Source organism: Neoarius graeffei, chromosome 2 (genome assembly GCF_027579695.1).
Source record: "Neoarius graeffei isolate fNeoGra1 chromosome 2, fNeoGra1.pri, whole genome shotgun sequence".
Lineage (NCBI taxonomy): Eukaryota > Metazoa > Chordata > Actinopteri > Siluriformes > Ariidae > Neoarius > Neoarius graeffei.
Genome location: NC_083570.1, coordinates 560,723 through 632,230, shown reverse-complemented (window position 1 = coordinate 632,230; position 71,508 = coordinate 560,723). Strand labels below are relative to the sequence as shown.

The following is a 71,508-nucleotide window of genomic DNA, read 5'->3' as shown; positions in this document are numbered from 1 at the left end:
TTAAGGTCCGGGGATTGGGCTGGCCACTCCGTAACTTTCATTTTGTTGGTCTTGAACCCTGATGCTGCTCGCTTACTGGTGTGTTTGGGGTCGTTGTCTTGTTGAAACACCCATTTCAAGGGCATTTCCTCTTCAGCATAAGGCAACATGACCTCTTCAAGTATTTTGATATATGCAAACTGATCCATGATCCCTGGTATGCGATAAATGGGCCCGACACCACAGTAAGAGAAGCATCCCCATATCATGATGCTTGCACCACCATGCTTCACTGTCTTCAGAGTGTACTGTGGCTTGAATTCAGTGTCTGGGGGTCGTCTGAAAAACTGTCTGCGGCTCTTGGACCCAAAAAGAACAATTTTACTTTCATCAGTCCACAAAATGTTTTTCCATTTCTCTTTAGGCCAGTCGATGTGTTCTTTGGCAAATTGTATCCTCTTCAGCACGTCTTTTTTTTAACAGTCGGACTTTGCGGGAGCTTCTTGCCGATAGATTAGCTTCACACAGGCGTCTTCTAATTGTCACAGGTAACTTCAGACCGTCTTTGATCACCCTGGAGCTGATCATTGGCTGAGTCTTTGCCATTCTGGCTATTCTTCGATCCATTCGAATGGTAGTCTTCTGTTTTCTTCCACGTCTCTCTGGCTTTGCTGTCCATTTTAAAGCACGGGTTATTGTGAATTTTTGAATGCATATGATTAATGATATCACTGCTTCAAAGATGAGATTTCTACTGTTTATAAGTCATAAAGTGCCATTTATTTCATCCGTCCATTATCTCTAGCCGCTTTATCCTGTTCTACAGGGTCGCAGGCGAGCTGGATCCTATCCCAGCTGACTACGGGCGAAAGGCGGGGTTCACCCTGGACAAGTCGCCAGGTCATCACAGGGCTGACACATAGACACAGACAACCATTCACACTCACATTCACACCTACGCTCAATTTAGAGTCACCAGTTAACCTAACCTGCATGTCTTTGGACTGTGGGGGAAACCGGAGCACCCGGAGGAAACCCACGCGGACACGGGGAGAACATGCAAACTCCGCACAGAAAGGCCCTCGCCGGCCACGGGGCTCGAACCCGGACCTTCTTGCCGTGAGGCGACAGCGCTAACCACTACACCACCGTGCCACCCCAGTAAAAACTCTCCTCCAGTAAAAGTACTGTTAGTTTATAATAATGACTCAAGTAAAAGTAAAAGCTTTCATCAAAATAAAGACTCAATTATCAGTAAAAAAAAAAAAAAGAATCTCATTAAATAGCTCCTCGAGCCGTGAGTCACTTCATATGATGATTTATTTCGTCTGTGATGCATCACGTTAAAATGTACCTGACTAAAATAAACATTTAAAGTGCAGCATGAAAACCTGCTCCTTCAAACCTTCTCCTGATGTTATCGAGCGCTCTGAGCGATACAGGGTCAAACGGGCCACACCCACTAATAATAGCTGCTCACTGAGTTGGCCACACCCACCAAGCCATGTTCTGGTGAGAGATAAGAATTCACCACAACATCAATCCTCTGTCATTAACTCTGCAGAAATGGGAGGAGAACTCTGAGCTCCATCAGCTCTGTACAGAGACATTAGGAATTCAAATAGCGCTTGGAAGGAAGTAGCAGAGATGCCTGGTGTCCCCGGGGACCGGCCCTAACCAGAACCGTGACCTCACGTTGCTCCTCTGATCTGAGGACGAAGCCGAGCTCATCACGCCATTCTTTAGAAGTTTTATATCCTACTGTTTCTCACCGGAAATGTAAAAACACTGGACAGGCCACGCCCACAAGGGACAAACTCATGGACATGAGTGACTGCTGAGTGTGAACATGAGGAATAAAGTGATGATTGTTTTTATCCATTCAGACTGTTGGACTCGACGTGTCCTTCAAACACACAGTCCATCAGAGACAGAGGACACTGTGGACGTCATGTGATCAGATCAGATCAGATCAGTCCCGCCCTCAGGTGCTCTGTCAGTCCGTCTCCGTTTCCCATCCAGAGCCACAAAACAGGGACAAAACCTGTGTGTGTGTGGAGAGAGACAGACTGTCTCACACTCCTGCGGGATGAGACGGAGAACGAGCAGAAGTGAGGACGTCACTCTCCACCACACTCCTGTGTCTCAGTTTCTTTAACAGCCGTTTTTTCCCACAGAGGAGAAACAGGAGGAACGTTTGGCCTTGAAGAGTCCGAGCTGTTGGACTGAGACGAGGCCGTGTGGCCCCTCGGCAGGTTAATTATTAAAGGTGTAGAACTCTCGGAAGGGACTCGCGTGCGGTCTGAATGATGCCTGAGCTTCTCTCACCGTCACTCCTGCTCAATCTCACACTCCTCTCTTTTGTCTGGTTACGTCACACGTGTCAACACAGGAAGTGTGAAATGATCGGATTGTTAAATAAAGATTTTACTTATTTACTAAATCATTAAAGGTGCAATAAACGAGTTGAGAAAAGTATAAAGTACAGATTCTCACACACACAACTGTATAAATTAGCAGGTGTTGCTAATAAAGTGGACGGCGAGTGGATTTTATATATTGCGTTTTTATATGTTAATAAATCACATGTGCGTGTGTGTAAAGGTTTGATCACGGGGTTATACACTCGTTTATTTTATTTCCTGATCTGCTTTCAGGTGTAATACACACTACCGTTCAAAAGTTTGGGGTCACTTTGAAATGTCGTTATTTTTGAAAGAAAAGCACTGTTCTTTTCACTTTAAACTAATCAGAAATCCACTCTATACATTGCTAATGTGCTAAATGACTATTCTAGCTGCAAATGTCTGGTTTTTGGTGCAATAGGTGTATAGAGGCCCATTTCCAGCAACTCTCACTCCAGTGTTCTAATGGTACAATGTGTTTGCTCATTGCCTCAGAAGGCTAATGGATGATTAGAAAACCCTTGTACAATCATGTTAGCACAGCTGAAAACAGTTGAGCTCTTTAGAGAAGCTATAAAACTGACCTTCCTTTCAGCAGATTGAGTTTCTGGAGCATCACATTTGTGGTAGGGGTGGGTATTGCCAAGGACCTCACGATACGATACGCATCACGATACTTGAGTCACGATACGATACTGCGATATATTGCGATATTCTACATAGTTCACTGAAAAATGTAAACGCATTAAGCATCTTAAAATCCGAGTTGTATGTACATCAGATGATGGTGATAATTCATGGGACAAACTGAGTCAAAACAATGTAATTCAAATTATCCATGCCATTTTATTGTAACTATACAAGCGCAAGTTACAACATATTTGCAGGAACAACACACTGTCTGGAACACATTGAAAAGTGCAGTGGGCATCTTAGTCTCCCTGAGCACAATTATGAAATATAGTGCAGTGTGGGTCAGTGTCCACACACTGAAACTGAACTGAAACCTCAGTGAATCATGTTTCTTCTGAACTTTGAGTAAATACTCAAAATAAAATGCAGTGTCTCACACACACTAAAATTGAAAATGCAAAATAAAGTGCAGCTTCTTGCCTTTGGCCTTAAATGACAAAATTAAGTTCACAGTTACAGTAAGTCACACATCACTGAAGTAGACGGGAGGACTTTGGCGCTGTCCAGTGTAGTTTGCTTCGGGTCGGGTTTCGGTGGCTCCGGCTGAGCTAATATGTCGGGGTGGTGTCGTGCTAAGTAAGTTCGCAAGTTTGTCGTGTTACCTGAATATCTAATTGGAGCGAAACAGGTTTTGCAGAGTGCGTACTCTTTGTCCGGCTCACTGTTTTTTTTTTTTCTCCTTTCCTTTGGAATCCAAAGTGCCTCCAAACATCTGCCTTAAAGTTCGGCGGCGTCTCTAGGTTTATGTTAACAGCCATGCTTGCTTGTTTTTTTCCCCCCTCACTGCAGTGAGGGAGCGGCACAGCGACACCTTGCGGAGCGGAGGTGCGGAAGTCGTACTGGATTTACAATCCGTCTGAAACGTGATTTATTATTTGAAAAAATATCGATATTCAAATTTTGAGTATCGATATTGAATCGGAAGACAAAGTATCGCGATATATCGCCGTATCGATAATTTTGCACACCCCTAATTTGTGGGGTCGATTAAATGCTCAAAATGGCCAGAAAAATGTCTTTCTATTCATTTTACAACTTATGGTGGTCAATAAAAGTGTGACTTTTCATGGAAAACGCAAAATTGTCTGGGTGACCCCAAACTTTTGAACGGTAGTGTAATGTTTTCACTCATTTCTCTCACGTTCTTCATTTCAGTGTGAAGGTCAGAACTCGCACAGCTCCGACCCAAACCAACCAACCAACCAACCACACGCTTCAGTGAAGTCTGAACAAAACCAGACTGCTGGAGAGACAATGAGATGAAAGCGCGCACACACACACAAATGTACTGCTGTCTTCTAATGTATTTTCATATTGTACAGCTGGGGCTCTTTATTATCTGTGTGGGGTCTGGAAGATGTTGTTTAGACTTTCATATACACATCCCCCCCAGAGAGAGAGAGAGAGAGAGAGAGGTCCAAAATGAAAAGTCCTCACAAATACTAAACTGTATCTATCTAAGGAATGAAAACACACACGTCAGTGTGATGGCTGTACAGTCAGTCCCTGGGCCTCACTAGACTGTGTGTGTGTGTGTGTGTGTGTGTGTGTAGGTCCATTAAACTGACAGTCAGTGATTCTCCAGACTGAGCTGAAGTGATGGAGAGATAAAAGTTTGAGACGTGAACATTCTCACACAGCTCTGCGCTGTAGAACCCTGTAGGTGAAAGCGAACACGTCTCTGAGCGAGTGAGCGCTGAGTTAGTGCACTACAGAGTGCTGGTGCTCCAGTGGAGGGTGTAAGGGAGCAGAGAGAGAGATTTAAGACCCAGACTGGATTAGATCTGCACAGGTTTCAGAACTCCAGTCCCGGAGAACCTTCTGCTCTTTCCCGGTTCTGACAGTAAACTGAACAGAACTCTGAGGAAGACAGTGAAGCGGGTTTAGGTCCTGATTTAGACGTCACAACGAGACACTGCTGTAGATATAGTAACACACACACAGCCTTTATTTATTTCTTATGATGTGTTTGCCGCCTCCTCACACGCTGACCTTTCAGCCCACATTCGAACAGAGTAACCAGGACGAGTCTCTCTCTCTCTCTCTCTCTCTCTCACACACACTGAGGATTAAAGCGGCAATCAGTTACTTAAAACACATGAAATACAGCTTCAGGTCAAATAAATAAACAAACCTTCAATTTCATTATAGAACTTTATCTCCATCTCAGAGTGCAGTGAAATCACAGCGTTGAATTATTAAATGTTTCTTTTATAAATAATTCCATCGTAAACAGAACGCAGTGATGAGGAAGGTCAGTGTGACAGAGTAAACCGAGTGTGTGTGTGTGAACGGATCTAAAGAAGAATAAAGAACAGTAATCACTTTGTGCTGAAACAGAATCTTTGTGAGTAGGCGACACTTTAATGAGCTGATGATGTTCGAAGGCGACGTACACTACAGTGTTAGCATAGCGTTACTAGCATGTGCATGAAAACCATGTCAATAACCCGGAGTTTGCTGGTTAAACGTGTGCTGAGGAGGCGTCGCTTCATTTCCACTCCGAGTGCAGGCTTTAGTTTATTTAATTCCACACACGCCCGCTTTCATCGCTTTAACGTTTTGCTAATTCCGTTGAACTCTATTTTGTTGTTAGCATGATAAATATTCAAATTAGCATGTGATGTCCAGCTCTCACACGGACACGCAAATTACATTTGTACAGAACGGAAATGATTTAATCTGAGAGCCGTTGCGCTCACTGACGGAGCCGACAGCACGAGCTGGAAAGCGTTGATGAGGTCAAGCCCTTGTGGACTGAAATACGGTTTGTTTCAGGAGATTTGCTGCTTTTTAAATATCTACACAGTAGAGGTCTGCGGGGGACAGAATTTTCAGTCCCGCTCCCGCCCGCAAATCTCACATGATGCAGACGTTCGCGTTATTTCTCACGAAACTTCCTGTCATTGGCTTGGGGAATTAAACATGCTGAGCTTAGCCGAGCTCTCCACTGACCGATCCTTCACTTATTGTAAGTTTATTGTTTAGACTCTGACATTCTGCTGACACATTCCAAGTTGAGCGCTGCATGCGCTCATGATTAACAGCTCTCGCTTTGCGCACTCGCACTTCCGAGTCTGTGACGTTATGATTCCAACCGCGATTTCATTCTCCTCTCATATGAAGTGCTGTGCAACCATAACCAGCTCCTCAGATTATACACTGTCTATTTCTCGCTTTAAACTGAACAATCTGTGCGATACACAGTCCTTTTTAATACTTTTTTAAATACTCGACTTTTTAACGGTAAATGTACCTCTTCTTAAAGCAGCACTTCCTTCTGAAGCACTGTGAGCTTCACTAGAGGAGCTCTGCTCTTCTGCCATGATCGGAGATCTCAAACACGGAAGACCGGAAAGGAATCGGAAACGTACGCGAGATTAGACCACATCCGCAAATTTAGGCATCTTAAAATGTTTTGATTAATGCCAGATAAAATATCCAGCACAAATTATATACGGTAGACAAATTAATAATTTATAAATTTTATTTTAAACACGTTTTTAGTTAGCGGGACTGCAGCTTATCACCTGTCCCGTGCCGCACTGCTTTGCGTCGGGTCCCGCGGGACTCCCGCGGGAGTGCAGGGCTCTACTACACACCCCACGCTACTCATTGGCAGGCGTTTCTGTATTGTGACGATTCTCTACACTGTACAACAAACACTCTGAAGTAACATCTGGAATTATGTAGGAAACAAACAAGTGTTCAAAAACAGAAAAATTGGAACACTTTTCCCGTTAATTAACAGCTGTGTCTCGTCAAAAGGTCGTTAGTGGACGAGTTTCTTTCCTTTTTAACGCGTTTGAGATCAAACAGTAAACAGAAAATAATAAAAATGCAGCAAACCGCTCTATTTCATCTCCAGTTGTAGTAAAATTACACTTTTGGTGTGGATGAGTGAGATAATGAACCAATGCGAGCCCACAGCTGGAGTTGTGCTTTAATGCATGAAGGTTTTCTCTGTGTGACTTCAGAAGCTCCAGATGATTGGAAAAAAAAGAGAGAGAGAGAAAGCTCAGAGACAGTCAGAGTTTATCAGCAAGCGATGTGGGAGGTGAAGAAGCTCAGCAGTAAATCTGTTTCCTCCAGTAAATACCGGCGTGGAGACACAGGAGCCTGGTCCTCATCCTGGGACACAAATGAGTACTGGAGAAGATTTTCAGAGACTTTAAAAGGCTTTGTGTCTTTACTGCAGTTATTAATAGATGAGGAACAGCGGAGAGCATCACCTCCTAAAGAGAGAGAGTGAGTTCTAATCCACTCCTCCCGCCCAGGAGGAAACGCATCATCAGATCAGTTACAGTGGAATTTAACAGGAGAATAAAAAAAAAAAAAATTGAAAAGTCAGATTTCACTCAAAACAAACCTTTTACAGCAAACACCGGACTCAAAGTCCCAGAATGCAATGCAGAAACCTGACTTGGCAAGTTTGTGACGTCCGAGATGAGAAACTTGACGGTGTTGATTCCAGCGTCAGTGTGAAGGTCGAAGCTGGGTGTGCGCAGAGTGGACAGATGAGGACATGAGCGCTGCACTGGATAAAGGAATAAAGCGCTGCTGCATCGCTCTGTTCAGCCAGAGACGGAGTGAGGTCTCGACCCCAGTGCACTGTGATCAGCACGCAGTCGAACAGCATTGTGGGGAATCTATTTATTAAAACACTCTGAAAATAAACCAGCACGTTCAGGAGAAAAACTGAAACGGAGTTTATAAGAAATTCTTTCAGTATAAAAGGTCATGTGAGCAGTTCAGGGTGGAATTTAACTAACAGATTTATCAGGAGAAAAAAAAAATATCCATTTCATTTATTCATTTAAAGGTCTGATGACACGTTTTTGACATCTTTGGCGATGTTTTATAACATAAAAAGTAATTCCCGATGATCCATATATTAATTCACAAAGGCGCCTATTTTACAAGTTATGATAAAAATCGCGGCTATTTGGGCAAATTTGACGGGGCTGCAGCACCCAGGAGACGAAAGAGGAGGAGGAGCTATATGACGTCAGCGAAAGAACCTTCCTCCTCACTTACCAGTTTGTTGTTGATGCGACAGGTGTTCAGTTTATCATTATTATTATTATACATTATTTTATATATTAGTTATTATGCCTTCACGTTGTGTTGCCGGCTTTTGCTCCAAAACCCACAAGGACGGGGTAAGTTTATTCAAGTTTCCCAGAGATCCCGAGCTGCAAGTCAGGCGCACTCGTGACAAGTGGGAGCCCTCACCAACATCCGTCCTGTGCTCTGAACACTTCGATTTGGATTGTTTTGACACCCTTCCCAGCTTAAAGGAATCTCTTGGGTGTTCAGTTCAGCACAAACGTGTGCTGCTACCATCAGCAGTGCCTACAGTATTCCGGAGGGGGTCTACTAGTAGCTATGCCGGATCCAGCAGTCGCCTGGGACAAGCCGACTCCTCCAAACACAGTCCAACTGTCAGAACATGTGTTAAGAAACGACATAAGATAAAGGTACGTAGAGCTATAGAGTGCTCCGACATGATGCTAAAAATACTAACACTGCGGTCTGCGCGGCCATCTTGGAAGTGACTCGCTCCAGAGCGCTCATAGAGTACACATCATAGAGTACACATTCATGATAATCATAAAGTCGGTGTGATATCAGTCATGTGAAAGCTTGCGGCTTTCATGTAACTGCCGCCTAGCAACGAGAGGCAAAGGGTAAAGAGGGTAGGCATCATAGATTCTATTCGGAAGAGATCAACACATGATTGCTTAAAAATGAGGTATTTTATCAATTTGCATCTGTTTTGTGATTATCGTGACACTTGTGTGTTCTATAGAACTGTATGTCTTATCAGCACATCGAGGATCTTCCACCGGAGGCTTTAGCAAGTACTCGTAGCAACACTACACTTTACCCTTTGCCATGTGTTGTTAGGGAACGGTAGCAAGTACCCCGATGACCGACTTCAAGAATATGTAGAAAAAATGTAGAAATTATACTTTCCAAAAGTCATTTGAGCTTAGTGTATCGCATTTCCATTTATATTGTAGGTTCTTGCTGATGTTTTTGCGGAGTATGACGCAGCTGCTGAATCAGAAGCTGCAGAGTTTGTATGTACTAGTTGTGAACATTCACATTATTATCAATCTCATTTATTTAAAATCAGATAAAATCATGCCATCATGATCACTGCTTAAAGTACCAGTATTTGGTTGTTGAAGAGCTAGCACTAGAGAGTTCACCGGCGTTTTCATGCGCCATTTCCATTGAGTAGAACAGCCAGTGAACCGCAGCGTGTTCTTCCGCTGACGTCACAGCATGGCCGCGAGCCACGGACCCAGTTTTCTTGCGCTGTGCAATTAAAAGTTGGATATTCGCGTAACAACAGCTTCTTTTCACGTAATTATAACAGAAATCTAACATGTTTGCCATGTTGTGTAGTTTATTTAAGAAATTGCATAGAGTCATGTTCGTGTCATCAGCACTTTAAAGGGGCGTCTCAGTCTTCCCAGAATCCTCTGCACCGAGGCGCCATTTTTGATGCGAGCAACATTCCAAAAACAACCCACAACAACATGGCGACACCACAGACTGTAAATCTGAAACCAGCACCAAACTGAAGAGATTCTGGCTGAGTATTTGTATTTTACATTCTGTTGAGTGATCCAGTCTGCTGTAAGGCGACTCATTTAAATTTTTCGGATCACAGATCCGCCGACGGCAGTTAAATACTACTGCTAGAAAAGGAAAAAATAAAAAGTCTGTGCGTATTTTTATTTTAACCACCGAAACGTACAAAAAGAAATGTGTAAAAAAAAAAAAGTCACATTTTTCTTGTAACAGCACTGTATCCCTGGTACTAGGTCATATTTCTTTAAGTAAACAGTATTAGAATCGCAAATACAAACAACGTGTGTTGTGTGTGTGTGTATATATATATATCCGCTTCAGCTGAGTCCGAAAACAAAACTATTTACGACGTTGAGCATTCACGGTATTTACGACCGCTTTACAACAGTGTCAACCTCATGCTGATCATGGCGGACGCTGACAGCGTGGACTCGAGCTATCGCATCAACTGTACGTAAGCACTGTCTCGCTAACCAAAACGTGGGCGATTTCGTCTCAAGCGTTGAAAGTAAGCAATGAAAAGATCAAAACGATCTTTGGTTCTCAGAAAGGTGGTGGTGATGTAATGAGCGCGATGCCGAATACGCCCGCCATAACGTTAGTTCGCGATTTTGGCTGCAAGTATGTGACTGTGGAATTAGAAGAGGATGGTGCCGCAGAGAGTCGTCGAATCAAGTAGCACGAACGGATCAGCCTTCGATGTGCTCATGAGAGCTCAACGGTCACATGACCACATACCTTCAGAGAAGGAAGTACCGGAATGCTAGTCCGTGTTAGAAACTTATACACAAGAACACACACTAAAATACATAAATATTAATGTAAAGTGTGTCTCTTGAATTTAAATTATTTTATCATCTTAATCAGACATTGAAATTGTGCCATGCAAAAAAAAAAAAAAAAAGGACACTTTTTTATTTCAACCGACATCAAAAATATGTTGAAAAAATTAATGAACCTAAAGATAAAAACGGGTGGCCTAACGGAGCAGAACCAGCCTCAGCCGCCTCTCACACGGCCACGAAGGAAAAGAAAAAAATAATCCAGGAAGAGCGACTCGACCCGGACTTGTATTTAATACTTCAGCTCAAAATTATTTTTCTTCTCCATCTTTCTCCGTTCAGCATTTCTTTTCTCTCCTCATTTTCACTGCCTGGAGAAGGTGAAGGAACACAGGAGGCTCTTTCTCATCTCTTCTTGATCCTACTCTCTTTTCCTTCACCTCCTCCTCCTCCCGTTCTCCTCTCTGATCTTTCTCAGTATTATTTAGGGTTATGATGGAGGGCAGAAGACCACCAACAGGTGAGAGGTGTCATTTTAGACAGATGGAAGCTACTTGAGATCTTCAAAGTGCTGAATTTTAAATCAGACTTGTGTGTTTTTCGGTGCTGTATCCAGGCAACAAGAAAAAAAAAAAAAAAGCAACAGAATGAAATGCAAACGACTCCTGATTCATTCTGTAGCCTTTTAATCAGGAGCGGCTCACTGAAACATTAGAACCAGAACACACGAGAACCCGGTCTGAGATTTTTATACACAACACAGAGAGAGACGTATTCTGGATATGATTAAAGTTCCTCTCTGGACCATTTCAGGTTATAAAAAGAGAAAAAACAAAAAGTCCAATCTGAAGCTCGGACTCCGATCTCATTAAAGCAGTGAAACATTTTGAAATGAGACGAAAAACCCGATTCTGTTCTCATCTTTATTAAATCAGAATGCAGGAGGAGCCGTCACAGCTCAACCACACCATCTTGTGTCAGAGAGGAACCGCACTCAGCCTGAACTCCCAGAGGCCACGCCTCCTCTCCTGAGACTGACAGGCCACGCCTCCTTTCTTTCTTCACATTCAGTAGAATGATTGGTGCGGTCAAACATTTAAAAGACAAAACTATTGCCTTTATTAGAGGAAAAAAACAAAAACATTTTTTACAGCTTCAGTAAAAAAGACAAAAAAAAGTGTAGAACGAGTGAAGGAGAACCCCATGCTACCTGCGGGAGGTTCTGGACTCGAGGATCTGCACGACGAGGAGGTTCTTGAGGCCGAGCAGTTTGGTGCTGTAGTTGTCCTGCAGGGCGGCGCTCAGACGCTCACGCAGAACACGCAAACATGGCAAGGAGGCGCAATCAGGAACGTTTAACAACACGTGGAAAAACTCCTGCCACAGATCACTGTGAGGGTTCCTGCGAGAGACACACCAATACATGACAGTTCTAGCAACAGCAGTGCACATTAGAACCCTTTTTTTTTTTTTTTTTTAAGGTTCTTGAGTCTTCAACACAAACATCCTACAACCCCGATTCCAAAAAAGTTGGGACAAAGTACAAATTGTAAATAAAAACAGAATGCAATAATTTACAAATCTCAAAAACTGATATTGTATTCACAATAGAACATAGACAACATATCAAATGTCAAAAGTGAGACATTTTGAAATTTCATGACAGCAACACATCTCAAAAAAGTTGGGACAGGGGCAATAAGAGGCTGGAAAAGTTAAAGGAACAGCTGGAGGACGAAATTGCAACTCATTAGGTCAATTGGCAATAGGTCATTAACATGACTGGGTATAAAAAGAGCATCTTGGAGTGGCAGCGGCTCTCAGAAGTAAAGATGGGAAGAGGATCACCAATCCCCCTAATTCTGCGCCGACAAATAGTGGAGCAATATCAGAAAGGAGTTCGACAGTGTAAAATTGCAAAGAGTTTGAACATATCATCATCTACAGTGCATAATATCATCAAAAGATTCAGAGAATCTGGAAGACTCTCTGTGCGTAAGGGTCAAGGCCGGAAAACCATACCGGGTGCCCGTGATCTTCGGGCCCTTAGACGGCACTGCATCACATACAGGCATGCTTCTGGATTGGAAATCACAAAATGGGCTCAGGAATATTTCCAGAGAACATTATCTGTGAACACAATTCACCGTGCCATCCGCCGTTGCCAGCTAAAACTCTATAGTTCAAAGAAGAAGCAGTATCTAAACACGATCCAGAAGCGCAGACGTCTTCTCTGGGCCAAGGCTCATTTAAAATGGACTGTGGCAAAGTGGAAAACTGTTCTGTGGTCAGACGAATCAAAATGTGAAGTTCTTTATGGAAATCAGGGACGCCGTGTCATTCGGACTAAAGAGGAGAAGGACGACCCGAGTTGTTATCAGCGCTCAGTTCAGAAGCCTGCATCTCTGATGGTATGGGGTTGCATTAGTGCGTGTGGCATGGGCAGCTTGCACATCTGGAAAGACCCCATCAGTGCTGAAAGGTATATCCAGGTTCTAGAGCAACATATGCTCCCATCCAGACGACGTCTCTTTCAGGGAAGACCTTGCATTTTCCAACATGACAATGCCAAACCACATACTGCATCAATTACAGCATCATGGCTGCGTAGAAGAAGGGTCCGGGTACTGAACTGGCCAGCCTGCAGTCCAGATCTTTCACCCATAGAAAACATGGAAGATACGACAAAAAAGACCAACTAGAATCCTACATTAGACAAGAATGGGTTAACATTCCTCTCCCTAAACTTGAGCAACTTGTCTCCTCAGTCCCCAGACGTTTACAGACTGTTGTAAAGAGAAAAGGGGATGTCTCACAGTGGGAAACATGGCCTTGTCCCAACTTTTTTGAGATGTGTTGTCATGAAATTTAAAATCACCTAATTTTTCTCTTTAAATGATACATTTTCTCAGTTTAAACATTTGATATGTCCTCTATGTTCTATTCTGAATAAAATATGGAATTTTGAAACTTCCACATCATTGCATTCCGTTTTTATTGACAATTTGTACTTTGTCCCAACTTTTTTGGAATCGGGGTTGTAAAATCCCCACAGCAATGGTTCTTCAGTGCAGTTAGAAGGTTCTAGAATGGACAGCAGAACTGATGGTATATTTCAGTGGGTTTAGTCCAGAAGTCTGAATGGCTGCGTCACCATTAAAACTAAACTCACTGTGGTGACTGTGGCATTGTAGGACCAGCGCACTTAAAGAACACATCCTGGACCAGTTTAGTGGGTTTTTTTATATGAAAGTATGTCCCTTTACACACTCCTCCAGAAGGGGAATTTTGCACAAGGCCATCTGTCTACAGCAGAAAAAAATAAAATAAAACGCGTCTGGAAAAATCCCAAGGGAGTCTGGAGCCAGATTGATCCAGATTGGTGACGTCACGTGCGGCTCCGCCAGAGGCTGAGAGACCCTGCATGGGTTCAGTACACAGTCTGTGTAGACCAAGTTTAGCGGCTAGCGATTTTGCTCATCTATCTGTTGTTACATAAATCATATTTTTTCTAATTACTATTATGTATTTAGATATTTCTTCATTTAGAAGAGTACTGGCTACTGTAGGAGAGAGATTTCACAAGCTACACGTGTGGAATCTGCTAAGCAGGGTTGTATATACATTTAATGTGTTTGACAGGTCCCAAGATCTCAAGCCCTGACACGCCGTATATCCCTTGAGACATGTGAAGGAAGTGTATTATCGCCCAGCGCATTCGTGTTGTCAAACCCAGGAACACATCATTTAGAGTATAGTCTCTCTTATTTCTTACCCTGGCAACAGTCGACTTGTGAATCGCCGATTTTCTTGGTCTTTTTCTCGGCTCTGCTCGGTCCTCGGCTTCGAGGGCCTCGGTGGATGCGGCACTTCGCCTTCTGTCAGGGGAGACGAACACGGCTGGCTCCTTTGGTGACGCTGACACAGATGGAGACGGTGTTGCTTTGGGCGTTCTAACAGATGGAACTGCGTCTTTTTTCAGATCAAGTTGCTTCTTGACGCCCATTTCCCACTGCAAATAGTTCTCAAAGTCTTTGGGTTTTATGAAGCGAGCCCCGCATGTGATGCTGTGGTCTGTTGCATGTTGCCAGTTTTTCCGGGTGCCTCGCACGAAGCGCTCCCATTTCTCTCATTGTCCGGTCTTTTGGGAAACGATGAGTACTAATCCCATCATGATTGGTGCTGCTACACCCTCCTACGATAATCTGTTAACTATTTTAATAATTACGCGATAACGTTGAAGAAATTTGCAGAAAACCACCAGGTCGTTTCCTCATAAACAAACCAGCGCTGATGTCGGATTCAGAGGGAGGCGTCCCGCACGCGACGTCACGAAAATTGATGTTTGCCGGGAAATCCAAACGCCAAGTTCGGACCAATTCGCCTCAAATGGCTTGATTTCAATTGAATTTTTCTGGTATTGCGCAAGGTGAAAAAAATTGTGCAAAATATTAGATATTTGACCAAAGTTTAATATAAAATAGGAGAATTACATTGATCTTGCTCCTGAATTTACCCGTGATATGCACTTTAAATTAGTAGGGACGTGTGCACTGTTCACTGGGGTTTTATAGACAACCCAGATGATTAAAAAAAAAGGTTGTAATGTGAGTGTAGAATTTGTAGTAGAAGTTTAACTATGTAATAATAATAATAAACAGAAGACCACACTGACCTCTTAAACACTCCGCTGGTCTTCCACACACCTCCATCATTCCTCACCTGCATGTACGAGCCGAACAGCATGCAGTACACAGTGCCGGCCACGCCGAAGTAATCCGTCTGCAGGGACACACACACACACACACACACACCTCAGCGTTGAATGTGGAGACAACTCCGAGCTCATATCGTATACTAGAGTCAGAACCAGGTGTGCTGCAGTACCTGATACGTCCAGGGCCGTCCACTGAGCATCTCCGTGCACTGGAAGCCAGAGGTCATGCAGTGGGCTGTGAACTGAGCTCCATCAGGGAACAGGTTCATATCAATACTCTGACCAAAATCAATCAGAACCAAACCGTGCTCCAGGTTCTCCTCACTGAGGTTCTTGAGGTCCAGGAACCTGCAGACACACACGCACTCAGAACACTGCACTAACACGCACATCATTTATTCCTTCCTTCACTGTACATGTAGGTCAGTGCTGAAGAACACGCCCCCAGACTAAACCACACCCATGTTGAACATACATATGTTCCAACACAGACCAGAGCCTTGATCATCATCAGGAACGGAGTTCCCTCTGTGTTTATTAAAACACACACACACCTCTCTCCCAGCAGGAAGTTGTCGGGTTTGATGTCAGCGTGGATGATGCGTGCGGCGTGTAATCGCTCCACCATGTCCAGGATACACACAGCGAAATACAGCACGAGAGGCTGAGGCATCACCTTCTCACTGCGGCTCTTATAGAGGTTTACCACGTTCTACACACACAAACAAACGGCATCGTGAATGCCGAGTGTACAGGAACACCGACAGCCGCGCAGATCACGTGAACACTAGTGTGAGGAGTTTGCTCACCAGCAGCGTGCCACAGTTGTGCAGCTCTCCGATTAACACGCTGCCGTTGGTGAACAGGTGAGCGGCGTGCAGCTGGTTGTACAGGTGACGAGCTCTGGGCTCCACGCGTGCGTTCAGCTGAGTGTTAATGTAGAACTCCCACGGGTTTGAGGGCTTCTGTACCTGCGCAGGTAACACACAGGAGCTGCTTTCAATATTCTCTGAACACACCTGTAGATCAATCAGTGTCAATGAGTCACATGACTTTCCAGTCCAACCAGTGGTCATGTGATCACCCCCTGCTGCATAAATATAAAGATGTACACATTAAAGCATATAAAGGGTTAAGTGATTCACCTTCAGGATGAGTTTGTGCGAGGTGCTGAGGTCAGTGGCCTGATAAACGGTGGCGAAAGCTCCCTGACCCACAACGCAGTCCACACGCAAACACTCAGCACCTGGAAAACACACACACACACACACACTTCTGAAAGGTCTGCTTTGAGTATCAGTCATCTGGATTTTACAGATTAGTAAACACTTGACTGTAAGGTCAGCGTTTTAGATTTGATGGATGAGATGAGGGATGAGAGCGCATGTTGAGAGAAAAATCTGAAAAGTATCGGGGGGGCTGGGGGCCGCAGTTGATGGCACGACGGACTTCATGGATGAAGTCGTTGAAACTGAGCCTGTGGTGGTGACTGCAGCAGTACCAGTCGCCAGTGGGTTGCCCGTGCCCGGCTCCGCAGGTGTAGTTGAACTTGAAGTATGTTTAAAAGCACTTGATATGTTTTCTTACGGTGTTTCACTGATCCGGCATGACTCTGTAGAGCCTTTAATCCTCTTGATCCGTAAAATATTACATTATCACACACTGTACAAAGAACTTTACTGGGAACTAGCGATGTTAACCGATGACCGTTTGACCGGTGGTTGACCGAATCAACGTCAACCGGTTAATTTTTTTTGGTTGTCAGTGAAAAAAAAAAAAAAAAATCAATCGTTTTGAAGCTGCTGATTTTGGAGCGGAGAACCTGGAATTCTGTGTTGTAAACGCTTGGGGCGTGCCATGCGGTGTAAGGACGACAGCTGACAAATCAGAAACACCCATTCAGTCATGTCCCGCCCCAGTTAAAGACAGCTGACGAATCAGAAACACCCATTCAGTCATGTCCCGCCCCAGTTAAAGACAGCTGACAAATCAGAAACACCCATTCAGTCATGTCCCGCCCCAGTTAAAGACAGCTGACAAATCAGAAACACCCATTCAGTCATGTCCCGCCCCAGTTAAAGACAGCTGACAAATCAGAAACACCCATTCAGTCATGTCCCGCCCCAGTTAAAGACAGCTGACAAATCAGAAACACCCATTCAGTCATGTCCCGCCCTCCCGCCCCAGTTAAAGACAGCTGACAAATCAGAAACACCCACTCAGTCATGTCCCGCCCCAGTTGAACACAGCTGCCACTCGGCGAAAGAAAAAAAGTGTAGACACAGGCTTTTTAGCTTACAAATTACTATTCTGTTTTTTTTAAAAATTATTATTAGAAGGCACATGGAGTTTATGCCGCTTTTCCACTACAAACGCGGCTGAGTCGGGCTGAGCCATGCCGTGCTGAGTCGAGCTGAGCGGGGCTGTTGGAGTTGCATTTCGACTACAACCGCGCTGGCTGGAAGTGGGTGGACACATTGGGTGGAGTTAGCGAAAGTGGGTGGACGTCACGTGATGTCGTTAAGCAGCGCAAACAATGACATCAGTGAGCTTTTAAACGGTAGTCTCACGACCCGGAGAGTAAACAATAAACATGGAGGACATGGAGTCGTTAGTGTTGCTGGTCTTGGTGCTGTGGCTTGTTGTCACCGACAACGCCAACAGATACTGGCAAGAGCGTATAGATGAGGCGAGGCGCATAAGGCTTCAGAAATTCTTGTAATCCGTAATTCTTCTCCTTCCGGGTTTGCGGTGTTTACAGATCCCAGCGCGCTCGCGGGGCGTGTGTGGGCATGTGAGGACACTCCTCCTCACCAATCAGTGCACAGGGGAGTGTCTGCTCACGCCCCCAGCCTCACTCGGCTCGCTTTGGCTCGCTTCAGCCCCACTCCAAAACCGTCCGAGTTTTGGGTGCTAAGCAGGGCTGAAGCGAGCCGAGTCGTGCTGTTTTTTGGTAGTCGAAACGCGAGCCGTGTCGGGCTGAAGTGAGCTGAAAAAGGGTAGTGGAAAAGGGCCATTAGTCCTGCCTTGGCCAGTGCATTCTGAAAGTATGTTTCGCTCTGTAGCCAACAATGCACGTCATTGCAGATCATATCTCTCCACACAAACTAAAGGCGCAGATGCCGACTTTTTCACGGCTTTTTCATGGACTGTAACGGCATTTGCTTATGTAGTAATTTTAATACAGAATTTACTCTGATGAAATTATTCAGACACTCCAACGCCCCCCCCCCCAAAAAAAAAAAAAACGGCTTTGCATGAGCCGTGAAAAAGGCGCGCCGATTGCATCCCTGTTTAAACTCGTAGGTTAACCGACTTTAACCGGCTAATGAGGCTCGGTGGTCGGTCAAGATTTTTTTGAGTTTTCGCCATCCCTACTCGGAACATCGAGTTTCTTCACAAATTCACCAATGGTTACCGACACCGATCCATGCTTGCTATCTACCGGGGCTAGCGTAACTTTATTATCCAACCAGTCCCATCCGAACTTATTCTTCACACGCGCATCTATTCCACGCACCTTCGCTTCATCTCGCTTTTCAATCGTATTCCGCATTTTGATGTTTAAACATATTAAGAACACAATAACTATCTAAATGTACAACACAAGCAAATTTGCAAGTCACAGTGAAAACGCGGGAAAGTTTTCACTATGATGAATGTTGGTTGGCTGTTGTATCCTTAACGTCAATGTTTTGACCAATCATAAAGCAGATAAGTTTTACTTCACATACAAGCTGTCGTTAAACGAGATTGTGTGGGAATCAAAATGGAGGCATTCGAATAGAAATGTAAACACTGGTCTACATCTATCGACTGATAAGTTCCGTCTCAGTCACCGGGATAAATGAACCCCCCCCCGTAAATCAAAACATTCTCAGTGGATTTGCAGTAATGTAAAAAATAGCATTTTTGAGTCCAAAAAAGCAGAAAAATCTCATCCTGCACGTTACAGCAGCGTAAACACCAACCAGGAGATTATCTTGTATTTATATGCAGCAGAGGAAGTAAGGCGTGCGTGTGTGTGTGTGTGTGTGTGTGTGTGTGTGTGTGTGTTCTCACCCATCTGTACAGTGAGTTTGGGGGTGATGGAGGGAATACAGCATGACCAAGTGCTCAGGTTGGAGTATGAGGACAGAGGAGTGCTCAACCCACCGAGGAGAGACGCGATCACATCATCATCCCACGGGTCAGAGATCATCACTACATGTGCGCACACGGAAAAGAAAAGAGAAAATTATTTAGCGTACACACATGTTTAGCATGCCCCTAATCACTGGACATGACAAACTTGCACCACACACACACCCTGGATGATCAACAGAACATGTTCTAACTGACCGCTAACAAGCTAAACGAGTCTGAATGCTAGTTACGTAACCAAACACTGTCAAGTGAAAGTCTAAAATGTTTTCTAGTGTAGGTACATTCAGTCCGTCTCTTTAAGAAACTACATTTCCCATCAGCCCACTTCCGCGCTGACCTGCGTCACGCCGGGGTGGGATCACCCACGTCACATCCTACATGAAGGCATAAGAAACCCGGGAATTCCTAGCTCCGCCTCTTTTGGCGCCGTGATTCAACACGGACACAAGGAGGAATCGCTCGCTCCGCGAGCAAACCCAAAAAGACGTCTTTTCTTTTCTTTCTTTCTTGCAAGAATCAGTGTTTCGCGCTTTTCTTTGTTTACCTTTGGCCACGGTAGACTCCAAGATCGCGCAATTTTAAACTCAGCTTGAGTTTACAACCGGTTTTTCATTTGTTCCTTATAAGTACGTACAACACTGCAACCAGGCAGTTATTTTAAAGTGAAGAAGCGATTGAATCCTTTTTAACTCAAAAGCTGTGCACAGTATTTAATCAGAGACTTTCTTTTCATCACGAGCGACCACGAAGCGCCGGATCAAGAATTCTCTGCTTTCCACAGACGTGCTCCACGGGCTCCTGTGAAACTCAGCCTCTCCGAGTAATTCCCTGTGCTTCACGGAGATCTTCACAACGGTGAAAAACTCCAAAGTCTCGGGACATCTCATAATCTCGCGTAGAAGCGAAATACAGAAGTAAGACTTGGCATTTCTGGGCATAATTAAAGCTAGCCTTACGAATTTAGCTTTTATTGAAGTAGTGTGAATTTAAACTCAGGAAACTGTTTATTTGTTACACTGTAAACACGCAGCGTGTTGAATTGATTTATTTTGTTCTATGTTCTCTCAATTGTTTTAATAGATAGGCTGTGCATGCTCCTCTTTATTCCTACTAACATATTTAATTCTCTTATTATACATCTTGACCGCATCAAGATTTCAGTGGATTCAGTATTGTTATAAGCTAGTGAAATTAGCCTATGGCTAATCCTTTTGTTTCATTAGCCTCCAGGGCTAATTGTACTGTCTCAAGGGAACACTAGGCCTTAACACGTGGCGGTCCTCCCCCCACACTCAACCACACCTTGGTTAGGCCATAGGGCCTTTCACAGGCCACACACAAGCACACATTAGCAACACAAAGCTAATCTAGGCCTTACCACGTGGTCAACCACACCTCAGCTAGCAATCCACAGGCTAGCTCTTTGTTCAGGCCACGTGGCCACTCACAAACACACCTTAGCCAGCTTCCCTTTGTCTTAGCTTAGCCACACGAGGTTAATCTAGGCCTACCCGCATACGTGGTCACCAGGCCTTACCAACACATATCTTAGTTAGCTACACAAAGCTAATTCTTTTGTCTTAGGCCACACCCACACAAGGCCTCTCATACACCCACACCTCACTGTTTGTATATATTTCAATCTGCTATTATCCATTTTTATCTTTGTTATAATAAATTCATTTATTATTGAAACTGTGTTTTATTTGTGTTCCAATATTTCCGAAGTCACACAATCTCCCAAAGAATTCAAAAAGGTGCATATAATTTATGTAATATGATAAGTGATCATAATTTGGAAAATACCATAATTTAGCCGTTTGGGAATTTATTATTTATTATTAAGCACCACAATTAATGGTATTAATTTATGAGACTGATTCCATGAGTGATGTAATGATATGAGACTGATTCAATTTAATTATTAACCTTCAGATTTAATGAGATTGATCACTCAATTACCCAAATGCACCTACACTAGAAATTTCTTGACTTTGCACTTAAAATGTAGTAATGAGTAACGAGATATACAAAGACGAGAAAACCATCTCTCTCACACACACACCGTGCGATTCTCAGCGAGAGCAATACCTGAGGATGTGGGCGGAGTAGACGGCTGTGTGGGACTCATGGGAACATCATCACAGTTTAGTTTTTGGGATATTTCTAGTCCGTTCCCCACTGGGCGTGTTTTACTGTACTGCTGTGGCGTCATCATCACCACGTCCAGATTCGCCTCCGCCTCCCGTATGGGACTCCCTGAGCAGATCCAGTTCTGTCCTGGTTCCACAGCTGGACTCATGGGAACATCCTGGATTAGGTCTGAGCCTCTACTTGGACTCGCACAGACCGATTTCTCTGCAGCGCTTAAACTCAGGAAGAGTCTTTTCTCAGATTTGCGTCTGTTAAATGATCTTTCAGAGAGCAGAATTCCAGAGAGGTGCTGGTCTGAGTGGACATTCCAGCCAGGTCTGGAGGCCTGAGTGACAGACTCCACCATCACATCCAGATCAGGTTCTGCAGGCTGGACTGGACTCTCCACCTGAAGCCAGCCAGCAGGTTCTGGACTCATGGGAACGTCCTGGTTCGCCCACAATGCTGGATCTAGGCTTTGTGGATCCTTGAAGGATTTCTGCTGGTGGATCTGGGGGTTCTCTGAAAGCAGACTTGCAGACTTGCAGAGGTTGAAGGACCTCTCAGGGAGGAGAACATCAGCTTCTTCCACATCCGATAGCTGGGAGTGGTTTGAATTAACCTCCTGGAAGATGTTCAGGCTGCTGGAGTTCATCTTCTCAGGTTTGAGTTCTCCAAGTTGGCTTGAGTTGAACTCTTCATTTGAGTTGAGTTGGTCTGGAAAAGCCTCTCTAACAGGGTTCCAACTGTGAGAGTTGAGCTCTGTATTTGAGTTACAGTGAACCGGTTCCGGTTTGGACAGCCTGCTTGAGTTGAGTTCTGTGTTTGAGTTGCACTGCACGGTATTTGACTTGGACTCCTCTCTCAGCGAGGACAGGCTGCTCCAGTTAAACTGGTCCGACTTGTGCTGAAGACTAGTCAAGTTTAGTTTTTCGTTTGAGTCGGCCTGGTCTGGTCTACGTTCCCTCGCCAAGTCCAGGCTCCTCGAGTTGAGCTCTCTGTTTGAGTTACAATCTTTAACCGAGCCAACTTGACTTTTTTTGCTCTCCCCATCTGACTGGGGCTCGTCTGGACCCTGGTAGATGCTCCAGCTGGGTTTGGTTGTGGCTCTGATGTCCTCAGTAGGAGAGATGCTCTGATCAGGGAAGGTGAGTGGAGCGAACACATGGAGCGGTGCCAAGGCCTGCCTGCTGATGGTGGTGTTGTTCTGACTGTGTTGTGTCAGAGAGTGGGCGTGTCCCTGCAGACTTACAGACTCTCCCATGATCGTTCCCTGAGCTCTCGGAGTAAACCCAGCATCTCCACACTGCTTCTCCTCAGGGGGACTCTGCTCCAAAATCGGGCTGGAAGGGCACACAAGGGTTCGGTGAATGAGTTGATGTGCGCGTGTGATGGGACTGGCTCGATTTTTTTTTTTTTTTTTAAATCACACCATAAAAATGCATTTCGTTTTCAACTTGGAGCTAACTTCACTAGGTGACAAATACCCCTTTTCCACCAAAGCAGTTCCAGGGCTGGTTCGGGCCCAGTGCTTAGTTTGGAACCAGGTTTTCTGTTTCCACTGGCAAAGAACTGGCTCTGGGGCCAGAAAAACCGGTTCCAGGCTAGCACCAACTCTCTGCTGGGCCAGAGGAAAGAACCGCTTACATCAGCGGCGGGGCGGAGTTGTTAAGACCGACAACAATAACAAGATCGCGAAAGATCGCCATTTTTAAGCGACGAGAAGCCGCAGCTGTACAAACGCGAAGTCATCCATTATTATTGTTGTTGCTGCTGCTGCTTCTTCCGCGTTGTTTTTGCTTCGATATTCGCGCCAAGGTTTATGCAAACGTAGCGACGTAATGACGTGTCTTCCCTTAGCACCCCGAGCTATGGAAAAGCAAACTGGTTCTCAGCTGGCTCGCAAGTTGAACGAGTTGTGAACCAGCACCGGCCCCAAACCAGCCCTGGAACTGATTTGGTGGAAAAGGGGTAACGGAGAAGAAGCAGCAGCAACAACAATAATAATGGATGACTTCGTGTTTGTACAGCTGCTGCTTCTCGCCGCTTAAAAATGGCGATCTTTCGCAGTCTTGCGATTGTTGTTGCTCTTAACAACTCCGCCCCGCCGCTGACGTAAGCGGTTCTTTCATCTGGCCCAGCAGAGAGTTGGTGCTAGCCTGGAACCGGTTTTTCTGGCCCCAGAGCCAGTTCTTTGCCAGTGGAAACAGAAAACCCGGTTCCAAACTAAGCACTGGCCCCGAACCAGCCCTGGAACTGCTTTGGTGGAAAAGGGGTAACAGTGCAAGTCAATGAGCGGAGTAGTTTAGCGAGGCGTTTCAGAGAAGGGGGGAGGGGGGAATCCTACACACGTCAGTGTTTTTATCTAGAAATCTCTAAACATCACAAGATGTGATTTATAGAAATGTACCGTAATGTAATACTCAACACATTAATTAGCGTTCAGCCGCAGTATGCTAATCACTGAACACCTGTTTAATCCCCTTTATATTTCAGAAGTTCAGCAGCAGTACCTCAGTTTGGCAGGCTGGCGCAGGTACGGGTTTTCCACTGCTCCACTTTCCACTAAAACACAGAAAATGCGTTTTTAAACCCAACGCATTTTCACTGATAAATATAACACTTAATACATGTTACTGTGTGTGTGTACCTTGACTGTCCTGTGTCTCCCTGGAGTACAGTGTAGCGGGATGGAGTGGTGTGGACACTAAGTGGGCAGAGAGAGCAAAGTCTTGCGTTTGATTGGGGAAGGAGGCCATGGGGGTGTGTCCAGAACCCCAGATTGTGCTGTCATCCGTAAGAGACTCCACCCCAAGGGAACTGACCTAAAGGGGGAGGGGTAAGAGAAACATATCAAACACACAGGGCTGTGCTGGAACCGTCATCAGTAGTTCCCCTCAGTTTAAGCCACCTAGTGGTGGGACACGTGTGCGCGCAAACCTCTCCAAGCCTTCAGCTACACTTCTCACAGCCAACCCCTCCCTCTAATCATAGCTCATACGCACTTCCAAACAATGAGGGAAAGTCAATGAGTGTGTATTAGAACAGTGCAGGAACACCAAGTTTTTCCCCAACTAGCATGAAGAATACGCTCGGCAAGACCAATATCCACAAGGCAGCGGGTCGGGTGCTGAAGGATGTCCTCAGATGTTTCTAACATCTCCTTGAGTCAGGCTGTTGTCCACAGACGCTTCAAAAACCACCACCATCATACCTGTACCCAAGAACTTCTCCCCATCCTGCTTCAGTGACTACTGCTCTGTTGTACTGACCCCATGACCATGAAGGGCTTTGAAAGGCTAGTGATGCAACCTATTAAGCAAAACACCCCACCCCACCCTTCCTCCAACCCTGGACCCCTTTCGGTTTGCATATCGGCCCAACTGGTCCACTGATGGCGCAATCTCCTCTGCCCTCCCCCAACTGGACACAATACTCACATGTGAAGATGCAGTTCACAGGCTTCAGTTCAGCTTTTAATACAATCATCATCATCCCTCAACAGCTGACTGGGAAACTGGACCTGAACACCTCGCTCTGTAATTGGTTGCTGGACTTTCTCTCCGAGAGGGTGTGTGCTCAGTCCCGTGCTGTTCACCTTGTTGACCCATTACTGTATTCCAACATACAGCTCCAGACACTTCTTCAAATCTGCTGACTGTGGTGGGTCTCATTAGCAACAATAGCAAAGCCAATTATAGAAGTGAGGCGACCCAACTGGCCACATGGTGCATGAACAACAATCTCTCCCTACATGTGGGGGAGGGGATGACAAAAAAAACCCTGAGAGATTTTATCAACTTCCAGAAGGCCCACACCCATCAATGGAGCTGCTGTGGAACAGGTGAGCAGTACCAAATTCCTGGAGGTGCACGTCACAGAGGACCTCTCCTGGAAGAACACCACTGTCTCACTGGCCAGGAAAGCCCAGCAGCACCTCCATTTCCTCTGGAAGCTGAAGAGAGCTGGAGCCCCGACACCAATCATGCACACTTTCTACTGCGGCACCGCTGAGAGCATTCGGACCAGCTGCATCACTGTGTGGTTCAGGAGCTGCCAATCGCCGAGATGATCACTGGCGCCTCATCGTCCCCCTCCTGGACATCTACAACACCCATCCAGCACTGCGAGTGACCCCACCCACCCTTCAGTCCCCTTGCCTTCTCGCTCCATCAGACTGAAACAGCTTCATACACCATGCTGTCACACCTCCAAATAACTCCGTGTTACTGCAATTCATCGGTAGACTTGTTAAATAAAATCAGCCACTTGTCACTTTACTACTACTTACAAAAAAAGGACATCAACCTGTAAATGGAACCTTACAGGTATTTGCACATTGTAGATTCTCCCATATCCGTCTGCACCATTTCTGCTTGGGGCAGATTCTACCATAACAGAGGCCAGTTAAGTCCCATCTCCTTAAATTGCTGAATTGATTATTTTGATCATTCTATTAAGTTTTTCTAGTAGCATTTGGGGTCTTGGACATTCACAGTAAATTTTAGGACAGTAGTCGTGGTAACTAATTAATAAAAGCCTGATATGACCGACATGCTAAATGACAATAGAAACACATTGGTTTCTATCATCAAAACCTGACAAACGTCTACCATCATATTCTGACAGACACTCTAGATGACAACAGCAACAAAACTGTTTCTTACATTATTAATCTGACAAATTTAGTAATAATATTAAATCCCTCATCACTAGAACCAAACATTGAAATAAAATTTATTTTCAAAATTGAAATAACAATTGTCAGAACAGTGACGATAGACACGACTGCGTCACTTCCGCGGGGAAATAACATTGAAACGGCCTGTCGGCTGAAAGGGTCGCAAGCGGCTCTGATTTATCTCAACTCACGATAGTTTTCCTCCAGAAAACTTTAAATATGAACGCACAAATATATTCTCAATGTTTCTATCGTCAAAAATGTCTAATCTTACCTTGATTTATTTGATGAACTCTAGCTGTCAGAAGTCTTGCCCGGAAGTAAATGTCTGCCGTCACAAAACTCACGCGCAGTAGAATTTCCTCTTTGCGTCAGTCAACATGTGCGTGGCGAGGGCTTGAATTTCGCTCTCGTCAGGTGCGTTTGACTGACAGACTGACGATAGCATTTTTTAAAAATAACTGCGGGTTTCTCTCGTGAGCGAAATAGTTTTTCCGCTGTTAATCTATTTCAACTCTATCTGTCGACACCCAAAAATGATAAAGCCTGCTTCCACACGATAACTACCAAAGATCCATAACGGCTGAGTCCATCGTCAGGTCATCTGACAGAAATTCACTGACGATAGCAACAGGCGCTACGTCCACACTGCAAGGCTTAATGCTCAATTCCGATTTTTTTGCGAGGTCGTTCACATGAACAAAAATACGCGACTTGTATGTGATCCTCAGCATGAAAGAAAAGCGACCTAAAAGTGTTCCGCATGCGCACTGCAGGATACGACGACGTCACACGCAGTGAGCATGGCCAGTGTTTACGGAAGTAAAACCGCCCGGTTGCGGTATGACCCATCCAATCTAGCTTGAATAGCTGCATCCCCCCAAATGGAAATCAGCTCCCTAACCTCTGCGTCCTTCCATTGAGAAGATTCAGAACCTTCACAGCCCGAAGCGTCCCTCGCATTGATGTCATGCGCAGGGGCGCAGATACGTTTTTTGAACTGGGGGGGACAAAGCTGCCAGCAAACCAACCCCAACCCCGATATGCCTGTCAAACTTGTTAGTAACCATAGCAACCAAGCTCGAGCTCGCAACCTGTGCAGTCTGCGCAGCTCAACCAACCGAATATCAGTCTTTGTTTTGTTTTATGTGAATTGTTGCAACTATGTATACACTGCCGTGCACCTCAATAAACCGAATGGTAATTAGTCTTTTGATTTTTCCGTGAGGTTTGCCTTATGCAAAGAAAGACAGCATAGACGGTTTTTCCTCCCTATAAGTGGGGGGGACCGAACGAGGTGAATTTAAATCTGGGTGGGACTCGTTCCACCCTCTATCTGCGCCCGTGATTATGCGCCATGTTGTTGTAACTTTTTTTGAGAGACCCGCCGCCTACTTCAACGCAGAATAGTGAGGTTTGTGGCTTGTTGATGACGTGTAAGTCGGATGAATGCGACCTGGCGGTTCAGACTGAAGTCGCATATGAAAAGAGCGGATAGGAATCGGAATTAGGACCACATATCCAAACGGCCTGGGTCGGATTTGAAAAAATCGGATCTGTGTCGTTCATATTGTCAATAAAAGATCGGATACAGGTCACATATGGGCGAAAAGATCGGATTTGAGTCACTTCAGCCTGCAGTGTGAACGTAGCCAGGGATAATGAAAGGGATTTTTAAAATGGGAGTCATGTCTGTCAGATATGGGTCAGTCCATGAAACGATGTTACTTTTCATTGGTCCGGGTTTACATAATCATTTCATCTTTAATTTCCATGATTTAAAGAAATATTTAGCAGATTATCCATAAATATTGTTTGAAGAAATAAAAAAAATGAAGTTTTCTTTTGAAATAAAGAAATGTGAAACGTTTTCTTCCCTGTGACTGGACATGGACGACACGTTTTTTTGTGACATGGAATATTTGCTGACTTTGAGCTTAAATAAACCTTCATTACTTTGAGAATTTCAATAAAATTAGTTTCATGGTACTTGCAATTTAGTTTTAGACTCGCATAATAAAGTTAAGAAGGTTCTATAAACTATTTAGCTTCGAATTCATCCACGAAAAATAGGTTGTGAACGTAACATTGTGATGTCCTACCGTGTTACGTTAGAAACCAGGCTTATAAAAAATGATAAAACGAGTTGAAATCATGATTGATGTTTTTAATATAAAGAAGAATATACTATAAAACGATGTAGGTAGAAAGAAATTTAAACAAACGGCAATAAAAGAAATTATCGATGTTTTTTCTCACATCCTAACTTGGCGTCCACTCACTTCCTGGTTCGTTCACAACCTGCGAGACCTATTTACTCAATCTAGGTCAGCTGAACTGACGCGAGAGAACTTCTCGCACACCACAACACGTGCTCTAGTCGCTATCAAGGATGAAACTGTTTCCTGTTAATGACCGTTATTGTTCAAATCTTAAAGAAATTTCATGAAGTTTGTGAAATACTGGTATTTCATATTTTCAGTGTTTATGATGTTGAACTAATATTTCTAATGAATTCTTATTCAGTGTTAATGTTTAAAGTAAGCAAATAAAAGCAAAAAATTGACTATCAATATTTTTCCTTTATTTTTAAAAGCTTGTTCGTGTCCTTGTTACATTAGCAACCGGGTAAATATTTATGGATTTTATCATACATTGTAGAGCAGGAGTTATCTTAACAACTCTCTTATATTTTCTTATATGGTCAATGCTTCATGGAAACAAAAGTTGTTTTCAGTTGTAAATTGTTTTAAGTGACTCCCTCTAGGTCACATTTTGGTAACCCCATTTCATGGACTGACCCATGTCAAAGAAATGGAACTTTATTCTTTAAAAATATATTTTATTGATATACTCAGTGTATTTTTCAATCTTGAAAATATTACCTCACCTAAAAAAGGACAAGAAAAATTTATTTTGTGGGCAAGCGGTTAATGGATCCAGTTACGGTAGAATCTGCCCCGTGTGTGTGTGTGCGCCTTTTTATATTCGTATATAAAAATATGCATGTGTGAGACTTTTTTTTTTTAAAATACTTGTGTATTTGTATTTACTGTACACCGAGGGTCCTGGAGAAACAATATTTCAATCCTGTGCATAAAGCAGAATTAACAATAAAGTTAAGTTGAGCACTCACAGCAGCTTTAGAGACGGGGATGTCCATAAGGGCACGCAGTGCTGCAGGTTTGGGCTTCACCACCACCATCTGCGGATCCACACTGTCACACACACACACAAAATTGCTCTCTCTCTTTTCAAGTCCCCATCTTTTTATATTTCTTTGGTTTTTCTCCTTTTGTCTATTCCTTTAATTCCCCCCCTCTTTCTTTTCTTCATATTTACCTTCTATTCTTGCCGTTTTCATCCTGATAAATCTCGAATGCTGCTGAGGATGAAGCCTTCAATGAGGACGCAAACCCTTCACACGCACCAGATTAATACGTCAAAGTGTTAGTACAGCACATGAATCAATCAAGGTGCATAAAATCCAGTTCTTCAGTAAACACACACACACACCAGGGGTTCTGTAATTCCTTCCGAAGTGGTCTTCCTCAGCAACGTTCATGTGTGTGGTGTTGAACAGCGAGTCCTGGAGCACAGTCAGTCCCTGGAACATGTTCCCGATCAGATCTACACAAGAAGGAGGACAGGGTCTCTGCACATTTCTGACCAGCAAAAATAATACTTTTTAAGACCACTGAGTATAAAAAATAAGACCACTACCGCGGAACAAATACGTACAGTAAAAAAAAAAAGCACACTCTAGGTTAAGTTCAGAGCATTTTTTTTAATAAGTAAGTGCATCTTCTGCAGAACCCACAGTATTTCTGCCTTCAGCGTAGCGGTTGGGGCGAATGCCGCGGAAGCACTTGTGCTGGGACCCGGAGACGCTAAAGCTGGCGTTGCACTTTTTGTGACCGTAGAGGCGAACATTGGCATGGGGACTGTTGTTGCCCGACTAGCAGCATAGCGCATATGCTTTTCCCCTTTCGAGTGAGCGTCAAGGGCTTTACAGCCCATTGTTGTTAACTTGATGTCTTTCCGACATACCTTACATCTCACTTCATATTCTGAAGTTGCTGTTGTTAGCCAACTTTTGTATTTTGGCTCCTCAAGCCACTTGTTACTAAACTTACACTTCCCCATCTCCGCTCATGTTCAAGTTCAACCACTTCTTCCTCGTCTGCTCTACTCTCAATGGTTCTACTACATGGATAAAAGAACACACTGCCCCCAGTGGCGTGGTTCCTGCGCTATTAGAACTAGTGCTAGACACACAACGGCTCTTGTGCTACTTGTTCAGCATCTTGATAAACGACGCTGGTTGAATAAATAACGTTAGCGCGGAAAAAAAATCCAGACATATATGTTGTTGTTTTTTTTTCATTTACCGTAGGCTACCCGGATGAAATTTAATACCTCCCATGTGAAATTTAATACCATAGCTCAAAAAATAGCGAAATATAATGCTTTTTAAGACCTTAAAAAACACATTAAAAATAAGACTTAAGACTTTTTAAGGATCCGCGGAGACCCTGGGAGGAGTGTGTGGACACACACACTCCCAAATCTACTCATTCACACTGAGCACCCTGAAACAGCAGCTTTAATCTGCCGCCCGTCTCTCAGTAAACTCCCTCAACACTAAAACACGAGCCTCGAGTCGCTCTATCTGCATCATCACAACAATTCTCTACCTTCACATGATGTTGGAAATATTCCTTCGAGTTTCTGCTCCATCTTAATGAAGTGATTGCATCACACAGATCTTTCAGCTGCACTTTCATGCTGTTCTTCTCCTGTTCCACCACATCCTGAAGGTGTTCTCCTGGACTCAGGGTCACGTTCAGGAAACCAGCATTATGCTGGAGTAGACGTTAGATTAGATAGTGGTCAACTGTGGCCATGATGGGGTGGCATTCAAGAAAAGGTCGAGTTGTATTAACGGCCCCAACCGTGCCAAGAAAACATCCCCCACACCATTACACCACCACCACCAGCCTGGACTGTTGACACAAGGCAGATGGGTCCACGGATTCATGCTGTTGGTGCCAAATTCTGACCCGACCATCAGCAGAAATGGAGATTCATCAGACGTTGTTACAGTCTTCCTCTGTCCAGTTTTGGGGAGTCTGTGCCCACTGCAGCCTCAGCGTTCTGTTCCTGGCTGATGGAAGAGGAACCTGACGTGGTCTTCTGCTGTTGTAGCCCGAGTTACTGTAACCGGTCAGATTAAACCAGTCTGCTGACCCTCTCACATCAAGGCTGTTCTGCAGCTGTGTGAGAAAATCCCAGGAGATCAAGCAGTTATAGAAAACTCAGACCATACTGATGCTTGATGTGATCGTTACCCGACGTGGCTGGCCTGTACCTGCAAGATTTTATACTGTACACAGTTGGCTGATGAGATAACTGCATGAACGAGTCGGTGTACCGCTGTTCCTAATGAACTCCTCAGTGAGTGCTGTTGTATTGTACCCCAGCACCCCCTGCTGGTGTGGTGTTTTTATCCCTGTGCTCTCTGCAGAGACCATGATGGAGAGTGCCAGGAGCAGTGAACTTACCCAGGGCCTCTCTGGTGTTGACCGTGGGGGAGGGAAGTGCACGTGAAGGCGTCGCCGAGATTAGACCCAGAGACGTGTTAGGGGTGACGCGAGAGTGATTAAGGCCTCCATGAGACACTGAGAAAGTGAGAGAGAGAGAGAATGAGTAAGCCCCCACAGTGAAAGACAAGACCGTCATATCAGTGTTCTTCACTCACCGTCTGCGTGCACGTCCCCTTCGGCTTCTTCATGAACCGACGCATCACTAAGACAAAACAAAGAATTAAAAAAAGCCACAGCAGTGCCCTTACTGTGTTCCGATCGCTTCATCCTCATTATGCAGCATCAGTCTACAGGAATACAGGGGACTGATGTTGGCTTTGAACCTACAACAAGACATTCTTCCCCATAACACCTTTACAAAACCCTGCACAGGTGCCAATACTTAGCCCTAAGTGGAGCAGTGCACTTGTTAGTACAGCAGTACATGTTTCAGGATGCAGTCTATGTTAACTCTACACATTAGGACGACACCTGTGGACTAAATCTAAATACTGTTTAGTGTGAAAGTTGTGAGCTTGCTGGTGCAGTTCACATGCACACTGGGTAGTGCGTCCTAAACCACAACTCCTCACTGCGGTTGGAACGGAAGGTGTGTGTGTGTGTGTGTGTGTGTGTGTGTGTAGCCCTCACCTCTCGAGTGTGTCGTGTTGCTGGGTGTGACTCAAACACTCTGCCCCAGTGAGCGGTTTCTCTCGGCTCTCACACACACTCTCGGGCGTCGGCTCCAGCAGGTATGTGGGGCCACTGAAGGGTTCTGATTGGTCGGTGAGATTAGGGGTGTCCTCAGTGCTCTTGATAGGGTGTGGCACTGAAGTAACCTAAACACACCTTATCTTATTAGTTCTCACATACAGTTAGGTCCATATATATTTGGACACTGACAAATTTTTACCTGTTTACTGAAACATATTCAAGTTATAGTTATATAACGGACATGGACATAAAGTCCAGACTTTCAGCTTTCATTTGAGGGGATCCACATTAACATTGGATGAAGGGTTTAGGAGTTTCAGCTCCTTAACATGTGCCACCCTGTTTTTAAAGCGACCAAAAGTAATTGGACAATTGACTCAAAGGCTATTTCATGGGCAGGTGTGGGCAATTCCTTCGTTATGTCATTCTCAATTAAGCAGATAAAAGGCCTGGAGTTGATTTGAGGTGTGGTGCTTGCATTTGGAAGATTTTGCTGTGAAGAAAACATGCGGTCAAAGGAGCTCTCCATGCAGGTGAAACAAGCCATCCTTAAGCTGCGAAAACAGAAAAAACCCATCCGAGAAATTGCTACAATATTAGGAGTGGCAAAATCTACAGTTTGGTACATCCTGAGAGAGAGAGAGAGAGAGAGAGAGAGAGAGAGAGAAAGAAAGAAAGAAAGAAAGAACTGGTGAACTCATCAATGCAAAAAGACCTGGATGCCCACAGAAGACAACAGTGGTGGATGATCGCAGAATGAAGAGAAACCCCTTCCAGGGATGTGATTTGGGGCTGGTGAAGTTATCTGAAAATTTTAGCCGGAGGTCTGGGGGCCACAGGCCCCCAGCTGGTCCAGGGCAGCGCCCTGGTGGGGGGACAAGGGGGGAAGCCCCCCGAAGCTCCTGGGTTCTGGGGTTTTCTGACTTAAAAATTGTACTAAAATGGCAAGCAAACACACAAGAAAAAAAAACTTGTCATGATTAACAAATTCAAGCCAATTTAATGGTCAACATGCAACTCTGAGCCCCTATAGTACATTCAATGATTCTTAACTGACAAAAAGCCAAATCATGAAACCTAAAAATGTCATTCTAAATTAAATCATCTGCATTAGAATAAATAGAAAACTGTATAAGGAAAAACAAAATTTATACTTTCAATTACTGTCAAAGTTGAACATACCTAAATGTGCCTTTTCAAACAAACATGATGCAACATAAGAATTCATCCACAAGTCTTCAGGAACTCTCAAAGAAAAAAAGACGCTAGCATCCATGTCCAGTTCCAGCAGATCAGTCACTTTTTTTCTGCAGTTTCTACTCTAGCAATGTCAACTTCATATACATAACTCTATAGTGTTCACTCACCAACGGATAATCATAACTCCAGTGTTCACTCACTTAAGGATATTCATAACTACTGTGTTCACTCACTTAGGTTTCATTTCTATCCCGGGCTCCAGCCCGACTTTGCACGCTCGTAGCTCGGGCAGGGGAGGTCCCAGCATCCCCAAACTTGACAGGGGCAATTCCATGTAAATGTCAACCTCACCATGCAAAAATAAAGCAACATGTAATACATCAAAACCACTCCCAGAGATATCACCTAGGCCTGTATTTTACAGATGTGAATAAGTTGAACCAATTTGTAACCAACCTCATATGTCACAGTCAGTCTTTCTTTCTTATAATGTAAAACCCAAGCTAAAATCAACTTTGATCATGTACAATTCTACTGTATATTATTGCCACAAGCCACAGAAATGTATGCTAAAATCCACAAAACAGCAAAACAATAGCCATCCTAAATATTATTTAAGAACTTTGATAGTTTTAGCTGATATTTAGAGAGTTTTTCAAAGGGTTATGGTGGTTAAATTGCTGATTTTCTAAACATATGCCATGTCTATTTCAGACGCGTCACATCCATAACGGAATTTCGTCACATCCATAACGCTGACTTTTCCTTCCGAAACTGTGCATGAAATACAAAATATTTTAAACGAAGATTTTTTAATATTCACCTTGGACCCCTCTATCAAATGGATATCTCCATTTCGACATTAGGTTTACGATTTCAGAGAGTTTGATAAAAATGTACAGTCACCCAAGAAAAGTGATACTTTTTCTGTCACATCCATAACGCATCTTTTATTGGCATTTTCTGGCATGCCCTAGATGTACTATGGGAATTGTTCTTGTTCTATCACTTCTCCAGTATGGTACAGCCTTAAAATATGCAACACCTGTTTAAATACTGGGAGACAATAAAACATGCACTGGGTCATTTGTTGCCATTTTGAGTTCAAGTGTCACGTCCATAACGCTGGAATTGCTCACAGCCAGGGTCCTCTGCCCTCTCCCCAAAGAACCAGCGCGGGCAGGGCGCGCCAGCCCCGCGCCTCAGGGCGAAGAGCCACGGTGCTCGGCTTCAGTTTCGCTTTCCCATCGGCGGCTCCTGCCTGACTTTGGACGCTCGTAGCTCGGGCAGGGGAGGTCCCAGCATCCCCAAACTTGACAGCCAGAGTCCTCTGCCCTCCCCCCAAAGAACCAGCGCGGGCAGGGCGCGCTAGCCCCGCGCCTCGGGACGTAATTCGCCCCGAGGCGAGCCGCGGCGCTCCGCTTACGTTTCGTTTCTATCCCGGGCTCCAGCCCGACTTTGCACGCTCGTAGCTCGGGCAGGGGAGGTCCCAGCATCCCCAAACTTGACAGCCAGAGACCTCTGCCCTCTCCCCAAAGAACGAAATCGCTGAACAAATGTCTCACAGTCTTATGTCCAACGTCTGTAGCAACCTCTTTCTCCAACCATTCCCAGCAGAACTTGTTTTTCACTATTCTGTCGATTTCTTTAACTCGATTTGCATCTTTACGCTCGATCACGGAGGCTGCCATCTTTCAACTCTTTGTTTGAAGCGAGCTTAAGTACAGCTATCTAACAAGCGCGTTCATTGGTTGTTACAGAGCGATGGGCCAATCACGTACCTCGTTTCATCTCAATGACGGAATTACTGAAAGTCGGAATGAATAGGATACGAATGAGGATTTTTGAGCGAAAAATCGGAAAAAAAATATTTTTTTCAAATTTTGAGGTGAAAAAAGCGGAATTCTGTGAATTCGCAGAAAAATCACATCCCTGCCCTTCACAACAGCCAACCAAGTGAACAACACTCTCCAGAAGGTAGGCGTATCAATATCCAAATCTACCATAAAGAGAAGACTGCATGAAAGTAAATACAGAGGGTTCACTGCACGGTGCAAGCCACTCATAAGCCTCAAGAATAAAAAGGCTAGATTGGACTTTGATAAAAAACATCTAAAAAAGCCAGCACAGTTCTGGAAGAACATTCTTTGGACAGATGAAACCAAGATCAACCTCTACCAGAATGATGGAAAGAAAAAAGTATGGCGAAGGCGTGGTACAGCTCATGATCCAAAGCATACCACATCATCTGTAAAACACGGCGGAGGCAGTGTGATGGCTTGGGCATGCATGGCTGCCAGTGGCACTGGGTCACTAGTGTTTATTGATGATGTGACACAGGACAGAAGCAGCCGGATGAATTCTGAGGTATTCAGAGACATACTGTGTGCTCAAATCCAGCCAAACTGATTGGTCGGCGTTTCATAATACAGATGGACAACGACCCAAAACATAAAGCCAAAGCAACCCAGGAGTTTATTAAAGCAAAGAAGTGGAATATTCTTGAATGGCCAAGTCAGTCACCTGATCTCAACCCAATTGAGCAGCATTTCACTTGTTAAAGACTAAACTTCAGACAGAAAGGCCCACAAACAAACAGCAACTGAAACCCGCTGCAGTAAAGGCCTGGCAGAGCATTAAAAAGGAGGAAACACAGCGTCTGGTGATGTCCATGAGTTCAAGACTTCAGGCAGTCATTGCCAACAAAGGGTTTTCAACCAAGTATTAGAAATGAACATTTTACTTACAATGATTTAATTTGTCCAATTACTTTTGAGCCCCTGAAATGAAGGGATTGTGTTTAAAAAATGCTTTAGTTCCTCACGTTTTTATGCAATCATTTTGTTCAACCCACTGAATTAAAGCTGAAAGTCTGAACTTCAACTGCATCTGAATTGTTTTGTTCAGAATCCATTGTGGTAATGGACCCAAGTGTATGTTGCTTTGCCTGCTGCAGGTGTGTGTGTGTGTGTGTGTGTACCTGCTGCAGGTGTGGCTCATCACTCAGTTTGCTGTTCAGCTCCTCCAACAGCTGCTTCATTCTCAGCACCTCCTCTTCCTCCTCCTCAAATCTCTTCATCACCTCCTCTACACACAAAATTTATGGAAAGGTGCTGTGTGTGTGTGTGTGTGTGTGTGTGTGTGTGTGTGTGTGTGTGTGTGTGTGCGCGCACGCGCACACACAAACAGGACTGAGAACTCATTTGCAAACGGCTCACTCTTTTCAAGCCAGTCTGATATCGGAGTCATTTAGACGAACTGATTTATAATAAACGTCAAGAAGAGAAGAGTGGAACAAACCGTGTGAATCAAATAATCCTCAGATAATAAAAGACAGAGACTCACGCTGCTGTTTCTGCAGTTCCTGCTGTCTGCGTTTGGTAAAGTATCGTCGTGCTCTCAGCTCCTCGAAGCTCAGCTCTGATCCCTCACACACCAGCTCACTCACACAGTACATGGACACACAGTCCGTCCCGCCGCCGCCGCTGCCGGGTGGGGGGTTATTCTCTGACCGAGAGATTCTGACACACAGCAGAATGCTGTTATAATGCAGTGTAAACACACAACTTCAATACAATTATTAATACAGCTACCATATAATTTATTATTTCTCTAATGATGTTCTTACATGCGGATGGTTCTGTCTGCAGGAAACTGCGAGATCCCCACATCCTGGAAAACAACACTCATTATATATATTATACATTATATTCAGGGTCTGTTTATTACACCAAGTCTTGGCACCCTCTACAACCTCCATCACAAGAGGGAGCTCTTGTGATGGAGGTTGTAGAGGGTGCCAAGACTTGGGTGCCAAGACATCCAGAGGAACATAAACTATATAAATCTGACACTGTGGAAGAGAGTGTAACAGCTTGCTGATGAAAAGATGCAAATGTATTTTCAACATCTAAATCTTTAAAGGTCTTAAATTATTCCATACAGTAAAGGAGGAGCTGCATGTACAGAAAAAGGGAAAAACATTTAATAATAATTTTAAAAAAAAAGCACACAGTGCAGCTCACTCTTCTTCCATCTCTCGGAGACAGATGCTGATTAACCAGCTGTGAGTCGTGAAGGAGAACACTTACTACATCTGTAACACACACACACACATTCTGAATATTACACATCTCACAGTAATCAGTTAGCATCACAGTACGACTCCTTCAGGTGCGTTACGGACACGTAGGGGACACGTTTCCTACCTGAGGGAGTCGTCTGAGACTGTCCTGATCTGCTCTGGAATAATCTGCAACCACACACACACAGCACAGGGGCCATCAAGTCATTAACACAGCAACAGTTTAACAAACATCATGTGCACAGGTCTGCTTCAAACTGCTTACACACCGCAAGGGGTTCACTCCCAACGCCGTCACTGGAAGTTTGTTACCTGGACATTCCAGGTTCTGGTTGCCTAGCTAACCATCTTTTTCTCTCCCCCAAATACAACCCCGATTCCAAAAAAGTTGGGACAAAGTACAAATTGTAAATAAAAACAGAATGCAATAATTTACAAATCTCAAAAACTGATATTGTATTCACAATAGAACATAGACAACATATCAAATGTCGAAAGTGAGACATTTTGAAATTTCATGACAGCAACACATCTCAAAAAAGTTGGGACAGGGGCAATAAGAGGCTGGAAAAGTTAAAGGAACAGCTGGAGGACCAAATTGCAACTCATTAGGTCAACTGGCAATAGGTCATTAACATGACTGGGTATAAAAAGAGCATCTTGGAGTGGCAGCGGCTCTCAGAAGTAAAGATGGGAAGAGGATCACCAATCCCCCTAATTCTGCGCCGACAAATAGTGGAGCAATATCAGAAAGGAGTTCGACAGTGTAAAATTGCAAAGAGTTTGAACATATCATCATCTACAGTGCATAATATCATCAAAAGATTCAGAGAATCTGGAAGAATCTCTGTGCGTAAGGGTCAAGGCCGGAAAACCATACTGGGTGCCCGTGATCTTCGGGCCCTTAGACGGCACTGCATCACATACAGGCATGCTTCTGTATTGGAAATCACAAAATGGGCTCAGGAATATTTCCAGAGAACATTATCTGTGAACACAATTCACCGTGCCATCCGCCGTCGCCAGCTAAAACTCTATAGTTCAAAGAAGAAGCCGTATCTAAACACGATCCAGAAGCGCAGACGTCTTCTCTGGGCCAAGGCTCATTTAAAATGGACTGTGGCAAAGTGGAAAACTGTTCTGTGGTCAGACGAATCAAAATTTGAAGTTCTTTATGGAAATCAGGGACGCCGTGTCATTCGGACTAAAGAGGAGAAGGACGACCCGAGTTGTTATCAGCGCTCAGTTCAGAAGCCTGCATCTCTGATGGTATGGGGTCGCATTAGTGCGTGTGGCATGGGCAGCTTACACATCTGGAAAGACACCATCAATGCTGAAAGGTATATCCAGGTTCTAGAGCAACATATGCTCCCATCCAGACGACGTCTCTTTCAGGGAAGACCTTGCATTTTCCAACATGACAATGCCAAACCACATACTGCATCAATTACAGCATCATGGCTGCGTAGAAGAAGGGTCCGGGTACTGAACTGGCCAGCCTGCAGTCCAGATCTTTCACCCATAGAAAATATGGAAGATACGACAAAAAAGACCATCTAGAATCCTACATTAGACAAGAATGGGTTAACATTCCTCTCCCTAAACTTGAGCAACTTGTCTCCTCAGTCCCCAGACGTTTACAGACTGTTGTAAAGAGAAAAGGGGATGTCTCACAGTGGGAAACATGGCCTTGTCCCAACTTTTTTGAGATGTGTTGTTGTCATGAAATTTAAAATCCCCTAATTTTTCTCTTTAAATGATACATTTTCTCAGTTTAAACATTTGATATGTCATCTATGTTCTATTCTGAATAAAATATGGAATTTTGAAACTTCCACATCATTGCATTCCGTTTTTATTTACAACTTGTACTTTGTCCCAACTTTTTTGGAATCGGGGTTGTATTTGAGTGAAACAAGCAGTAGCTGACTAGAGTGTGTGTGTATATAATTCTATACATCTCACTAGTGTATGTGTATGAACAGTCGGCATGTAAATGATATATCGTGATGATAAATTGCAATACAAATTTGTGATGATTCGAATCTATGAAATAAAAATAAACCAGACCATCAAGGGCGTGGCAGCTCATCTGGCCTGGCATCAAAACAACCACATCACACAGAACTGAAATGTGACAGCATGAGAGAGGACCAACCTCCACGACTAACTGTTCCTGTTATAAACATCAACAGGGGACTGAATTTCGTCCCTCGAGAGATGATCAACCCAAAACATCTATCATGCGAATTCAGTTCTGATCAGTGAGAGGAGACACAACTCTCATCAGAAGAAAACGTGTTAAGTTGACCTAATTACTAATTTGTTAAAAAAAAAAATTTGACAAAACAACCAAATTTTGTGCAAAGTGACGAGTTCTTTCAAATAAAACAATCAGAACAGAAATCCGTGGACAGAAGACTGACGGAGGAGATACGATTTAACCGAATTGTGGATGATGGACGCCACCAGCCTCATGGACAGAGGAACGAAGAAATGATTTGCCATCAAGCTGTGGAACCTCTGAGCTGCTCCTCAGTGTAATCGCATGGTTCAGACAGCAGAGAGCACAATAAGGTACAATCGGAGGATGTACAGTGCCCTCCACAATTATTGGCACCCCTGGTTAAGATGTGTTAAAAGCCTTAAAATAAATTAAATTTTTTATTGCAGACGCATAATCTCACACTGAAAACTGTAGAAAAATGTAACCCTTAATTCAAGTGATTTTTTTTTAAATCCCTGACTAAGAAATAATTATTTTTCATAAAAATCACCTGTTCCACAATTATTGGCACTCATAATTCTTAGAAAATAAATGTAATTGAAGCATTTCTGTCATTTCTACTGTAGTTTATAAAGTTGATCAGAGTATCTAGGAACCTTTAATTAGTAATTCATCACATACTGTTTCCCTGGGGTATAAATATGATGTGACACAGAGGCCTATTTCTCTTATCCACTCTTCAACATGGGAAAGACAAGAGAACACACCATTTGACTAAGGCAGATGTGTGTCGACCTTCATAAGTCAGGCGATGGCTACAAGAAGACAGCCGCTCGCCTACACCTGCCCATATCTACAGTCAGAGGAATCATCAAGAAGTTTAAAACAACTGGAACAGTGGCAAACAAGCCTGCACGAGGATGCAAGCTTATCTTGCCACCATGCACAGTGAGGAGGATGGGAAGAGAAGGAAAAAGTTCTCCAAAGCTCACTGTTAGAGAATTGCATCAAAGAGTAGCATCTTGGGGTCACAACGTCTCCATAACAACCATCAGGTGCTATCTACATCCCAACAAGCTGTTTGGGAGGCATGCACGGAAAAAGCCTTTTCTCACTTACAAGCATAAACGTCAACGTCTGGAGTTCGCCAAGCAGTACTGGGACCGTGTGCTTTGGTCAGATGAGCCCAAGATGGAGCCTGTTTCTCTTCCAAAGGCCCCGGGAACCTTGTTAGGGTGCATGGCATCATGAACTCTTTGAAATACCAGGACATTTTAAATCAAAATCTGGTGGCCTCTGCCTGAAAGCTGAAGATGGGTCGTCACTGGGTCTTTCAGCAAGATAATGACCCTAAACATGTGGCCAAATCTACACAAAAATGGTTCACCAGACACAAAATCAAGCTCCTCCCATGGCCACCTCAGTCCCCAGACCTCAACCCAATTGAAAACCTGTGGGGTGAGCTGAAGAGGAGAGTGCACAGGAGAAGACCCAGGACTCTGGATGATTTAGAGAGATTGTGCAAAGACGAGTGGTTGAATATCCCTCTCTCTGTATTCTCCCATCTTGTGAAATGTTCTAGGAGAAGATCAAGTGCTGTCTTGTTGGCAAAAGGGAGTTGTACAAAGTATGAACATCAGGGGTGCCAATAATTGTGGCACACATGATTTCATGTAAAAGAATTATTTCTTAATGTGGGATTTTTTCCCACTGAATAAACGCACTTGAATTAAAGGTTGGATTTTTCTATATTATTTTAAGAAAATGAATTTATTAGAAGCCTAAGAACAAATCTTAACGAGGGGTGCCAATAATTGTGGAGGGCGCTGTATATGACTTCACTGTTGGTGGAAGTAACACAGCTCTAATGCTGCAAACAGATGCAAAATGTGAAAGAGCTGCTGTGTGATTGCGTACAAGAAATCATCTCTCTCTTTTACAGACGGCTGAAAGATAAAGAGAAGAGAAGCAAATGGAGGCAGAACAAATGTTTATACAAGTTTAAGAAAAGGAATATTTTAGTGAGTAGATTATCATGTATAATTTGGGGGGGGAGATGACTCTAATGACTAACAGTTTCTGAGGCGCTGCAGTGAACAGGACGGGGAACATGCTGAGAAGAGCAGACCTGTAGTGGTGCTTCAGAGTGTCCAGAGGTTCTGCTTGGTTCTCCAACGCTTTCTGATACACCTGTTCTGCCTGTGTGATCAGGTTCCTCCTCTCGCACTGCTGAGCCCAGCTGAGGTACAGAGCGGCCGTCTGCGTCCCCACACCGTGGCTGTGGACATGACTGTACACCTTCACTGGGTCCGAGTGATAACCGGCCTGTAACACACACACACACACACACACACACACACACACACCCCTGTTCACCCTGGTGTGTTCTCCTCCCTGATGCGGTTCTTTACAGATCACACTCGACTTTGAGTGAACTCTATTGAGAAAGTGACTCAGCTCTGAATCGACTCACTACAGGAAGTGAATCAAACGTGCCCGTTTCTGGTTGCAGTATTTTAATGTAGATTTTTTGTGAGCCAAAGCAGAGAGCTGCAGAAGTGTGAGGAGGTGGAGAAAACGCCTTAAACTCATTTATTTATCCATCAGTTCTCTGTGCTCAGGTGGTTTCTTTAACCTTTTCCCGATTGCTGCATTTCTGATGAATAAGGAAAGAGTTTTAGGAGGACGTTTCCACTCCGACTTCTGTTGTTCATTAAATAAGTACTGTGTGAAATCAAATCACCCTAAAGAATCAATTTCACTCTGATTCAGAATCAACACACAGACGAACAGGCGTGTGTTGGTTCACGTCGTGTGAATAAAGAAACGAGAGAGGGATGCTATTTTATCAGCCTTCGCCTGCGGCGAGCGTGCTGAAACACTGCTGCTGTGGCGTTAGCGTGTCCCTGACGCACTCACGTATCTGATGCAGTAGTTGACAAATCGGAGGTCGTTGTGGTAGCGTTTGTCCTGCAGGAAGGTCTGCACCAGGCGCGCAATCACCACCGACATGTTACACTTCTCCTCAGGAAGGAGTCTGGTGTCGAGAAAATCCACAAACCTGAACAGCAGCACGGACAGAAAAGGAGCAGAAAAGTTTATTCAGAAGAAAAACACCACCACAGCAGCACAACGTTTACAATCTGAACTCAAACTTGTGGCCGGAGTTCACTTCCTGATCGGGGAGAGCCACCTTTTCACAGCTCGTTTATAAAAACACATCTGACCGCAAACAGCATCACTGAGCACTACGTCATCATCATCATCATCATCAAGCCCTCTGACTGTATAACTGGTGCAGTGTTTATTATAAGACAGTGTGTTGGGTTTCTGCTCGTCCCCTCCACCGAGTCCACATCTCGAGTCGGGTCAGACGGGTTCCTCAGTGTAGGAGGAGGGGACGCGAGCTTCCTCCTGACTGTGTGCTACTCACTGATCCCAGGGCTCCAGAGGGTCTTCCCCGGGATAGCTCCTCACAGTCGACTCGAACTGTCTGTAAAACAACATGCGGTGATGTTCAGTCAGTTAAGCAGCTCAGTGAGGAGGAGTTTAATGTTCATCTTTACAGTACGGGACTCTGGAGTGATGCGCTGGAGATGATTTAGTTTCTTTAACACGGATGAGGTTGATATCCCCGCCCCCCCCACTGCACCGATATCCCAGCCCCCCCCCCCACCACACACCGATATCCCAGCCCCCCCAACGCACCGATATCCCCGCCCCCCCCATGCACCGATATCCCAGCGCCCCCCCCACCACACACCGATATCCCAGCCCCCCCAACGCACCGATATCCCCGCCCCCCCCATGCACCGATATCCCAGCCCCCCCAACGCACCGATATCCCAGCCCCCCCAACGCACCGATATCCCAGCCCCCCCAACGCACCGATATCCCAGCCCCCCCAACGCACCGATATCCCAGCCCCCCCCAACGCACCGATATCCCAGCCCCCCCCAACGCACACATGCACCAATATCCCAGCCCCCCCCCACACACGCACGCACCGATATCCCCACATGCACCGACATCCCAGCCCCCCCAGGCGCCGATACCCCAGCCCCGCCCCACGCGCCGATACCCCAGCCCCGCCCCACGCGCCGATACCCCAGCCCCGCCCCCCCCCGCCGATATCCCACTGTCACGGCGCCCCCCCACCGATATCCCACTGTCACGGCGCCCCCACCGATATCCCACTGTCACGGCGCCCCCCCACGGATATCCCACTGTCACGGCGCCCCCCCACGGATATCCCACTGTCACGGCGCCCCCCCACGGATATCCCACTGTCACGGCGCCCCCCCACGGATATCCCACTGTCACGGCGCCCCCCCCCACAGATATCCCACTGTCACGGCGCCCCCCCCCACAGATATCCCACTGTCACGGCGCCCCCCCACAGATATCCCACTGTCACGGCGCCCCCCCCCACAGATATCCCACTGTCACGGCGCCCCCCCACAGATATCCCACTGTCACGGCGCCCCCCCACGGATATCCCACTGTCACGGCGCCCCCCCACGGATATCCCACTGTCACGGCGCCCCCCCCCACAGATATCCCACTGTCACGGCGCCCCCCCACAGATATCCCACTGTCACGGCGCCCCCCCCCACAGATATCCCACTGTCACGGCGCCCCCCCCCACAGATATCCCACTGTCACGGCGCCCCCCCCCACAGATATCCCACTGTCACGGCGCCCCCCCCCACAGATATCCCACTGTCACGGCGCCCCCCCCCACAGATATCCCACTGTCACGGCGCCCCCCCACAGATATCCCACTGTCACGGCGCCCCCCCACAGATATCCCACTGTCACGGCGCCCCCCCACGGATATCCCACTGTCACGGCGCCCCCCCCCACAGATATCCCACTGTCACGGCGCCCCCCCACAGATATCCCACTGTCACGGCGCCCCCCCCCCCACAGATATCCCACTGTCACGGCGCCCCCCCCCACAGATATCCCACTGTCACGGCGCCCCCCCACAGATATCCCACTGTCACGGCGCCCCCCCACAGATATCCCACTGTCACGGCGCCCCCCCACCGATATCCCACTGTCACGGCGCCCCCCCACGGATATCCCACTGTCACGGCGCCCCCCCCCCACAGATATCCCACTGTCACGGCGCCCCCCCCCCACAGATATCCCACTGTCACGGCGCCCCCCCCCACAGATATCCCACTGTCACGGCGCCCCCCCCCACAGATATCCCACTGTCACGGCGCCCCCCCACAGATATCCCACTGTCACGGCGCCCCCCCACCGATATCCCACTGTCACGGCGCCCCCCCACGGATATCCCACTGTCACGGCGCCCCCCCCCACAGATATCCCACTGTCACGGCGCCCCCCCACCGATATCCCACTGTCACAGCGCCCCCCCACCGATATCCCACTGTCACAGCGCCCCCCCACCGATATCCCACTGTCACAGCGCCCCCCCACCGATATCCCACTGTCACAGCGCCCCCCCACCGATATCCCACTGTCACAGCGCCCCCCCACAGATATGTGACTGTTAATCTCCATTAAATATTTAATCCATGTTATTGGATCATCTTTACATTACTCATTACACTGACTAGCTACAGTAACTAGCCACACTAGCCCAGTAACTAGCTAAACTAGCCCAGTAACTAGCTAAACTAGCCCCACTCGCCCAGTAACTACCTAAACTAACCCAGTAACTAGCTAAACTAGCCCCACTCGCCCAGTAACTACCTAAACTAGCCCAGTAACTAGCTAAACTAGCCCCACTCGCCCAGTAACTACCTAAACTAGCCCAGTAACTGGCTAAACTAGCCCCGCTAGCCCAGTAACTAGCTAAACTAGCCCAGTAACTAGCTAAACTAGCCCCGCTCGCCCAGTAACTAGCTAAACTAGCCCAGTAACTAGCTAAACTAGCCCCGCTCGCCCAGTAACTCGCCCAGTTTCCCCCCGAGCGGTTGACTTACCGCAGGCAGCGGTGTATATCCATCCTGCCGGAGCTTCACACTCGCTCTGTCCAACAAACCTCCCCTCAGCTCGCTCACTTTATTCTCGGAACCCTGTTTAAAATTCCCCGGTGGGTTTTATTGCTAATCTGCGCTGCTGCTCTGCTCAGCGGCTCGGCCGGTTCTCCATCTTTACCTCACAAACACACAAACAAACAAACACACAAACAAACCCGCAAGCTTTTCAAACTTCCCGCTCGGCCAATCCTCGTGCGCGCGAGTTCACTTCAAACAATCTTCTCGCGAGATTTGCTTCTTCTGCTGCGGTTTCTGTCGAGTTTCAGGCAGTTGGAATCTACAGAGTCTCATTACTGCCATCTGCTGGACCAGTTTATACACTGCATCCACAACATTCTGCTGATTCGTCTTTCGAAGAAGAAACCTTTATTTATCACCTGCACACTTCCGGCACAGTGAGAGTCTTCCTCTGCATTTAACCCATCTGAAGCAGTGAACACACACACACACCCAGAGCAGCCATGCTACAGCGCCCGGGAGCAGTCAGGGGTTCAGTACCTTAATCAAGGGCACTTCAGCCTGTGTTAACCTAACCTGCATGTCTTTGGACTGTGGGGGAAACCGGAGCACCCGGAGGAAACCCACGCGGACACGGGGAGAACATGCAAACTCCACACAGAAAGGCCCTCGCCGGCCACAGGGCTCGAACCCGGACCTTCTTGCTGTGAGGCGACAGCGCTGACCACTACACCACCGTGCCGCCCATTATTAGAAAATCCACTTTCCCTTTCTCAGTCTTTTTCTTTACTTGTTCTTGTCTTTTGCGATATTCACTGAATACATAAAATATTTATCATCCTTTATTCTATTCTTTTGAACTATCTTCAGTTTCTGACCATAACTATTAAATTGTTTAGGATTATAAATAAACTTCATCCCCTCAAGCTGGATCTTCTGTCCCTGATTTCCTCCCATTTCACAGCTCATCGAATCCTTTCCGTTTTCTGTTCTATTCATCCTTCCTTATACACTGTCTCGCTCCTTGTCTTTGTCCGTTCCTGTCTTTTCTTGTCCTGTACACACGTTTTTACTGCTTCTGCATGATGTCCTTTCCTTTGTTCTTATCTGCTGAAGTTTCACTTCACCTTGCGTTACTACACACCGTCAGTAAACCACACTCTGCTCGCCACCACGGTGACAACATTCTGGTGAAACTCCAGCCCCACACCCAGCACAGTCTTCAGCTGTGTGACCACATTTAAAACATCTCGCAGGTTGTGGAATGAATTCTCTTTCTGAGTATGTTACAAAACCAAAGTACAACTCTTTGGACATTTCCTTGGTCTCAAACTCCAGAAGAACAGATTTCTTTTTTCTCCCCTCCTCGAGTCACTCTCTTTATCCTCTTAACCGTGTTGTTATGGACTTTTAAATGTCCCCATAGATCCCTCACACTCAGGTTAATGGGAACGCCAGGTATCATCTCAAACCTCCATGAGATTTCTGCTCCCCAAATCGGAGTGTTTTTGAGACTTTCCTGCTTTCCTCCCTCGTTTCTCTGAGTTACCTCCTCCTCCGTAAGGTCCCATCACTGAGCACTCTCATGTCCTTAACCTCTCCTACTTCAGCCCTCATTATTTTGGTAAGTTCTTTGGGGTCTATGTCTCTCTCTTACGGGTTCTGGAAACCTCCTCCTGATCCTCACGGTCTCTTCATCCTGTTTGAAACTCATTTTGTTTCTTTCTCTTCCTGACATTAGTTCTCTGATATTGACCACCTATCTCTAATTGTTCCTGTTTACTATCCCATCTTCCAGATATAACCCCCCGACACACACTCATCTCTGTGCTAATATTGCTAGTTTCATAAACTTCAGTCCCAGCCACGGTGTGGATTTATTGGGAAGATTGAGTAAACTCTGCACAGGCCGACTCTCCGTCCCCTCCCTCACCATCAGCCACACCATGGCAGGTTTAACTCCCACTTGCTCCACTCCTCTGGAGAGCGCCACCACAATACCAGCCTCCTTGTGAGATTCGACCTGATCACTTCCCGAATTAACGTCATACAGGTGCGAGTAGCGAACCCTCAGGATTACTGAAGGGGCAACAACCTATGAGAGTAAAATTAATGATTTTCAGCAATAATTATTGCATTTTATAATCAAATCAAATCAAGTTTATTTGTATAGCACTTTTAACAATAAACATTGTCGCAAAGCAGCTTTACAGAATTTGAACGACTTAAAACATGAGCTAATTTTATCCCTAATCTATCCCCAATGAGCAAGCCTGTGGCGACGGTGGCAAGGAAAAACTCCCTCAGACGACATGAGGAAGAAACCTCGAGAGGAACCAGACTCAAAAGGGAACCCATCCTCATTTGGGCAACAACAGACAGCCTGACTATAATATTAACAGTTTTAACAGGTATAACCCTCAACTGTCCTCATGGGGCCGTCCTTCACAGGAGCGGTGCGATAAAACTCCGACCAGACACAGGGCACCAGGATGGATCAAGCAGGTCCGAGGGGCAGAAGAGGCCAGCATCTCAATCCCAGGATCAACATGTAACTCAGAGGGACAGATGGGGGGGGGGAAGAGAGAGAGAGAAAGAAAACATGTTGTTAGGTATGCCCTAAAAATGACAAGTATTAAATCTGTGTGGTAGGCTCGCAGAGACGAGAGTCTTTACATCAGGCATAACACACAACAATGGCATGTTAATATGGTAAAAAATATATCATGACCTGCTCTGGCTGGATGCTTGATTAACACTGATAATATTTACTTCAGTATTTCTTTTGAATGTTAGCGCCCATGCCCGTTACTGTTTGCCTAATTGTAAATAAATATAGTTTTAGCAAAGTTATTGACATTTTCAACAGTGTACTTTTACAGAAAATGCACAGTCAATAAATTCAGAAATGGCAAAACAATTCTGCAAAATAAAAACTTGTGGTATCAGGAGTAAAAAGCACCGGCCCCAAAGGCCCTGATACAGACACATCACACTCCTAATTCACTCCCAATTACAGTTAACCAATCAGAAGCTTCTAAGAGTCATTACATCACTTCCTGGAATCTTACAACCCCGATTCCAAAAAAGTTGGGACAAAGTACAAACTGTAAATAAAAAGGGAATGCAATGATGTGGAAGTTTCAAAATTCCATATTTTATTCAGAATAGAACATAGATGACATATCAAATGTTTAAACTGAGAAAATGTATCATTTAAAGAGAAAAATTAGGTGATTTTAAATTTCATGACAACAACACATCTCAAAAAAAAAAGTTGGGACAAGGCCATGTTTCCCACTGTGAGACATCCCCTTTTCTCTTTACAACAGTCTGTAAACGTCTGGGGACTGAGGAGACAAGTTGCTCAAGTTTAGGGAGAGGAATGTTAACCCATTCTTGTCTAATGTAGGATTCTAGTTGGTCTTTTTTGTCGTATCTTCCATATTTTCTATGGGTGAAAGATCTGGACTGCAGGCTGGCCAGTTCAGTACCCGGACCCTTCTTCTACGCAGCCATGATGCTGTAATTGATGCAGTATGTGGTTTGGCATTGTCATGTTGGAAAATGCAAGGTCTTCCCTGAAAGAGACGTCGTCTGGATGGGAGCATATGTTGCTCTAGAACCTGGATATACCTTTCAGCATTGATGGTGTCTTTCCAGATGTGTAAGCTGCCCATGCCACACGCACTAATGCAACCCCATACCATCAGAGATGCAGGCTTCTGAACTGAGCGCTGATAACAACTCGGGTCGTCCTTCTCCTCTTTAGTCCGAATGACACGGCGTCCCTGATTTCCATAAAGAACTTCACATTTTGATTCGTCTGACCACAGAACAGTTTTCCACTTTGCCACAGTCCATTTTAAATGAGCCTTGGCCCAGAGAAGACGTCTGCGCTTCTGGATCGTGTTTAGATACGGCTTCTTCTTTGAACTATAGAGTTTTAGCTGGCAACGGCGGATGGCACGGTGAATTGTGTTCACAGATAATGTTCTCTGGAAACATTCCTGAGCCCATTTTGTGATTTCCAATACAGAAGCATGCCTGTATGTGATGCAGTGCCGTCTAAGGGCCCGAAGATCACGGGCACCCAGTATGGTTTTACGGCCTTGACCCTTACGCACAGAGATTCTTCCAGATTCTCTGAATCTTTTGATGATATTATGCACTGTAGATGATGATATGTTCAAACTCTTTGCAATTTTACACTGTCGAACTCCTTTCTGATATTGCTCCACTATTTGTCGGCACAGAATTAGGGGGATTGGTGATCCTCTTCCCATCTTTACTTCTGAGAGCCGCTGCCACTCCAAGATGCTCTTTTTATACCCAGTCATGTTAATGACCTATTGCCAATTGGCCTAATGAGTTGCAATTTGGTCCTCCAGCTGTTCCTTTTTTGTACCTTTAACTTTTCCAGCCTCTTATTGCCCCTGTCCCAACTTTTTTGAGATGTCTCACTTTCGACATTTGATATGTTGTCTATGTTCTATTGTGAATACAATATCAGTTTTTGAGATTTCTAAATTATTGCATTCCGTTTTTATTTACAATTTGTACTTTGTCCCAACTTTTTTTTGGAATCGGGGTTGTATAAACTGTTCAAAGAGATAAATTCGGCATTTGTAGCTACGACCTGCTGGAATTCTGATATGGTGCACTCAAGCTGAAATAAATCTGTCTGTAATAAATTGTTTTAAAATGACCTCTGATATGAGCAAAGTAGACAAACTACTTTTAAAAAAAAAACAACAGGAAATGTGTGGAGCTTCAGGGAAAATTTCAGTTTGAATATCTTTAGCCTGGGGGTGTAAACTTTTGGCCTCAGCTGTAATCTCTGGAATAAAAGTCAGTCTCACTGCACTTCATACTGAAAGTCTACAGTTTGTCATGAGTTTTTATGATGTTACTGTTTTCACGAAGTTTTATTTTCTCCCGAAAGTATTTTATGGAAAGTGAGACTGCGGGCGGCACGGTGGTGTAGTGGTTAGCGCTGTCGCCTCACAGCAAGAAGGTCCGGGTTCGAGCCCCGGGGCCGGTGAGGGCCTTTCTGTGTGGAGTTTGCATGTTCTCCCCGTGTCCGCGTGGGTTTCCTCCGGGTGCTCCGGTTTCCCCCACAGTCCAAAGACATGCAGGTTAGGTTAACTGGTGACTCTAAATTGACCGTAGGTGTGAATGTGAGTGTGAATGGTTGTCTGTGTCTATGTGTCAGCCCTGTGATGACCTGGCGACTTGTCCAGGGTGTACCCCGCCTTTCGCCCGTAGTCAGCTGGGATAGGCTCCAGCTTGCCTGCGACCCTGTAGAAGGATAAAGCGGCTAGAGATAATGAGATGAGATGAGATGAGTGAGACTGCGGAGGATTTTAGATTTCATCGCTAAAGTTTGAGCTGAGGCAAGAAAAGAAAACTCAAATCCACATAAAACACTTTTAACTGCTGAAATCCAGTCCAGTGGTCACACGATGGACATTAAAGACGTGTTTCATCATTATTTAGTGAATGTGGCGCCACACGAGAGTTTCACGACAGACTCGCAGCTAGCAACGATCGCCATCGGTTTTAGTCGTATGGACGGTTTAATCAGGAATTCACCCACACGTTTGAGTGAAACGTTCAGGTTTGACAGTTTTGTCTCATTTCCTCTCTCGCTGTCTGGATAAAACTCGTACAGTGATGTGTTAGCTCAGTAAACCGTTAGCCTCAGTCATTAGCCAGGCATTCAGTTACCTAGCAACATTACTCTCACGAGCAGGAGAGCGAACAGTCAGCGTAGCGCGTTAGCATCTCGAAAATTCATCTCACGTGCAGTAAATACTAACGGGACTGTCTGATCATCACCACATTTCATCTCTTTTATCACAGACAGAGTGTTTATCGTTCCGTCATCATGGAAAATATTTTACAGTAAAAATCAGGATTAAAAGGGAATGCAGTCATGATGATCTGAGGATCGTTCATCACATTACTGAGCTGTTCTCATCACAGCTGGGTCATTTTATAGTTTTACATTTGGAATATTTAAATACACTAAATATTGAGTTTACGTTAGCTACACACGTTCTTTAGCTGCACGTTGGATATTAAAGTGACGTCTGCACTGAGATTTTAGATTTTGACTCGTTGACAATCCTACTGCACACGCAGCCCGACTTACAAATGGAAGAAAAGCGTACTGTCGATTGTACGTAGCGTGTAATTAACTCACTTTGCTAATAAGAGATCAAAAGGCAGCACACAGAAATCACACCGTTACCAGTTTGCTTAAAGAGAGCTGTAGGAGTAAGGGGCTCTGCATGCTCTTGCGACAAGGCTTTCGCAGATAGCTTTTCGCAGACAGTTGTAATTTATCGTTGAGCGGGGAGTAATAGACGTGCGCGATGTTATTCACCGCCACAACGCAAGGGGGCATGAAGTTGCTAGGAGTAGTTGGTGGGTGTGGTTAGTGGAGCGTTTATCCTCCGGTTACTTATAATGACTAGAACTGGAGTCGTATAGATGTACGTACTTCCTCAATCAACCGCTCTTCGTGCTGCTCCATCTTCGCTCGTGTTTTTAAAAATGGCGGTCGTGTAAACAAACCAAACCGGGAAAGTTGGGAAGCGGAAGTGCGTGTACAGCGGATGTAGAGCGGACCAATCAGAGCCCTCTTGTCTGCGAGGCTTCTGCGGTGGTCACAATTTTTGGGAGGTGCGCGCAGAGCGTCTGCGAAGGTGGGGGGGCTACGCAGACACTGTCTGCGACGCTATCTGCGAGGACTGCGTTGTCAGCATAAATTGGCCTTTACACATAGCTACCACTGTTTCTGGAAAGGCCACGCCCACACGGCAGGTACAGGCAAAGTGAAGTCCCCGTGTGTGGTTGAACAGAGTGGGCGGGGTTAGATATGGGAAGGGAAAGCACCTCATTGGCCGTTGCATCAGGTTTTCCTTGTTTGCGTCATGGTTTATCAGATCAGAAACTCCGCCTCGTCCGTTAGCATTCAGGTGCAGCATCAGATAACCGGACAAATAAACAAACCACTTTTCCAGTATAAAACATTTTATTTGCAAAAATGTGTTTTAAAAATTTAAAAGAAAAAGCACCAAGAGTCAACAGTTCATTTTAAATTTGTGACATCTTTTTTAAAAAAAAAAAAAAAAGACAATAAAATAAAGGCAGGAAGTCGTCATATTTTCCTGTTTCACCCTGTTAAACCTGGAACACGAGCGTGTGCGCTAACAGTACGACACTAACGCACCCCACGAGCGGCATGGCTGTAGGTTTATTCGACACCGGGGGCGGGACAACCGTCAGTAAATCCAGCATAATGACATCACACACGCAGTGAACTTCCAGGTCACAGACATCATTTCCTGTCTGCTGCTGAAGCGTGTAAGTGGTGGAAGGATTAGTAACCAGGCTAGTGTTATGATGGTGAGCTCTCTACTGCCCCCTAGTGTCACCAGGTGATCACTCGGTGTGTGTCCTGATGCTGAACTTACCCTTTAAACACGGTGTCAGTTGTGCATGTCTAATTAAGCACCCTGCTTAACAAACAAACAAACAAACAAACAGGACGTGTTTAAAAAAAGTTACTACTCAGTTTGTTTATGACAAACCAGACACTAAAGCTTTATCCAAAAATATGACTAGAATACAAACGACACGCTCCGAGAGGAGACCAAGGCCAGGCGTGTTTAGACTCGACATCCGAGTTTCTCTCTCTCTCTCACACACACACACAGGCAGGGGACGATGGCGTACTAACAGAACTATAATACAGCAGACAGATGGCAGGCCGTCGTCCCTGTGCATAAATAACGTTTATAAAACGGTAGAAAAGCCCGTATGCTCAGTAAAGTGTCTGTACATGACCCCACACTGAGGTAGATAAACTCACAATTCATCAGAAACATCATCATCAGGTTCTCAACGGAACCACGTTACACCGCTTAGGCCACCTAAGACATTCAAAAAAATATTAGAACATTAAAACAAACTAAACTCAACATGATGCTTTTAAAAGAGAACAGATCTCCAACATCAGAGTCTCTCTCACACAATGTTCTGATAAACTATAGTGCACACTTTCTATCTACAGCACTAACATGGAGATCTGCAGTAAAAACACGCTTTTTTTTAAATATATAAAAGAAAGAAAACCCCATACATAGTGCAAAAGATTTATGTACAGAATGAGAAACTCCTCAGCTCAGCTCAGCTCAGCTCTTTGGGGGAATTGAACAACCAACATGTCCAAAACAGCACCCTGCTCACTACATAGTGCACTACCCTGCCACAAAACATTACAACTGAGGGATATAAAAAACACCCATAATGCACTGTGGCTGAGTAGGGCAGCAGATAATTTGGGCCACGCCCCCCAGGGACCAACAGTGGCCTATATAGTGTATAGTTTGGGCCACACCCCCTGTGGGTTTGCAGGGTGTAGTGTTCAGGCACTGTTTCAGACACAGGAAGCGTTAAAGTGAACTCATGGTGTGTGTAGGTGGCAGTTTTTTTTTTGTCTCCTGTAAGGCAGGAAGTAGGACTTGGACGGCAGGAAGTGCATCTTACCGCCGTGTCCTCCGGCATCGTCTGAGAGGAAGCTGCGCTTTAACGAGCCGCTCTTCACTCAGAGGGGTTTGTCAGCGCCGCTCTCGAGGCCTTTCCCTGCTAGTCAGGTGACAAGAGGAAGAACGATTAGATCCACGTTCATGAAAACACAAACACACACACACACACACCCTCGACATGAAACACACTAGACTAATAAGAGCAGTGAGTGAATGAGTGAGTGAGTGTGAAACCTGCTGTAATGAGCATGCACAGCTCAGTGCTCTCTGCCCCCTGCTGGACACCAGCAGCACTGCACCCCACCCCCACTCAGCAGCAGGGAAATGGAGAGAGGAGGAGGAGGAGGGAGGAGGAGATTGGGGTGGGGGAGGGTCATGCAGAACAGGGATTACTCCTGTGGGTCAACAGTGAGGAGAATTTGGGGCAGAACGTGCATTTTAGCCATTATGGAGAGGGAAGTGTGGAACTCAACACCCTCCATACAGCACCACAATCACACACAGGGCCCGTGACGTGCGAGTGGAAACACGTACACAACTCAGACATGCAGAGAGAGTGAGACAGACAGACAGACTAATGTAGGCAAACCTGACGTCCTTTTCATCCACAAGGCGCTTTGGTCAAAATTTGCAAAGAAATTTGAGGAGAGAGAGTTTTATCCTGTTTTTTTTTTTTTGCCGAAACATGAATTTGAAACACAATCCGTTTTGGTTGAGTTTTGTACACGGTTATGCGTGTATGTTTTTATTTAGAGCAGCAGACAGACAGCAAAAGGATTACAAGCCAAAATGTAAAGAAAACAAGACACGCTAATTTTACTAGCATTAACATACAAAGAGCAAATTTGTTTTCTTTCGGTTTGTTTTTTTTTTCCGTTTGTGTTCCTACTTAAAACATGAAGACCAAAAACCTGCTATAGAAACATACATGAAATAGCCAATAGACAAGATTCAGCACATTGTATAGGTTTATCTTTTTTTTTTTCCCTCCAAATTTGATTAAAAGGTAGGACTCAATTGTAAAACAGATTACAAAATAAAACATAACCCAGTGTGTGGAAGGAGTGTGACAGGAAGTCCAAGTGGAGGTCTAAAAAACCAACCAACCAAACAAAAGGAACAAAAAAAGAAAGAAAAATATATATGTACAAGAAGCATGTTTTGAAAGCTTGACATGTTTTATATGGAGCCCAATCAAAAAAAAAAAAAAAAAAGGAACAAATAAAACCAAAAGCAAAGCCCTACATTTTGTCTACTTCCACTGCTGGCCGAATGAATCCTGATAAAACTCCTGGTCAGATTTGTAGCCGTAATTATCGGCGCCGTGCAGCGGCTGCTGCGCGATCGGCTGCGAGCCCCAGTTCTGATTACTGTTATAATTATGATTATTAATCTGCCGGCGTTTGGAATCGGGCTGGCTGTAGCCATCAGCTTTGCGTTTGCCTCCTACATTCCCACCGCGGCCACGTACCCCTCGAACCCCGCCTCCTCTCCTCCTCGCGCCGCCTCCTCCGGCCGCTCCCGCGCCACCACGCTGAGGAAACCCAGCCCTGCCCCGTGGAGGTCCCGACCCACGTCCCCCTCTGGGTCCGCCCCTCGGTCCACGCTGGCTCCGCCCCTGGAACTCATCGTAGCCGTAGTAGGGCTCCTCGTAGCCACCACGGTAACCATGGTAGTCGTAGCCATAGTAGTCGTAGTAATCTTCATAACCGTAATAATCAGGAGGGTACGAGTAGCCGCCTCTGACTCCGCCTCGGCCACGCCCTCTCGGAGGTGGAGGAGGCACATGAGGGGGGCCGTAGTAGTAATACTCATCATACCTGCAAAGAGAAGGAACAAAGTCATACACTAACACAGGTGGAACGAGTGAGGATGCTACACTGTGCACGTACACACACAGCTTACATTGGTGTTTTGGCTGCTTGCCTCTGAGCTTTGCGTTCCTTCCTCTTCTGATCAGGAGGCTTCGCAAACACGATCTCGACAGTTTCACCCTCCAGCTCCTTCCCGTTCATCCCCTCCAGAGCCTGCGCGCACGCACACACGCTTTCAATAACCTGAGCTAAACTGAACAGCAGCACCAGCCCAATCAGCACTGACTCCGCCCACCTTCCGCTTTAAATGAGCGTTACCTTCACGGCGCTCTCCCGATCGTCAAAGTGAACGAAGGCGTAGTCCTTCAGCTTCTTGACCCGCTGCAGCCTCCCAAACTGACTGAACGTTTTCTCCAGGATGTCCTCGGTCACGCTGTTCGCCAGGTTCCTCACAAACAGCACCTTCACCTGAGAGAGAGAGAAACGTCAACACGTCAGACAACATGTTTAAGGAATGAGGAGGTTTGGAATCCTGTCTGTTTTTTTTTTTTTTTAACCCCTCACCTTGGCCATAATCTCAGGGTCAGGGTCCTCGATGGGGTCGGCCCACTCCACCGTCACCAGCGTACCCCACACCTTCACCTTCCCGCTCATCAGCCTCCGGCGAGCCTGAGCTGCCGATTTATGGTCCTCGTACTCCAAGAAACAGAACCCGCGGTTCTTCTTCTTGTCATCCGGCTGGGTGTACAGGATCACGTCGTTCAGACCCTCTGATTGGGGAGAAGGTGGAACGGCGTTAATCATGTGATGTGAACACCAGAACGAAAGAGGACAGAAGGACAGACGCTCAGCTCACCGGTGACTTTGGCAAATTCCTCAAGGATCTGTTCTTTTGTCTTGCTCTTGGGGATGGAACCCACAAACAGGCGGTTGTTGGCCACAGATATACACACCCCAATGTGTTTCCCTGGGCGGATCTCACGATTGTTATACTGATCACACACACATTAAGATCATGAGCTTAAGTGTAAATAATATTAAAAAAAACCTTCATACAGATGACAAAAACTAAAGTGGTACAGTATAAGAGGAATAAAACTTTAGGAAAATAATCAACGTGAGGACGGTAATAGCCCAAAGAGCTGATTACTGCACGTGTCTAAGGTGACTCACCAGCTTAACAGCCTCCTGTGCAGCCTCTTTAGTGCAGAACGTGATGAAGGCGTATCCTCGGTTCAGACCACTCAGAGGATCCATCATCAGCCGCAGGTCCCAAATCTGCCCCGCCTTCTCAAACAGAGGCACCAGCTCATCCTCAAACAGGTCCCTCGGGATCTTCCCCACAAAGATCTACACACACACAGAGTTCAGCTACTTTCCTGATGAATATCCCACAGAGGCCACAAACTACACCCCGAACCCCGTACCACATGTAAAACTAAAGGTGTATGGAATTTAAACATGATGTTAGAACCAAGCTGAAGGTACTGTACTCATCCATAACCTTAATCACCTCAGCCGACAGAACACACACACACGGGTTCAAACAGAGGCCATCCGATCAGATCTTAGCGGTTGAGCTGTCACTGTAACTCACGTTACTCCAGGACAGAACACACGTCATCACGTGGAAAGCCTTCGTGTACACCTCACTGTTTACGCTAATATAAAAGCAGTGCAGCTCCCGTCACTTCCTACATTAACCCAAAGAACACTGTGTGTGTGTGTGTGTTACCTCTGTACCGATGGAGGGCTGAGGACCTGTGAACACACACTCCGGTGGCGGTCCTCCGTACTTCCTCTGTCCTGTTGTGACGTCGAGCGTGTAGCCGGTTCTCTCGAGCAGAGCCTGAACAGAACCACAGAATTCCTCCATAACTCCAGTCACTTTTCATCCACTTACGGTAAGTTAGCTGCAGTGATCAGCTATAAACATCACATCAGCATCTCATTCAGCTAAGAAAACTCCACACTGATGAGCTTTATTTCGATTTTTAACAGCGTCCACTGTCACACAGCAGCTTTACAGAAATATATCGATTCTGGATACAAATCAGACAGATAATTAACAGTTACTCCCTGAAATCTAGCTGTACATGAGCTGACAGGCGACGAGGCGCGTAGCACCGAGTTGTCTATAACCCAAGTACGACGAGCTTGAGTGGAATAACGGCTTTATTCTATCCACATTCACTGGATTTTGAGAAACACACATATACCAAACATCCGAAAAAAATCACTTCAGTTTAAGAATGTAAACAAACCGGCGAAATGACAGGAGCAATTTATGAAAAAATGAAATAATTCTTGAGAAATATTCTAACAGTGAAATACTTTCATTCCATATTTTATTGCCTTTTTTGTATTTTGTTTTCAAGTAGAGCTTTTATTTTGCCCTCGGTTGATTCAGCAACACGCTCCACCGTTTCCTTCTTCTTCAGGGTATTTTGGTGGTCGGTAAACCAACCTAAAGGTGCGTTATCACCACCGACTGGGCTGGAGTGGGGATCAGGAGATACCATGGAGAAGGAGACGCTATATTCTTTTAGCCATTTCGGTATTTTTTAAAATGTTTGATATATCTGACTTGCCATTTTGTTTTTCTCTACTCACGGTATATGAGCTGATATCCTAGTAGTAGAGTAGCCAATCAGAGCGCACGACTGCTCATATCCAGCAAATGGGGGGGGGGGGGGGGGGGGGAATAAATGAATTTGTAAACGTAAAGCCTGAATCAGTGATGTGTTGGTCAGTGGAGTGTCTGCCATACGAGGCCCTGTGAATGAGCTGTTACTATAGAAACGATAACGAGCATGTTAATATACACCTGCACTACTTTATAGAAAATTAAATCAACACTATTGACCAATGAGAACGCAGAACTGTGATGTAAAGCAGGTTATAGCAGGTGGTGAGCGCAGGATGAGACATCACAACGAGTGTGTGTGTGTAATAAAGTCCTGCAGTGTTTAACACATGATTCTCTGTGTACGCAGCAGGGACAGGTCCGTACTTTGATTTTGGTTTCGTCCGGTCCTTTGTTGGACTCGGTAACTTTGGTCCCCTGTTTCTCTCTCTGCCTGTACGTCTTCATCACGCCACACAGGAAGGCACTTTTATTCTGAAACACAAAGCACATACAGCATCTCAATCAACCCAGACAGAGTCTCGAGTGTGTGTTAGGTCAGGGGTTTCTCTCTCTCACACACACTTACCTGGACGTGAGACAGGTCACTCTCTTTAAACTGCTGTAGAACCTGGAGCGCTCCGTCTTCATTAAATTCTTTCAGAGCTTCGATAGCTCGCTCATCCAGGTCACTGTGTGCTACCAGGCCTACACACACACACACACATGTATGTGAGACAGAGAAGAAAGCAAAGAGCAGGCGATAATCTCAGAGGCTAACCCCTCGGTCCAGTCAGATGTTAAACAGCACACAGCAGTGTAACCGCAGTCACTCAGAGAGAGAGTTCACACAGCTATCATCACTCTGACCAAGGGGCACACACACACAATTCCTCACTGTGATGCAGATCTCCGGACAGGTGTGTGTGTGTGTGTATTCAGTAACGTACTCAGAGGATGGATCTTGTGATGATGTGACCTGCAGCATGTCTGCAACTTACCCAGAACCCTTACTACTGACACATCGCCTACATGAGCATGTTATAGATGTGTAATAATCGTGTATGGGGTTAAGAGTCACACTCCATTACTCCACAGGAAACCACTCGTTATTATAATTAACCCACGCTGAAAAGGTAAGCGTGCGTTATGACCGTGTCCTCACCTGCGATGTAGATTTCATCGAGTTTCTCTGCGACTTTCTGCGGCAAGCCGGCCTGTAGTAAAGCCTGGAAGTTCTCCGAGCGCGCAGACGTGGAGGACGTGTCCATGGGCTCCTCTGTGCCGTTCCCGTTCACGTGATCCGATGCCATGGCTGATGTCACAAACCTGTGCACAAGAAGAAACAGTGTGTAGAGGATCAGATCAGCATCACATGAACTGTGTCCCAAACAGAGGTTAAAGGTCACTAAACCATCCACAAGTGCCCTAATTAAGCAGCGAGTGATCAGACAGAGTGACCCCTCACCCACCACCCCAGACGGGCTGTGTTCCAAATCTACACGCGTTAAAGTGCGCACTATAGGGTGTAGTGCGTGTGCGCGCGCCCTGAGCCTGAGAAAGGGCTGTGTCCCAAACCGGGCTGAGGGGACTGGAGCGCAAACCCGTCTGCACACTGCGTTATTATAAACCGCGGTAAACCTCTCAGGCTAATCAGCTGTCTGTCTGTCTGTGAGAGGAGCCTGTGAGGAAAGTGCGTGCGGTGTATATGGCGCTCTGACTGAAGCGCGCTCCGACCGCTAGCTAGCTAGCAGAACTAGCCGAGCTGTGTTAGCCGAGTTAGCTTCCCTCAGCGCGGCTGATGAGGGACTAAAGCGCAGCGCCATGTTTATTAAACACTGCCCAGGAGAACCCTGGACCTCATCACGGAACATTACCGGGTCCATACGGAGCGCGCTCCGGGCTGTGCTGGAAGCTAATCAGTGCTAATGCTAGCCCCGGTGTCCATTTTGCAGAAGCCGGCTGCGGCTCACTTTGTCTCCACACAGCGGAACCGAACAAAGCCGCAGTGGTGCCGCGGGCGGGCGCGCACTTACCCTGTGTTGCTGTCCGGTAAGGTGAGAGGAGCGGAAGTGAGAGGGAAAGGGGGAGAAACGGAGTGAAATGTTAGAAACGGAAAGCGAGAGAGAGAGTCTGAAGACTCCGCAGCGCCGCGGCTCTGTTCATCAGACACCAAAATGGCGGCTGCGTTCACGCGCGGCTTCAGCACACACCACCGCGGGGTTTCCCACCCGCACCTACAGGGGCGGGGCCGCGCGCGCCTCCACAGCCGGAAACCGCCACCGAACAGCAATAACACTGGAATGACGTCATCGTCATCATCATTACTGAAACATGCATACATTTTAAAACTCCACTATTGCTCATAGTTTTAAAATGATTTAAAAGCTATTTAAGACTTGCTGAGGAGATAACTTCATATTTATTTACTCCAGCTGTTGGGAATCGTTTGCTGTATATTCTTTTGTTTTTTTACATTTATATTGTTTTTAGGCATTATCCATCCATCCATCCATCCATCCATCCATCCATTATCCTAGCCTGGGCCCGCCCATCCTAAGTGTGACGCAGCATGGGGGCCTGTTGCGAACTTAAGGCCAATTTATGCTGACAACCCCGTCCTCGCAGATGGCGTCGCAGATCAAGTCAAGTCAGGTTTATTTTAGTGCTGTCAAGCGATTAAAATATTTAATCGCAATTAATGTCGCGACTGTCATAGTTAACTCGCGATTAATCGCAATTTAATCACACATTTTTGTCACAGGGTGGCACGGTGGTGTAGTGGTTAGCGCTGTCGCCTCACAGCAAGAAGGTCCCGGGTTCGAGCCCCGTGGCCGGCGAGGGCCTTTCTGTGCGGAGTTTGCATGTTCTTTCCTCCGGGTGCTCCGGTTTCCCCCACAGTCCAAAGACATGCAGGTTAGGTTAACTGGTGACTCTAAATTGAGCGTAGGTGTGAATGTGAATGGTTGTCTGTGTCTATGTGTCAGCCCTGTGATGACCTGGCGACTTGTCCAGGGTGTACCTCGCCTTTCGCCCGTAGTCAGCTGGGATAGGATCCAGCTCGCCTGCGACCCTGTAGAAGGATAAAGCGGCTACAGATAATGAGATGAGATGAGATTTTTGTCACATGAAAAACCATTGTAATTCTCTTATCAGCATAAAAAAGTGAATGGGCTTGCTCACCGTTTGAACTACGGGGGATCCAAGATCCCCTGAAACAGACATGAGATCCCTTGAAAACATGACTTGGGAAATGTTGGGGGGTCTCTAAAATATTGTCAAAATGATGTTTATTGACATAGCAATCGTGTGTAACGGGAAGCATTTGCATATCTGAAGTGAGCGCGCGATGGAGATCCGCGCTCTGAGACAAGCGCAAGCACCCCCCCCCAAGGGAATAAAGGGACCCCCCGAAAATATCGGCATAGTTCGAACACTGGTTGTACCAATGTTTTTTTTTTTTTTTATTGCAGAGCATAACACGTCTTGTCACAGCCACTGCAAAGTGGGGCTGGAGCCGCCGATGGGAAAACGAAACCTAAGCCGAGCACCGTGGCTCTTCGGGGGAGGGCAGAGGACTCTGGCTGTGCGGGGCGTGGCATCATGTCACAGAGCGTTAATCTCGCGATAAAAAAATTATCGCCGTTAAAATTGAGTCAAGTTAACGCGTTAATAACGCGACATTTTTGACAGCACTAGTTTATTTGTATCGCGCTTTTAACAATAAACATTGTCGCAAAGCAGCTTTACAGAATTTGAACAACTTAAAACATGAGCTAATTTTATCCCTAATCTATCCCCAATGATGAAGCCTGTGGCGACGGTGACAAGGAAAAACTCCCTCAGACGACATGAGGAAGAAACCTCGAGAGGAACCAGACTCAAAAGGGAACCCATCCTCATTTGGGCAACAACAGACAGCCTGACTATAATATTAACAGCTTTAACATGAGGACAGTTTCGTTGATGTTATAACTCTTCATTGATGGAAACTTGAGTGCAAAACTGTTCATGACTACTGCAGTCCTAAAGTTAGCAAGACAAGTGTAGTCCTCAGCCATAAAAGTCAAGAGCATCCTCCAGGTATAACCCTCAACTGTCCTCATGGGGCCGTCCTTCACAGGAGTGGTGCGATAAAACTCCGACCAGACACAGGGCACCAGGATGGATCAAGCAGGTCCGAGGGGCAGAAGAGGCCAGCATCTCAATCCCAGGACCGACATGTAACTCAGAGGGACAGATTGGGGGGGAGAGAGAGAGAAAGAAAACACATGTTGTTAGGTATGCCCTAAAAATGACAAGTATTAAATCTGTGTGGTGTCTGCAAAGCCCCCCCCCCCCCCTTCGCAGACGCTCTGCGCGCACCTCCCAAAAATTGTGACCACCGCAGACAGCGTCGCAAACAAGAGGGCTCTGATTGGTCCACTCTATATCCGCTGTACACGCACTTCCGCTTCCCTACTTTCCCAGTTTGGTTTGTTTACACGACCGCCATTTTTAAAAACACGAGCGAAGATGGAGCAGCTTGAAGAGCGGTTGATTGAGGAAGTGAGGAAATACGTACATCTATACGACTCCAGTTCTAGTCATTATAAGTAACCGGAGGATAAACACTCCACTAACCACACCCACCAACTACTCCTAGCGATTTCACGACTTCGCGCCCCCTTGCGTTGTGGCGGTGAATAACATCGCGCACGCCTATTACTCCCCGCTCAACGATAAATTACAACTGTCTGCGAAAAGCTATCTGCGAAAGCCTTGTCGCAAGAGCATGCAGAGGCCCTTAGTCTGGCCAGGCAGGCTATCTCCAGCTCTTCCAAGCTCCCGAAAAATCGGGAGCCAATCAACTTTGAGCATCTCCAACGGCCCTGGGTAGAGGCGTGTTCAAGGCAGTGACGTAGTAGAACTGCGACCGGAAGCCATAGATTGTTTACAGAATCTATGCCGGAAGCGCTTCATTCACATCACGAACATGGAGCAGCGGCAAGCCTTTAACACAGCGGTAGATGCTGTATTGAAAGCATTCAACGGGAAGTTCTCATTGAAAACGGAGCAAAGAGCAGCCCTGGAGGTATTTATCTTCTTCCTGTTACTCAAGCAGTTTCCGTCACATCACATATGTCAGAGGAAAGAGTGATATGATTGGTTTAAGCTTCGTCACAGCCTTTTCTGGCTTCGACTGAGGCATTTCAGGGAGGCGGGTCAACCACGCACTTTGGGAAACGGTTGGGCTTAATATCTTTGCCAGACCAATAGCTCGCAGAGCTTTGAAGTTGCGTTAGCCAGACGACCATTATCCTATCCCAGCTGACTATGGGTGAGAGGCGGGGTTCACCCTGCACTACGTTCAGACTGCAACCTGAAACGACCCATATCCGATTTGTTGTGAAATCCGATTTTTTTGTTAGGCCGTTCACATTACCAATTATATGAGACTTGTATGCGATCTCCAATATGAACGGAAAACGACCAAAAGTGTCCCGCATGCGCAAATTGACACGTAATAAGCACATCTACGTAATACATAAACAAAAAAAAAGCGCACTCTTCAAGTTTGCAAGTAAAGCATGGAGATGAGGCGAGACCTGGCGATGTGGTTTTTGTGGCGGCGGCGGAACTCACACAATAATCTGATTAATGTGGGCAGCAGACTAATGAGACCGAAGGTGTCAAATTACTGGAAATTTCCAGAACAATCTTATAATCTTATAATCCAGGATGGTTTAAGTTATAAATCAGTTATAGAAACTGTTTTATTTAATCAGGCTAACAGATCAACATCCAGGTCCCTACCAAATCCACCATTAGCTTGATCAATTCTATAAAAGTCTATTTAAATTCTGAAAACTGTACAAATGTTGTTGTTTTCCACCAAAGAGGCGGGATTAGCCAACGCAGAATAGTGACGTTTGTCTCTTGTTGATGACGTGTAGGTCGCATGAATGCGACCTGTCCGGTCAGACTGCAGTCGCATGTGAAAATAACGGATATGCATCGGAATTAGGACCACATATCCAAGCGGCCTGGGTCGCATGTGAAAAAAATCGGATCTGTGTCGTTCAGATTGTCAATAACAAATCGGATACAGGTCGCATATGGGCAAAAAAATCGGATATGGGTCGTTTCAGGGTGCAGTCTGAACGTAGTCCTGGACAAGTCGCCTCACATTCACACCTACGGTCAATTTAGAGTCACCAGTTAGCCTAACCTGCATGTCTTTCAGGGGCGATTTCTCAGAGACAACAAGGGAAGCCGAACTTCCCCTAAAATTCTCTCACCAAACTGCGGCGTCTACGACGTTGAATTCTCATTAAAACAATAACTTGCATAACATAATATATGCCCAAGATTGTATTTACGTTCATAACTATCCCTATGTCATCCTGTAACTTATTTGAGTGATGTCTGACGAACTTGCAGTTCACTACGAGAATCACCTTTGCTGCCAGGCTGTAACCTTTCTTATTTCAATGGGCTCTATGGACTGGCAGCCGGGTATCCGTTGCAGTCTACGAGACGGCTCTGAACAGCCAATTTCGGCTAGTTGTTATTGGTTAACGTCGACAAAATCGTCACTTCCGGGGAAGCCGGGTATCTCTGGGGGTAAACGGGACATGGGCGGGCCAAGAAGCCGGCTGATAAAGGATTATTGGAGGTGGTGTTTGAAAGACATGAGGAGGGCGGTCGCTGTACTTCGGCGTCGGCGAGGAACACGGTAAGCATGATCAGTCAGTCCCTAGCGGATGTCGAGAAAGTGTAGACGTGTGCCAAAGTCTTTTCATATAAACGGTTCTTCTCATTGATGTCTCTGTACATTACTCTGTAAATAAATGTAAATATTACTCGTTGTGCTCCGTTAACTTTCATCCATTCTATCAGTTTGATCATTCGTGAATTCACTCGTTTATTTCATTTGTAGTTCAATCAACGTGGTTGTAGGCTAGCTTGAGCCTTATTGGGATCTGCAATGCTAGCTGCTAACAGCAGGTATCTATCTGCTATAATGGCAAACGTCGTGGACATGCTTTTGTCAAAACGTTTTGACGCTCTGCCATATGAGGTGAAAGTGAGAATTAAAGAGGAAGGCAGACCAAAGCCCAAGCTTAATCTCATTCAAAAATCGTCGTGGCTCAGGTGGTTAAGGCGCCATACCATGAATGCGGGCGACCCGGGTTCGATTCCGGCCCGAGGTCATTTCCCGATCTCTTCCCGTCTCTCTCTCTCCCGCTCATTTCCTGTCTCTACACTGTCCTATCCAATAAAGGTGCAAAAAGCCCAAAAAAATATCTTAAAAAAAAAAATCAGCAGGTCATAACAACAGGTCTTTTCAGGTGTCTTGGTATGAAAATGTGAACTGGTTGACTGGGTCTCCTGTGACTAATAAAATGTACTGTTGGCCATGTCTTTTGATGAAGCCCTCTCAGGGAAATTTAGTTTGGTCAAAAGATGGGCTTCCCCTGTTTTAAAAACCAGCAGCCGCCACTGATGTCTTTGGACTGCGGGGGAAACCGGAGCACCCGGAGGAAACCCACACGGACACGGGGAGAACATGCAAACTCCGCACAGAAAGGCCCTCGCCGGCCGCTGAGCTTGAACCCGGAACCTTTTTGCTGTGAGGCGACAGCGCTAACCACTACACCACCGTGCCACCCCATTTTAGGCATTTTTTCCCTTTATTATATGATTGTGCATGCTTTATTTGTTGTACGTGAATAAATTAATTTAATGAGGGATATTATTCACTGAGCTTAAATGGATGTGTAGCTGCTTTATTTTATGTTTAGACATGTAATGATTCACACAATTCACCAGTCCATTCAATTCAGGATATTTTTTTTGGAAAAACAAATTAAATGAACACAATTTTATTACCAAAAAAAATCCATCCATTATCTGTAGCCGCTTATCCTGTACAGGGTTGCAGGTGAAAGGCGGGGTACACCCTGGACAAGTCGCCAGGTCTGACACACAACCATTCACACCTACGCTCAATTTAGAGTCACCAGTTAACCTAACCTGCATGTCTTTGGACTGTGGGGGAAACCGGAGCACCCGGAGGAAACCCACGCGGACACGGGGAGAACATGCAAACTCCGCACAGAAAGGCCCTCGCCGGCCACGGGGCTCGAACCCGGACCTTCTTGCTGTGAGGTGACAGCGCTAACCACTACACCACCGTGCCGCCCAGATATTATCTTAAATATTCCTTTTGTTAAATAAAAAAAGACCCTTTTGTTTCATTTTCTTAATAACCAACAGTAATTATTTACCCCCATTTGCAAAGGCTGGAGTAAAATATAATAGCATCTCAACTAATATTCCTTTTATTAAAAATGAAAAAGGTAAAAACTATTCATTTTCTTGATAAACTTTTATGAACATTTGTTCTGCCTCCATTTGTTTTGCTTTATCTTTCATCAGAGTCTGTAGAAAAGAGACAGAGCGACGATTTCTTGTTAAATCAATTTGTACACAATCACACCAGCAGCTCTTTCACGCCTGTTTATTGTGTTTGCAGCATTAGAGCTGTGTTACTTCCACCCACAATGAAGTCATGTCCATCCCACGAGATTTTACATTATTGCGCCCCCTGCTGTCTAAACAACACAATTACAGCGAGGAACAGCTCAGAGATTCCACACCCTGATGATAATCACCTTTTATTATTCATTTCACTGAGTTGAATTGTCATAAATTTGTCACATGATATATCATTACATGCCTATTTATGTTAATGCTATTACTACTGTTAATAATAATAATACACAGAGTTATTATGATGTGTGTATGTTGTAATGAAGCTGAGATGGAGGCATCAGTATGTCGTCACTGCTTATTCTTTCCTTCATTAGCAATTTGCAAGTGCAAGACACACACACACACACACACAAAAACAGGCCTCGCTGTTATCCATTTTAATGATCTCCTGATTGATCTGTTTACTCCGGAGCGTGTTGATTATAGTAATGTGTCCTGCTGTTGTTGTTTAGGGTGAATGAAACCTCTCTCACTGTAAGTTTTGTGTTTGTTGTAAGTGTAGCTTGTGCTTTCTTGATCCCGTGGCTGATTGTGATGGCTGAGCTGTGATCAGTTCCACAGCGGGCCCCGGGTGGATCTCAGCCCTCAGTGGGGAAGGAGGAAACAGGGCGGGTTAACAGCAGACTGGTGTAAACCTCTCCTCACTTCCTTTGGCTCTTGTTGAGATGAACGGAATGATTCGTCAGCCGGTGATTAGTTCTGGTTCTGGTTCCGCCTCGAGCCCGGGGGATTCCAGTCTATAAACATGTCCCCGCCTCGCTCTTGTTCCAGTCTGGAGCTTAAACAGGAAGTTTGGGGTTTAAACTCCTCTCCGCTTTTTTTAAACGCCACAAATCATCCCGGAGCACCAATGGCGGCGCTGAGGAGAGGCGGCTGCTCGCGGTGCACTGTGGGTCATGAAGTTCCGCACAGCTGCTCGGATGAGGAGCTCGAGGACGCTGTGAACTCCAGCTCCCGGCAGCCACCGCGCTGTGACACTGCGCATGCGCGCGAGCTCCCGTCCGCCTGGCCGGTTATCCGGAACTCCTCGTGAGCAGCCGGCGGTGGCGGTCGGAGAGGAGCGCTCGGAGCCCCGCGACTCAATCTGAGGGAATCGGCGAGTTTGTGGTCGATCAGAGCCGGTCGGTGAGGGGATTGGATCAGAGTCGGTCAGCGAGGGGATTGGATCAGAGCCCGAGCCGCCGCGGATTGCTGCTGCTGTGAGCGCGGACTGATGGCGTGCGGAGCCACTCTGAAACGCTCCCTGGAGTTTGACCCGGTGATGAAGCAGAACTCCCCGAAGAGGAGGCGCTGTGTCCCGGTGTCACCCCTCTCCTCATCCTCATCCTCCTCCTCCCCGCAGAAATACCTGCGCCTCCAACCCTCACCTTTCGGACAGGTCAACACCACGCCCACTCCAGGTGAGACCCCACCCCCTGGCAGCACTTCACTGCACTTCTCTTCTCCCTCTGTCCTGCTGCACTAACACAGCAGCCAGCATGATCACTACTAACTAATACTAACTCACTAACTAACACAGCAGCCAGCATGATCACTATTACTAACTAACTAACTAACTAACACAGCAGCCAGCATGCTCACTACTACTAATACTAACTAACTAACTAACTAACTAACACAGCAGCCAGCATGATCACTACTACTAATACTAACTAACTAACTAACTAACTAACTAACTAACACAGCAGCCAGCATGCTCACTACTACTAATACTAACTAACTAACTAACTAACTAACTAACTAACACAGCAGCCAGCATGATCACTATTACTAACTAACTAACTAACTAACTAACTAACTAACACAGCAGCCAGCATGATCACTACTAACTAATACTAACTAACTAACTAACACAGCAGCCAGCATGATCACTACTACTAACTAACTAACTAACTAACTAACTAACTAACTAACTAACTAACTAACTAACACAGCAGCCAGCATGCTCACTACTACTAATACTAACTAACTAACTAACACAGCAGCCAACATGATCACTATTACTAACTAACTAACTAACACAGCAGCCAGCATGATCACTACTACTAACTAACTAACTAACTAACTAACTAACTAACTAACACAGCAGCCAGCATGCTCACTACTACTAACTAACTAACTAACTAACTAACACAGCAGCCAGCATGCTCACTACTACTAATACTAACTCACTAACTAACACAGCAGCCAGCATGCTCACTAACTAACTAACTAACTAACTAACTAACTAACTAACTAACTAACTAACTAACACAGCAGCCAGCATGCTCACTACTACTAATACTAACTCACTAACTAACACAGCAGCCAGCATGCTCACTACTAACTAACTAACTAACTAACTAACTAACTAACTAACTAACTAACACAGCAGCCAGCATGCTCACTATTACTAATACTAACTCACTAACTAAGTGGAACAGCTGCAGTGGAGGGAGTTCATCAGTGACACCGACCTCATCAACAGTTATTGAGCAGTTTATTTCCTCAGAGCTGACTGATCGGTTAATTAAAGGACAGTTAATCAGGTTTAAAATAGTCACTGATCATAACTCACTATCCAGTTCACTAGTGAACTTGCAGACTGATGAGTTCGCAGCCCAGACTCTTTAAACCTCCAGGCAGAAATTTTGACCTAAACATTTTGTACAGGGGGCGTCGTGGCTCAGGTGGATAAGGCGCTATACCATAAATCCAGGGACCCGGGTTCGATTCCGACCCGAGGTCATTTCCTGATCCCTCCCCGTGTCTCTCTCTCCCGCTCACTTCCTGTCTCTACACTGTCCTATCCAATAAAGGTGAAAAAAGCCCCGAAAAAAAACCACCTAAACATTTTGTACAAATGCTGAGTAAAGCTGAGTCCGTGTGTTTACGCAGATAAACAGCGTCACTTTTGGTTTAAAGCCGTTTACTAACAATCAGATTGTGTTAATTGAATAAACAGCGCTGCACATTATTAATCATATCACAGCCGGAATCAGAATCAGAACAGCGTTTACTGCCGAGTCCGTTCCGACATGCATACAAGGACTCTGTTTTGGTGGTTGGTGCTTGAAAAGTTAAGATAGAAGAACAAAAAAAGACAAAAGTAGTTTTTTTAATAAATAGAACAAAAATAAGAAGAATGTCCAAGTTTGAAAAGCGGACGTATTTAAGGAGTCCGTGTCCGGGTTCTTTTGAAGTCCGAGCTGTGCGGTGTGACCCAGAATGCGCAATAAAGTTGACAGAATGAAGAAGGTCGTGGTTCAGAGACGAAGTGCGTTAACGCCACAGAATGAAGTGTTAGAGTTGAGAGTCAGGAGGGTCTCGGGCCTTATTGATGAGGCGTGAGGTTTTGGTTCTTTTTTTTTTTTTTTTTTTTAATATGTTTATTGGACAAACCACAAAGAGAATCACAGTCAAAGTATAAAATGTTTACAGGCCATGGGTTTGTTTTTGTTTTTAAATCAAGAACCCAACACCCAAAACACCCACCCTCCCCAACCCAATAATTCCCATGAACTGAAAATGAAACAAACTATTATAAAGAAAGGGCAAATCGGCCTGAACTAGTAGATGCATATCTACCCATAAAGATACATACATATACACAAAGACAACAAAGACATTAAAATGAAGCAGAGTGAAAAATAAATAAATAAATAAATAAATAATAATAATAAACATAAAATAATGATACTACTACTAATAAAAAGCAAACAATTTAAAACAATATGTACAATAAATAAAAATAAAAAAAAGGGGGAAAGTGTCACTAGTCTTCAATGTCTAATTGTTAGTTTATGTTAAATAGATCATAGGAAAGGAGGGGCTCCCACGTTTTATAGAATGTTCTCAAAGATCCTCTAACAGTATGCTTTATTTTCTCTAGGTGTAGGAAAGACATAAGCTCTCCAAGCCAGGAACAAGAGCCAGGTGGTTTAGGGCTCTTCCAGTGAAGAAGTATTTGACGTTTGGCTATTAGTGCAGCAAATGCAATAACATCAGCTTGGTAACTGTTAAATTTCCCTAAAACAGGGGACACACCAAAAATTGCAAT

General features: G+C 45.4%; 3 protein-coding genes and 1 long non-coding RNA gene across 8 annotated transcripts in view; 2 read left to right on the top strand and 2 right to left on the bottom strand.

The window, feature by feature from the left end:
- Positions 1–11,374: 11,374 nt before the first annotated feature.
- Positions 11,375–46,185, bottom strand: bub1 (BUB1 mitotic checkpoint serine/threonine kinase). Of its 3 annotated transcripts, none has more exons than XM_060913511.1 (26): positions 45,916–46,185; positions 43,386–43,445; positions 42,872–43,013; positions 42,081–42,277; positions 37,850–37,893; positions 37,667–37,737; positions 37,270–37,313; positions 36,987–37,162; positions 36,622–36,728; positions 32,379–32,566; positions 31,904–31,950; positions 31,707–31,823; positions 29,659–29,772; positions 29,485–29,560; positions 29,279–29,360; positions 24,112–24,286; positions 23,975–24,026; positions 21,420–22,804; positions 19,245–19,385; positions 16,328–16,428; positions 15,992–16,201; positions 15,737–15,894; positions 15,353–15,530; positions 15,141–15,247; positions 11,676–11,867; positions 11,375–11,581 (listed from the first exon to the last, which is right to left on the bottom strand). In XM_060913511.1, exons 1-26 carry the CDS (start codon positions 45,936–45,938, stop codon positions 11,575–11,577), a joined length of 4,194 nt encoding a protein of 1,397 aa, XP_060769494.1. In that variant the 5' UTR covers positions 45,939–46,185; the 3' UTR covers positions 11,375–11,574. The 3 variants fall into 3 exon arrangements, with proteins under 3 accessions (XP_060769494.1, XP_060769496.1, XP_060769495.1); XM_060913513.1 differs by having other exon boundaries at positions 15,992–16,153; XM_060913512.1 differs by having other exon boundaries at positions 11,375–11,867.
- Positions 46,186–52,953: 6,768 nt separating this feature from the next.
- On the bottom strand, positions 52,954–61,277 carry syncrip (synaptotagmin binding, cytoplasmic RNA interacting protein). Of its 3 annotated transcripts, XM_060913510.1 has the most exons (12): positions 60,965–61,277; positions 60,094–60,257; positions 59,518–59,636; positions 59,316–59,423; positions 58,038–58,151; positions 57,476–57,652; positions 57,159–57,294; positions 56,867–57,072; positions 56,621–56,770; positions 56,394–56,515; positions 55,960–56,308; positions 52,954–54,588 (listed from the first exon to the last, which is right to left on the bottom strand). In XM_060913510.1, exons 1-12 carry the CDS (start codon positions 61,270–61,272, stop codon positions 54,544–54,546), a joined length of 1,998 nt encoding a protein of 665 aa, XP_060769493.1. In that variant the 5' UTR covers positions 61,273–61,277; the 3' UTR covers positions 52,954–54,543. The 3 variants fall into 3 exon arrangements, with proteins under 3 accessions (XP_060769493.1, XP_060769491.1, XP_060769492.1); XM_060913508.1 differs by having other exon boundaries at positions 52,954–56,308; XM_060913509.1 differs by having other exon boundaries at positions 52,954–56,308; positions 56,415–56,515.
- Positions 61,278–68,443: 7,166 nt separating this feature from the next.
- akirin2 (akirin 2) overlaps positions 68,444–71,508 on the top strand; it is a 12,207-nt gene continuing 9,142 nt past the window's right edge. Inside the window, exon 1 of the mRNA XM_060913542.1 lies at positions 68,444–68,869. Within this exon, the coding sequence (XP_060769525.1) occupies positions 68,683–68,869 (187 nt within the window). The 5' untranslated portion in view covers positions 68,444–68,682. The remainder of the gene's footprint in view (positions 68,870–71,508) is intronic.
- The window catches only part of LOC132876820 (uncharacterized), a 9,729-nt gene continuing 7,097 nt past the window's right edge, over positions 68,877–71,508 (top strand). Inside the window, exon 1 of the long non-coding RNA XR_009652526.1 lies at positions 68,877–70,800. This is a non-coding gene — a long non-coding RNA (uncharacterized LOC132876820). The remainder of the gene's footprint in view (positions 70,801–71,508) is intronic.

Coding starts and splice junctions, on each gene's coding strand:
- bub1 (XM_060913511.1), bottom strand. CDS start 45,938: ATGGATATACACCGCTGCCTGCG. Junction 37,314..37,666: donor CTCCGAGAGATGGAAGAAGA/GTGAGCTGCACT, acceptor GTTGTTTTCCAG/GATGTGGGGATCTCGCAGTT. Junction 15,248..15,352: donor GACGGCCCTGGACGTATCAG/GTACTGCAGCAC, acceptor GTGTCCCTGCAG/ACGGATTACTTCGGCGTGGC.
- syncrip (XM_060913508.1), bottom strand. CDS start 61,272: ATGTATGCATGTTTCAGTAATGATGATGACGATGACGTCATTCCAGTG. Junction 58,152..59,315: donor CGGACGAAACCAAAATCAAA/GTACGGACCTGT, acceptor GGTTCTGTTCAG/GCTCTGCTCGAGAGAACCGG. Junction 57,653..58,037: donor AGCCCTCCATCGGTACAGAG/GTAACACACACA, acceptor GTGTGTGTGTAG/ATCTTTGTGGGGAAGATCCC.